Here is a 72,089-nt window from a genome sequence, read left to right on the forward strand (position 1 = left end):
AAATATTGATCCGTGTTGCAATTAATCGTGTGCTCGTTGCCGGACTACGTTGAACCATCTGCTGAATGTTTTCACCTTCATCAGCATGATTTGCTTGTCGTTCAGATGAAATATGAGCGCTGGGAAGTGTACCATTCTCACGAAGATTATTAAAAATTCTAATAAATACTTTACGATTTGGTACAACATGACCAGGATACCTATGTCGATATTCCGTAACCGCTGTCACAGCAGTTCCATTGCAAAATCCATAGATGAAAATCATATCGGCAAATTCGGCATTAGTGAAGATACGCGGCATTTTTCAAAACAAAACTAAATAGAATTTCACTTTTTTTAACAGACTTGATTTTTATGCACTGTAAAATGAATACAAAATTACACTTCTTAACAGTTTTCTGAAATTGTTACAATAAGAATTTGACACAATACTGCAAACACGATTGATCAGCGAAAGGTTATTTAACACAACCCACAATCAACTGAAAACAATGAGTAGTATTTAAACAAATTGTGATGAAAAACATCAGTGTTGCCAACTTGTTTTCCGTAGGTCTAAAATTATTGTACCTACTTGACACATCAGTTTTCTTTTTTTGTAACATTTTCTTCTAAGTTTTCGTCGGTTTTGTTGTTAATAAAAGTCGACATGTTTAAAATTATATTTCTTTTTTGTTGATATTATTTATGTCAATCTTCTAATAATTAAATTCTCTACAATGTGTGTTTAAATAATGTATGATTTATTGCCAATTTAACAACGTTATTGTACGTCAAACGTAAAAAAATGTGTTTTTGACCCTATTTTTGGCGTTTTACATGAGATATCTTAGAAACTAAGAGAGATACAGTTCTGGGACCTATTTCTTTCGATTTCCCAGATCTAAAACCATAAGAAACAATTGCAAGGTCTTAATTGACCTTCCCAGAATTTCAGAAAGCCTTAATTTACCCAGAGGAACTGCAACTCGGGCGAAATCTTTCATCCTGTATAACTCGCTAACGAAGCGTTTTCCGACCTATGTTTATTTTTATTTTTTTCTTACTTTTAGTCTCTAGAATGAGTTGTCAAAGTATTGCCCTATCCTCCTGAATCACTCTGTATATTGCTTCAGAGGATGGAATAAATGACAAGTGTAGCGTGTGAAAAATGCCATCTCTGGCCGGGATTCGAATGAAAAAAAGCCAAGACGCTACCACTCGAGCCACGGAGGCCAACAATCCTGAAAATTTGAAAGAGACGAACCTAACCACAAGAGTAGTCAAAGTGAACTTGACATTTGCTAACGCGTAAAGTGGCATTTACAAAGTCAATTGTTTTAACTACAAGTATTTTCATATTTTTGTTTAACTATTTTTACTTTGGACATTTTAGTTTATAATTTTCCTTTTTTCAAATGTAAAAATGTGTTTTTCTTTTATTCATAGTCATTATCGTTATTTATTTTCGTTAGTTTATTTTCATGTATTATTCATACTTTTTCGTGTTCATTCATTCATTTATTTATTTTCCTTCATTGCAATTCTTTTGCACTAATTTCTGTAAAAGTTACATATTTTTTTAACTTAAAAAAATACAGATTCTGACAATCCGATCGTTCATAATCCAACTTGATCGATTGGAATCTAAGTTAGCCTGCAAGAAAATAAAGAAAAGGTAATGATTTTTGGCTCAAAAGTTGAAAATAATCTCTTTTAACACTGGGCAAAGGTAAAAGTTTCCCAAAGAAATAATTTTGTTTTCAGATCTTATTTTAAAATTAACAAAAATAACCGATCAAAATCGCCTAGGTACTCATTACGATTTCGATTTTATCAACTGAATAAATACGGTGTTGCAATGATTGCAGCTACATTCTTTAAAAAAAGAAAAAAACAACAAAAGTAAAAAAAGTAAAAAAAAAACTAAACTAACTCCTCTTTGGAAAACACTTGAATGCAAAGAAATTGTTATGTAGATTGATTTTCGTCGTACAGAATAGTTATAATTATTAACTTATAATTAACTATCTATCGTTTATCTCAAAGTATTTCTTCAGAGATGGGTGGGTATTCATGCATTATTTATTTGTATTTATTGCATTAAAAATATTCCGTTAAGAAGTATAGCTATGTTAATTTTTTCCCTAATCCTATATAGAATTAGAATTAAAGAACGAGATTTAATTAAATAAATAAAATAAAATGAAACTGAAGGTTGATAAAATACAATAAACACCGCTAGTCGAGTACAATAGTGAATGAAAAGCACATTAAACATTATAAAATAATGTGATATCTTGTAGTCGATGCTGTCGAAGCCAAAATTCTAATTTTTTCACTCCTAATATTCCCTTCTTCATTTATCGTCTCAGTAGCTCAAGCAGAAAAGAAGTAATTCATCAAACTTACGAAATACTATAATGTCGGCTGCTGCCGTCGGGTACGTGCTGTGTGTGCGCTGGTAGGAAGACCGACAAACACTCTTAAATACATTATAAACGATCCTCTATATCGCACCATTTGCTACGATTATGCACGCATAAGCAAACATTACTACAACAGTCTGGCAACATTGTTGTTCATTACGAGAAGTGCTTTTTTCTAACCTTTGCAAATATTTCGGTAAAATCCTGATGAAAGCGAGAACTGAAGGTCTAAATAAAGTTTTCAAAAATGAATTATTCCTTGGATTTTTCTCATTAATAGAATATTTATTTTCATATGAAATTATTATATATTAGGGTTTAATTTATAATTTAATGCTTTCTGCAAATATTAATGTGTTCATAAAACAATAGTTTCAAATAAGGTAAATAAAATACCGGATAAGCATATTTTTTTTTGTGAAATTCATTTACTGCATGAAGATTATAACTACAAAAAATGTACCTCTGTAGCAGGTTCTCTGCTCTAAATAAGTTATGGAATATGAAAAGGCCATTGTACGTCATACTGTTGAAAAAAATAGCCTCAGAATCTTTGTGACGTTATATGAGAGGTAAACAAAAACACAGATCAGGGATATACGACTGGCTCAAAAAGAACTTCATTAAAAGGATTTAAAACTTTATTTTAATAACTTACAGATTCGGTTGACATCCCATTTCACAGAAAAACACATCAAGTTTCAACTCACGTTGATCATTAGTACGAGTTTGGCCACCAGCACTGTCACCGTATTGTTAAAATGAATACATTTACTGGTGCGGAACGTGCTCGTTGTGTTTTGGATTTAGTGATGAGTCAACATTTCACATCAGTGGCAAGGTGAACACCCATAATTACCGAATACGAGGTAAGAAAATCCTAATCAAACTTTCAGCACATTTGTGATAACCCTAAGATCAATGATTTTCGTGCCCTAAGCAAATATAGATTGTACGGCCCGTTCTTCTTCCTTGAGGTAACTGTAAATGGTCGTTAATCTGGACATGTTCAAATTTTTTTAATTACTCAGACGATAATGATCAATACTGATGCCATTAAAACATTTTTAATGGCACCACCTCACTACCGCCTAGAAGTCCAAGATTTTCTTGATATTCGATTCCAGGTCTTTGGACTGATAGTGAAGGTCCAAAAGTATGACCACCTAGCTCCCCAAATTTGATTCCCGCTAGATTTTTTCTTATGGGTTTTCACAATCTCCAAGTTTTAAGTATCGGATTTATGTACCACCAAGCTGATCTAATTGAACTAAGATTTCGAATTAACGCCGCAGCTGCAGACGTATCACCCGACTTGCTGGCTGCAATCTGGAATGAAGTTGACTTCAGGTGAGATGTATGTTGCATTGAAAATGGAAGCCATATCAAACTAAAGTGAATGTTGAATGGCAAACTTGAGTTTTTCTATGAAATGAGACCTCAATCGAATCTGTAAATTATTTCAATAAATTTTTATATGATTTTAAATATGTGAATTCCTTTTTGAATCACCCGATAGAATGATGACATTAAAAAATCCGTTAGAAATAATAGGGAAGTATAGAATCGACATCTGTCAAAAGGATAAGATGATGAAAAAATAATCTAAAAGACTTTTAATTAGATTTAAAGGATCAAGTAATAGCGTGAAGAAAATTTTAAGTTAAATATATCCCTCAATTAGCACAATACGTAAATAAAAAACAGATGAAAGGCAGATGAACTCTAGAACCATGTGGTTCAGAATAAAGGCAAATATAATAAAATACTCATCTTCAGACAAAAAAAAATTAGAACGGTATGAAAACTAAGAAAAATATTGATGGAAACGTGTGGTTGATAAAATTAACTTAATGAAAAATTATCCAAAACCATGTTATTAAAATAAATAACAATGATAATCACTATAACTTTTTAAATGTTATTTCAATTATTTATTACATTTTTGTGCTTGTTTTGTTAATATCCAATTATGTAATATTAAATTATATGAATTCTATTTAATGTATTTAATTTACACCTAGCTCAAAGATTAGACAACTTACGACTCACGTCTGATGGTCGTGGTACTGATTAGCTGTGTTCTAATTAGTGGTGATAGTGGTATTAACAGGAGGATTCCGTATTTCCATAATTGTGGTGAAAGGCCTTGTTTTGAGATTGATAATATGGCACAACAGGTATGTGCCTGTTAAGACACAGATAAGGATGGATAACTTTGTAAAAAATATTATTTTAAAACATAATTTGTAAGAGAATATATAATCTATATTCTCATCAAGATGTATTAACATCCTCCATAACTTCTCAAACTTTTAACCAATCGGGCCCAATGTTTACTAGTAAAATTTCCCCATATATAGAGAAAATAATCTTACCAATTATTAGGAAATTTGCTCGGAACTTTTAAGCTCCAAGATGGTAAATATTTAGATATAAAAAATATGGACATTCATAAATATAATAAAATCCATTTTTTAAAACATATATTTAATATTCGTTGTTAGGACTTCTTAAATCATAAAAATTAACAAAAAACAGAGGGGCCAGCAATTATCTTCCAGCTGTTGTAAAATCGGCAAAATATAATTCACCCTGATATTTTTTTTTATTATCAATATTAACAATAAAACGGCATTAATTAATTTAAAAAAGTATAAATTTTTGAGTTTATGAAACTTTTTATTTTCGTATCAAAAAAGTTTGATTTTACAAAAAATATTTATATTTATTATCTTTTCTACCTCTACTTCTCACTATTACACGTAAAATAAATTCTATCGTAAATATTTGATGAATTTTTTTCCTGTAACCAATAGAATTTTTACATTCCAATTTTTATTTGAGTCTTTTTTATGTCTATAGAATTCATAATATATTTTTTTCCTTTTTACTGAGGAACTTTTTTATTGAATCATTTCACATGTTCATTTTAATAAATAATTGATTTTAAACAATAAATATAATCTTTTTCCTTTATTTTTATTTTGTTGCCTTATCTTTTTTTGATAAAATAAGACATTCTATTTTTTAAATTTATCTCTGAAATGAGGCAGGAGGGATATAGCCGGAATACTCCAGCAAACTGCATGCTACCACTACAATACTGTTCTATATACGATTTTCAAAATATTTGTGTAAATATATTACTCCATAAGTTTGCACAAAGCAGAGATTTCTAATAACGCTCTTAAAGTGAAGAAATAATATTGAAAAAATAATATTTTTATTATTGTGAGATAATTATTTAAAGAAATAATTTATCAGAAATTTTACCGTCAGGTGACCTTTCTGATCGGTTTAGTAGAGCGGCTGAAAGCTCAGAAATTTTTAGCTTGTCAAAATGCTATGCCACTCCAGGAACTTTCTAGATGAAGAATCTCCAGAAAGTTTCATCACTCTGCCATGAATTCCGTCAATGATAAATACGAGTAATTCGTTTTAATTTAATAAATAAAAAAATCAAATTAAATTTGATTTAATACTTATTAATTATGCTATAGTTTTTTCATGAGTTTATTTCTTTTTCTGCTTAATTATAATTTGTTGCATGTTATTATTCTGCTGCAGTACTACATATTTTTATACGCTCTGTAAGAAAAATGTACTTATGTTAATTTTATGAACTAAAAGAGTGAATTTATGTAGTTATATTAAACGAACGTAAACATAATTATATAATAAAACATTAAGTAAGTTACATAGCATTTAAACATTTGTTTTTAATTTTCTAGTAAGTTTTTACGAGTATAATGAAGTCAAAGGTTGCAGGCATTTTAAAATTCATATAGCGTGTAACATTTTACTCTACAGCTAGCTGGGATTCTAGCTACAATTCCATCCTAATGTAAATTACTTAAAAAACAACTAAGTGGAAGAATTATTAGTACACAGTAAAAACATAAAAACATTCAGACACAGCGAACTACTTCTATCCTATCCTATCGTATCTTTCTTTGAAATTTCTCATTAACCCTGGTTGTACTTCGACCCCTTTAATTAGTCTGAACAAAGTAAGCGAGCAATTCATTCCTCTTCTATTACTTCTTTTTACCTTCGTCTTCTCTTTTTTGGTTCCTTCCCCCTCCCGCCTCTTTTATTTATCCTTCTATACCTCTTATTCTACCCGACCGATTAATCCTTTGACACGAGAAAACAAAACACCTTCCTTCACATCCCATTTTATTTAGACTAGAAAATAGCATCGTAAAAACAATTTTAAAACTTAGTAAGAACGAAATGAAAAGTACTCCTTGTAATTTAAAAGCTCTCATTAAAAACATATTAAGCAATTAAGAGTTACATAAACAACTCTGGTGAAAAACTCTGAACTACTTTGTTTTTGTTTTTTCTTACTTTTTTCTTTAATTTAAAGGTAAAAAAAAATGTATACATTCATTATAAAATCCCAAATATATATATATTTTTTTTTGTTTGTTAAATAACAATATTATTTTAATTTAATTTTTTTAAAACAATATTTTTAATAAATGTTGCTGTTACCGTAATGTAGATATTTTGAACCCCATTACATTACTGATGTATAAGTCCTGACAAGGTTAAAAGTCGTTTACGAAAATAACATAGCCATTCCCGAAAATATAAAATATCCTATGCCAGGTTTACAAAAAAAAAAAAAAAAAAAACGGCGAGGAATGGCACCTGGACGCGCAGACTCATATCCAGGTTGGAGCCCTTGCTGGGGAGGGGACACGGAAAGACTGGATATCATGTCACACAGTTCTTCTACGGTCACAGCGAATTTGGGGAATATCTCTACTGATTTGGAACGATGAAGGATGCTCCAGAATTGCATATATTGCGGGCTGCAGGACACCCCAAACCTACATTCTTTGAATGTTCTCAGTGGGATGGGGCCAAGTTAAATTGTAATCTTGAATAGGTGACACCTGATACCGCTGTCCCGTACATGTTGAAGGATTTAAGGGAATGGCTAAACATGGAGAAGCTGATTGCAGACATCCTAAACAGGAAGGAAAAGGATTACAAAGAATGGAGGGCAGACGGAAGCCAGGGTGGAAGACGTGGGGGGAAGGACAGCCACCTTCTGAGCTGCCATTCGTCCGTGCTTGCACGGATGGGGGCAGTGAAGAGGCACGAGGACTCCCAACCCAGGAGAGAAAAAAAATTGGAAAGAAGACCCGGCGGGGTCTTTTCCCGGGATTCCAATTAGAGTCCCGGCGAATGGGGCGGGGTCCCGGGAACGGCATAGCCGTGCCCCCGATTATCGCGCCTCTGAAGTTAGAGGCAGGCAAATTAAAATAAAAAGATCCAAAACCGGCAGGCCGACCTGCCATACCGGACCTACTGCCGGCAGACGGAAAGGCCCGTTAGAGTCGCAAGGACACGCCCTGGACTGAGTCATGCTAGACTGTAGATCTGGTCCAGGAGTGTAGAGGAAAAAATCAAATCTCCTTATTCAATTTTGTGAATTTACTGTAGCGTGTTATCACGTCAAGTACACAAAATTCAGGTAACATTAATGTAACCCACCGGGTTAGTCTAGTGGTGAAGGCGTCTTCCCAAATCATCTGATTTGGAAGTCGAGAGCTCCAGCGTTCAACTCTTAGTAAAGTCAGTTATTTTTACACGGATTTGAATACTATATCATGGATACCGGTGTTCTTTGATAGTTGGGTTTCAATTACCCACACATCTCAGGAATGGTGTGAAATGAATGAACTGAGACTGTACAAGACTACACTTCATTTACACTCATACATATCACCCTCATTCATGTGTTATCTGAAAGGTAATTACCGGAGACTAAACAGAAAAAAGAAAGAAAGATTCCGATTTTGAAATCTAAAGTTAAGGATCAGGCACCATTATTGTAATGTGTTGTTAGAATTTCATTATTTTATTGAATAATACATTAAAACCAAATAATTTTAATAGTGTTAAAGAGATGATGATTAACAGATTAATTGTTAAAAATTTAGGTACTAACAAAAGCTATGAAGGAGTATTTATTAGTGGAGAGTGACATAACAACCCATAATAAAAGAAATATTGTGAATAGACGACACTTAAAATAAGTTGTATGACAGAAGAAAAATTTATGCATATGACGGAAGAAAAATCTCTGGAGAAAACATGTAAATTGCCGTACATTAAAAAAATTGGTTTTCAAAGTCGGAATTCTTCTTTCCTTTTAGTCTAAAATATAAGTATTCTGGATATCATATTTACATAGCTGTGAAGCCAACATGTAAATATAAGGTTGTCAAACTGACAAAACAATTTAATTTATTGTAAAAAAATATAATTACAATAAAATTATTTAAAATTTGCATCACAACTTTTCATATCCGTAAAATATTGTCTTTATTATTTTATAGAATTAATTAATGATACAGTTTAGAATTTACTGCAAAATAATTGTAATGATTGAAAATTTAATCACTTAACGGTTTTGTTTTTGTAAATAAACTCAGTTGTTTACAGTTTTGTTACAAGCCTCTTGGGTGTACTAGCATCTTTCGGATAGTATGATAAATTTATGAAAATGTTTTTATCAACAAAATTGACTACGCTACACTATTACGTTTATTTTTATTCAAATATTTAAAAGCTTAAGACAATAACCAACGTTCTTTGTAATTCTTATGGCTACTTCTTTAAGGAATGGTTGTTTTTAATATACTGAATAAATACTCGTGTTTTAATTTGAATAAGCTTAATTTATTATTAAAACTTCATAGATTATCAGAAAACTGACACAATTAATTAATTCCAATCGGATTTTTAACTTTACATGACGCGTATTAGTAATTTTTAACTCACTGGCATTAGTTGATTTGTATAGACTAATGCCAGGCTATACTAAGGCTACGTTATCGGAATTTAAACAGAAAAAATGAAACCGAGTTCAAAATTGATTCTTGTAATAATTACTACGCGTTACATATCGTAGATTAAGTTTGGTGACCGATGTATCTCCAGCTAGAAATACCACCCATTGTAGACCGTTAGTTTCTTTACTCAGGTCATTTTTCAGTAGTTTATATGCTTTTGTGAGAGGAATTCTGTAAGACTGTTATACCCAAATGTCATCCTGATAATAGCGTATTTGAGCATTGGTGCAAAATAATTACACATTTCGTATTTTGAGGAAAAAAAAACAACTGCTTATCCAGATATTAATCTTACCAGATGTTAGTTAAGTTCAGCATTCATATAGGAAACGATGTATAATATAACTAAGACAGCCAACCAAATCTATCTATCACTAATAAAGTAGAAAAAAATAAATCCGAATAATTCTTCATAAGATAAAAAAAATATATACATTTAATTTATTCTTTACTAAGTAAATAAAAAATATACATACAATAAAATTATTACTGCTATGTTAAAAACTTATAATTTTTTTTTTTTTGTTCTACATATTTACAATCGGCTCCTTAAGTGGAACCATAAGTAAATCGTTTGATAAGAACCACATGATAAGGGTTTCTTTCTTAAGGAACTCTCATAATAAGTAATTCATGATAATAATTATCAGTAAGCAGTAATCTTAAAGTTCATTAGAAAAAAAATATTTCTGCCAACACTTCATAATCCATAAAAAAAAATCAATAAATAATCAAACCAAATAAAAATAAAGAAATAAAATAAAAAAGAATAATGTCACTAGATTTGCCGTTGTCATTTATCAAACCGTCGTTAAGTAGCCCCTAAGTCAATCACATGGAGACGAATATTGCCACGAATATTGGCTAGCACTTACTGGGCCTTTCATATGGTAAGCCAGAGACGTTACCATTTTGCTAAGCAGATCGGCGTAACATATTAACATTATTTATAAAAATAAGATTAATATTAACATTTAATATATATATTTTATATATATATATATATATATATATATATATATATATATATATATATATTTATTTAGTTTTTTTTTTTGCTATACTTTATTTACAATCGGTCTCATACTTATTTACAATGGAAACCAAAAGTTAGATGGACTGACAAAGTGATACCAATGAAGAGTACCCAGAGATACTGCTCGTGAAATACCGACACAGTAATGAAATGACGTAATGTAATTTCATAACGAATATTATTTACCAACACAAGCGTAATAACAAAACACAAAAATAATAACAATGATAAAAACACAAAAATAACAAATTCTAAAAGAAAAAAATTATGAAAGTTCAACAAACATAACGATTTATTTATTAAAAATATCGAGCACGATTGATCAAACCACAATAGTTTTCAATATTCATTAATCCAAAAAAATTATGAAAGTTCAACAAACATAACGATTTATTTATTAACAATATCGAGCACGATTGATCAAACCACAATAGTTTTCAATATTCATTAATCCTCAAATAAACTTAATCGGTAGCTGAATGCTCTATCGTAGCAGGTGCATAAAAATAATATAAAAATATGATAATGTTATTCCAATTTAACAGACTAAGTTGTCAATAGTGATTGATATTTTAGTCCGGAAGGTAAAATCCATCGCTACACAGCATAACCCAGGCCAAACATGTATCGCGTCTTTAGAGGTTATGTCCATACTGTTGTCCAACAGATTCACCGCTTGGTGGTACACGTGTTCATTTAGTTTAGATATATAAGTATATCGCACTTATACGTTCGATTTGCTCACGAAGTCAAACTTATTAAAACTCCTTTAGATATTCGTTGATCTATTCGTTTCTTACAAACCATGATGCTTCTGTTAAAATCATGAGCATTAACCACAATAGATAAGATTGAATTATTTAATTACAAAATAATTATCTATATTTTCTTGTCCCTAAACTTTTACTCACGGATCATGTTTGGAGATAGGTAATAAATATGGATATTGCAAACCACGGTTAGCCGGTTTTGTTAACCCATCCTTGCGGCGAAAGGGCTTGTCTACATCAGTTCCAAATAAAAATGAAATAGATTTATACTACGTTAAATCTTTACAGATGACTTTGAACGTTAATAAATAATTTCATGATTGAGATAAAAATGAAGACGCATTTTAGTTCGAAAAAACATTTTGTTAAATTATGGAATTTCATTTCTTAACGCTCTTTCTTTAAGGAGTTAAAAAAGCGGTTTCTTTTACTACTTCGATTTACTAATTCGATTTTATTCTCGAATAAATGCAAAAATACTTCTTAATAACTTCTGATAACTAATTTTTCTCACAAACTTCAATTTGTGGTGAATTTCAATCAGTGGTGTTCCATTATTATAAATTTTTCAAGTAATAAATATTTTAGTTTGAACAGTTAATTTTAAAAAATACAAAAGCTAGTTCTGATAACAAACCTGAAAAATTTGGGTTGTGGAATGTTTTTTTTTTAATTTTTATAATTGATTCCTGTGTATTTTTTAGCGGTGAATCCGAAAATAATATTAATTTTTTTTACCATCATGTCAGACTTTTTCGAAAATCGCAAAATTTGAAAAGTTGTAAAAAGTTCGTAATTTTATACTATAAAATAGAGATAAACTTTTTTTTTAATAAATTAATATAATATATTCATTTTTTGGCTTATACTATGCATTCTTATAGTGAAACAGTTGAGTGGTCTGAAGTGGATGCCGGTAGGAGGGTTTGAAGATGAGACGGTGAAAGATCATGCCGACAGGTTGTGACAAGACTAAACAAGATGTAACATGTTTATTGGCAGCTATCCGCGCCACTCACGCACCGTGCAACTATTATCAGTGCTGTTTCAATTATCAGCGTGCGTAAATCGATTTTTTTCAGTCCACCGTGACCAAACGCGTTTTTGTCGGTGGAAAGTATATTTTCAGGCCGTAAAGTAAACTTTCCTTTTTTCAAAATGGCTTCAAGAGGCTGCAAAAGATCTGCAGATTCTTTTTGTTACATTTGTGGTGAGTTAATAGTGGAAAGGCAAAAAATAAACATAACAAGTTTCGTTCGATAAGTGTACGTCACGTATTTCGGAGTGAAAATAGGCGATCAAGACAAAATTTGGGCAACAATTATGTTTGCTACACATGTGTTGAAGGATTAGACGGCGGTCAAAGGATGAACAAGAAGCGTTCAGATTTCGAATTACAATTGAGGCGAGAGCCACGAACACCAGTGATTGTTACTTTTGTTCGACTGGTGTTCACGGTTTCAATTTGAAGATTAAAAAAAGAATCCTCTATCCAAATATGTCATTCACTTTACGCCCGGTTCCTCATCGTCCAGACATACCAGCGCTAATTCCACCAGAAAATTTTCTTGAAATAGGCGGTTCCACAAATGATTTAAATGAAGATAACTTCGAGAAGGGACGAACCTGAAGACAGCTGCGAGAACTTTATTCTGAACTAAACGATTTGGATCGAGACTTACATCTGACCAAAGAAAATTCAGAATTGTTTGGTTCGAGGCTTAAAGAGAAGAACAGCGGCATCTCATTTTCTTGGTCAGGTACAGAGAAAAAAATTTTCTTCCATATTTTTCGGAAGAATTAGTCTTCTGCATTATGTATGTGAACTTATGACTCTATTTAACATGTCCTTCTTTACAATGGGAAGAAGGACGTGTATTCATCAATACTCGTCAGCTATTCTTTCCATTTGAAAGAGGGTTACGATAATTTGGAATTCGTTCTCGTTAAAATTAAATACGACAATTATAAATGGATTACATGCGGCCATCTCAAAATAATATCGATGCTCTTAAGACAGCAAGGAGGATACACAAAAACACAAACTTTCCTTGTTTTTTGTGGGAATAGGATAGAAGAAACAGAGAAAATCATCGGATAAGAAAAAATTGACCAAAAAAAAAACTTCATTAGAACCTGGAACCAAAAATGTGCTCCGATATGCTGTCATAGATCCGAATAAAATTCTCCTTCCACCTCTACATATCGAGTTAGGCTTGATGAAGCAATTTGTCAAACCCTTACCAAAAAAAGGTAAATATTTTAAATACATCTATGACAAATTTTCAGTCTTAGAAAACTTCACAAAGATGGTAATTTTGAGAAGCAAATGAAAGTTGCAGAAAATGAAGCCTGGAGAGCCTTTAAAGACTTAGTAATCAGGTTTTTGTGGGCAATAAGAAGGATTAATCGTTGAGAACATGCTGCAGAAGTATAAAAGTTTAGGCTGTTTCATGAGCTAGAGAGTTCACTTCCTAAAATCACGTGGACTATTTTTCTGAAAATCTGGTTGCCGTTAGCGAAAAGACAGGTGAGAGATTTCCTCAGGACACGTAAGAAATGGAAAGGTGGTACCAGGGAAAATGGACTACTACAATGATGGCACACAATAGCTGAATGTTACACGGAGATGAACCCTACAGAAAACATAGAAGGAAAACCGCGAAGCAGAGTATAACCCGCCCAAATAAACTTCGACCTATGGAATAAAATTTTAAGTTTTTTACATACTTCGTCATTAAGGGTGGGTGAAGAGAGGGAGTGGTTTCCAAAGGTATGACGTACCTAATGAAAATTATTTAAATAAATAAAAATAAATCAATTTAATAATGTACTATAATTGAAATTAGGCTAATTTTGCGGCAATTTTCATTAGTAATTAAGGGGTCAATGAACCACCCCCCACTAAACCTTCCGACCACTCATCTGTTCAGCTATGAGAATGCATAGTATAAGACAAAATACTGAATATATTAATTTATTATAAAAAAAAGGTTTTATACCTATTTCATTGTATTATATTTTCGCAGTTGTTCAACTTTTTACAAATTTTGAAATTTGTGATTTGCAAAAATTCCTGACATGATAGAAAAAATGAAGATTATTTTTGGATTCAGCGCTAAAAAATATATAAGAACCAATTATAAAAAAACTAAAAAACACAACCATCGCAGGCTTGTGTAATCTGAATAAAAAAGATGAATAATGAAAAATCAGCATGATATTATTTCATGGCAAATGAATAGTAACGTTTGTAATAAAAATGTTATTAAATACTCAATCCGAAATATTTCAGAATATAAGTACTCTTTCAAGTATAGTAACTCTAACAAGAAAATTGTTGTCTTATTAATAGCAGTCGTAGTAGTAATTAGGTTTATTACTCTTTTATCATTACAATACTCATTTTTTCTTTCTTTCTTTTTTTTCAGCTTTTACAACACTTTTTTTTATTCAAAAAATATAAAATACTTTTATAAAAAAAAGAACAAACTGTCTGAGGAAAATACAAAAAGATTACTTATTTTATAGTAAATAAGGTATGCATTTTTTAGAAAGCATTTCAAACAATTCACACGTGTTTAAAACTGAATAAAGTAAAAACTCGGAAATGATATAACCGTAGTAATATATTCATAAATAAAAGAATTAGTGTTCGAATACAATTCTTCAGCGGGGATTTGACTTAACAATTAATAGTTAGAGCAATTTTTCCATGTTATACAATTCTAGACGTGAGTGAGGGTTTTCTTTTGGAAAGGATCCTTCGCTTCGAAGAATAATTGCGAATTAACATGGTAACCTAGATATTTACAGCTATATATTAAATATATAAAGAGCTGCATCATTGTTATTATTTATTCTGGAGTGTTCATAAAATGCATTTTTTTTATTTAAACCGTTCTGCTAAGTACAACTTATAAAAATATATAAATTACAATTCCGCTTACCAACCAGTGTAATTAATTATTATGTTCTGGCGCTTTCGGAAGTTATTTTTCCATTTACAGGAACATCTGATAAATTCGTACATAAGTATTCACTTAACATATTAATTTGATGTAGAATAAAATAAAAATAAAATAAATCCAAACTGCTTTTATATCATAGACATAACAATTGAGACGCTTTTATCGAATAGACTTACATGACAAACATAACGATCGATTGCTATATTTATTTATTATATTTAATATAAATTATATTTAATTTATTTTTATTTTAATCTGCGTCAAATTAATATGTGAAATGAATACTTATATACAAGTTTATCAGATGTTCCTGAAGATGGAAAAATAACTTCCGAAAATCTTAGAACGTAATAATTAATTACATTGGTTGGTTAGCGGAATTGTAATTTTATATATACCAACGGGCCATGCTAAATAAAATTATTCTAAGTCTAACTTATTTGAAAGTTTCTAATGAGCGTTTTTCAATGAGGTATTTGAAAAATAAACAACAAATCAATTCTTTTCTTCTGATTTTAAGGTCATTTCAAGGTTAGGGAGTTACGTGGTGAACTCGATGCGGATCCGTGGAGGCGGACCTATCGGATTGCAATGAAGCGGTTTGGTAGGCGATTACCTGTCCTCACGGAAGAGTCTGCTTCTAGATATCTAAACTCTTCAATAGGGAGGAGAGTGGCTTAAGCGAAATCGTAGAATATGATCGTAAGAGATTCACGTAGGAGGACGTAGTCAAAGCGATTAATCTGCCGCGTGATCGCAAGAGCCCCGGAACTGATGGAATACCGGCTGCGGTCTTAAAAGGTCTACCAAGTAAAGTACCTTGGGAGCTGACCGACATTGCTAATTTCGGTCTTGAGACCAAAAGCTTTCCCAAGTGTTGGAAGGATTCAAGGTTGGTCTTCCTTCCGAAATCTGCTGAAAGCGTACCTAATGTTGATTATAGATCACTATGTTTAATTAACAACATGGGTAAGGCAGTGAAAAGGTTGTTAGCGTCTCGTATGATTTAGGAGCTTAATGCGGGCGCTGGCATTCATAAAAGTCAGTACCGTTTCTGCAAAGAACGGTCCACGGTGCAAGCTATTCAGAAAGTGGTTAGCTGGGCTGTTACGGAAAGAAGGGGCGCCTGAAGGACCAGGTAAATACCCACGATCATTATGCTGGATGCACGTAATGCGTTCGGGTCTGTTACCTGGGATTCAATAATGTCAGCGCTTGCGAGGAAGGGAATTAGTCCCTATATAAGACGGCAAATATCAGAATACTTGACTGAGGTGGATTGAGGCTGACACATTGGGAGGTAAATTAAGATTCCGAGTCTTTAGCGGGGTGCCTCAGGGTCAGTCTTGGGCCTCCTATTATGGTTATTGATGTATGATGGGGTAATTTTCCCATACCGATAGATACCAATTAGTGGTGTATGCCGACGATCTCATAGACCTGGTTAGTGGCTGGATGGAAGCAGATATAGAGGAAGGTGGCAAATGGCGTTAACTGGGATTAGTAACTGGATAGTTAATCAAGGGCTGGAGCTTGCTCCAGAGAAATGTGTGTTCACCACCCTAACAGAGAGAAGACGTATTGGTGAAATAGACCTGAGACTGGTGACCACTCGTTGCAGTTCAGTGAAAACATTAAGTATTTGGGTGTCAGTATTGATAAATCCTGTAAGTTTCCGCAACACATACTTGACTCTTTTCACTTGACTCTAAAAGTTATCTGAGAAAACTTTTAAGTCGCTGAACATGCTGCTTTCCACTCAATCTGCTCCGAAAGCTTCCAAGAAAAGATCAATAGTTCTACAGTTATGTCGTCTGTTCTGTATGCTGCACCGGTTTGGGGCACCTCCGTAGATGTTAGAAGAAATTTAACTTGTTTTCAAAGTTTACATCGCCGTATGTTGTAAGCCGAGACATGTGGATATCGGACCGTTTTATATGACGCAGCCTGTTTGCTAGCTTCAGCCCCGCCAATTGAGCTGCAAGTGAAAGAACGAATGAAGCGATATGAAGGTATGGGGAAACGTGATGCGATGGAGGCTACAAGAAATTTCTGGAATATAATATAGATGACAGATGGAGGTTCTAATTCGATCAGGCGGCTAATTACAGACATAGATCTTTGGCTAAATAGGGATCATGGCGAAATGAATTTCTTCATGGGACAAATGTTAACAGGTCATGGGACTTTCGAGTATTATTTTCATAGGTTCAGCAGACGTAGTTCCCCCTGCTGGATGTATTTTAGTAGAGTGGATACTGCGGAACATACAATCTTCGAGTGTGAGGAATGGCGCATTTTACGTAGACAGGCTGGCCTGGATAGGCTCCAGCCAGAGACTTTAATACCTTTTATTCTGATATCAGATGAAAATTGGAGGGCTTTTAATTCGTTTGCCACTAAAGTGCTACGCAACAAAGTCGAGGAGGCGCGCCGCATGGATTTTAGAGTTAAGGAAAGGCGGATAACCCTGGTCGTGAGGATTGGCAAGCCAAGATGTGTCGGTTACGATGATCGACAGGGGATTTCGAGGTCCTTAGGCTGTGATGGGGCAAAATAAAAGATCCTGACCCGGCTGCGGATTGGTGGCCCGGGGGTGACTTGGACAAGCCCGGTTCTCCCTGCTCAGTAGTTAGAGGCGTGAGGCATTACAGAGTATAGACCGAGACCCGGTCTCCGGGGAGAGGCCCGGGAATGACATAGTTAGGTCCAGTACACCCAACTATGACATAGAGGGGGGGGGGGCTGAACTGCCATGCCGGACGTACTGCCGGTAGGTGGAGAGGCCCTCTTAAGAGTTGAAGGACGCTCTCTGAGCTTTACTTGATTGTATGTCCGGCCCTGGGGAGTAAAGGAGAATTGAAAAAAAAGAAAAAAATTTATTAGGAAAAACTGCCTAAGAAAATTAGCTCAGTAATATTATTTGATATGATTTCAAAACTTACAGCTATTTGTAATAACAGAAAGAAGCATTCCCAAGTTATAATCATCTGCTTACAATATGATAGTTCATACAGTCTATATTTGTATCTGTTTGAAAAATAACCATTCAATATTATTTATCGTTATTAAATAAAATGCGTAAAATAAATTGTTTGAATAAATTGCTGTTGAATAAATTGTTTTCAACAATTTATTCAACGTATTTATCCTTGACGCAGGTAGCAAAAGAAACCTTGAGTGCTATCCTCGAGTACATATCATTATAATAGGATGATTAATAGAAGAACTAATTAAAAATAAAATAATTAACTAAATAAAAATACACGATTTTTGTAGCAGAATACATAAAAAAAAAAAAAAAAAAATTATAATAAAAATTTTAATTGAACAATTAAGTTAAAAAAATACATCCAACCAGAATTTAAAATTATTTAAATTTACATTGAATTCAAATAAAATCAAATACAATAAATTCATAATCTGATAAATAAAAAAAATAACTTCATTATGCAAAAAAAAAAATACATTATAAGATAACGTATGATAAGACAACAAGAAATTATTTTAGAAGAAATTTTAAGATATTTTTTTAAGACAAGTGAATGCTATTATGAATTTATACTGCCTTAGCATTAACTTAAACATTCACAGCGTTATATATATGTAGAATTTTTTAATTTTAAGTAGTATATTAATTTATTTTGTTGGATATTGTATTTACAATAATATGTTAAATTTATTATTACTAGTGTGAATTATTTTTGTCTTTCCTTGATAATTTAAAATATATATTGTTTCACTTATTCATCTATTTCTTTGATTAGATTACTATTTATTATTTGGACGTTAAAATGATTGGGTACTTTGTTAGAAACTATACTGGCGTAATAATAAAATACGATTAGAGAATTCTAAAAAAAAAACAACAAAAAACTGAATTCTTGTATTTGTTATTGGAGGAAAAATATTATATTTTGTTCCGATTATAAATAATATTTAAATCGGTATTTATAAAAATTAATTTATTCGATGTGATTTGAACAATATGTTGGTAAAAACTGATATCATGAATATTGCAGCTGTGGCTTAATAAACTTGGTCTCATTTCCCCTTCTACGGACATAAAATATGAAGTAGACCGCAATTTTAAAACAAAACTACTCTGTAATGTACACACATTTTCCTTCAAAGCAACAAATTTAACGGGAAATTCAACGGCGCAAAAATCACTGCTATGTAAAAAAAAAGCTCATTAATATGATTTAATAGTATATTATTATTATTATCATCTTTATTAAAATTGAAAAAATTTACCCCAAAATAAAAAAGTAATTTTATCCGTTTAATTTATTACACTTTAAAATCGTATTCTGATATGCTGGGAAAACAGCTTACTACTAGAAGAGGGAATAGTAAATAAAATGAGATATAGTATTTTTGTTTTTAATTAACTACTATTAAATTATAAGTGGTTTTGAATATTCATTCAGTAAAATTGGCATTAAAACTCAGTGTACTTTGATAAATTCTAGGAAATCTTCATAGTTTTATTTTCATTTTTCATTCAAACAATGATATTGAAGAATTACTTTTTTGCTGTAAGAACACATTTTGAATGTTTTTGTTAATATTTTGTATATACTTTACAATAGTTTTATAACTATTTCTTATAGTAATATAAAAATATTTTTTTTGTTTTTTTTTTTTTTTTTTTTTTTATAAAACTGACAAGGCGATAAAAGTTAAAATCAGCAATTATCTTCTTCTTTTTTTTATAGATATTGACTTTTATACAGTCAATATTAAATAAATTCAGTTACTTTATAACGTTTATTTTAGTACTGATGTCGAAATGTAGAGATTGTTTTTGTTTGATGATATCGCCACACAAGATTGAAGCTTGTGCGTAGGATATGAAAAAGGAAATTGTTACGTATGAAAAATGACATGTCTGACCGGAATTCGAACGCGGGACCTCCGAATGAAAGGCCTAGACGCTACTATTCCACCACGGAAATTAAAAAAAGTGAAATTTTGTACAATTTATCGAATTTTTAAGTCGTTTATTACTTTTTTAAGTTTATTTAATGAATTTTATTTATATGAATAAACGTAAAAACACGCTACCCACATGGCAAACCACCAAAAAAAAGATAAAATTGAATCTTAATAAAAGAAAAACAAATAGATAAATAAAATAATTGATAAACATGGCTACTACTGAGATAATTCCTGGAAATTTTTACCCTCTGAAATTTTCTGAACCAAAAGAGTTTTTTCAAATCGTTTTAAATCTATGTTGTCCAATTAGAACAGGTTGATGGAAATTATTTTGCTTTGTATAAAATTGTTTCGTATAAAAATAATTTGAATAACAGAATAACTTACGGTTTTTTAATAACACCTAACGTTAACAACAATAAACGAATCATAGTTATAAGCAAATAATTTGCTTCAAATTGCTTCAAAGTAGACTGTACATTTTTTAAAATGTAAAAAATTCTATTGTACTTCAATTTCAATAAAACGTGACTAAACCTTACTACAAGCCTATAAGTTCAACATTAAAAAGAATCATAGATATAAAACAAGTACATAAAAAAGGAATACATAAATTATTGTCAGAATTACAACTTCTTTTTTGTTTTTATTCATATCGGTTGTAGTAGAAACGATACAGTATGTTAATTATCCTGATTTCTCATGATCAGAATGTTTTACAATAATAATAAAATACATAATATATCATTTATTTAGGTCATGGTATTTTTCACTTATTTATGCTAAATTTACAAAAATTACAATAGTTTTGCGAATACACCAGTTTGTAATGGTGAAATTTACTAATAAATGCAGATTCAAATTCTCTTGTTGTCAGAAGGGGGCTTTAAAGCTTTTAGTTTAAACCATTTTTATTCTTAACTAATTAAAAAATTCCTTAACATCTTTAAGACTTTCAATTTTAACGAATAACTAAGATGACATGCCATGTACTTAGATACTCTAGGATTGAAGTTATGAAAACAATTTTTTTTGTCAAACATGTTTTGAAACTCTAGTGGTTCATCTCAGCGTGCACAGTTACCATGTTACTAACCTAAAATAAGATTGCCTGGGAATGTAAAGAAACGTTACAGTAACAAATCTATACAAGTTTCTCGTTGAAGAACTCTGTAAAGTTCTTATTACATGTTTTCATAAACTGAGCAGACGAAATCATAAAATCCGGAAGAAGTTTTTTATTCAGATGTAGTATGTTGAAGAATTAATCAAAAAAGCTGACAACAAAGTTGTAATACTTTCCTGGAATTGGTTATTTGGTCTTACAAAGTGGAAAAATAATTTTACATGAAAAGAGCTTAATATTAATCTTTTTTTCAGGGGTAAGTTTATGATGAAGTAAATTTATCATTAAAAGTTTACATAAATAAAAAAGTTTTAAAAATAATAAGTCGGTATTTTTCTGCTCCCCACTACCAGAATCACCTTCCAAGAAATTCTTTTATTTTCTACGTTTACCATATTAAATTGAAGAAACTAAAACAAATTCCGCTAAAAAATGTACAACCAATCAAAAGTTACTTAATATTTATTTTATGGGGTTGGGGAGTGAACGATGATGAAATTATATTGTAATATTATTACTAATCGTTTATTAAACCATAAAACATTTTAAAAAATTCAAAAAATCGTTATTTTTAAATTTGATCGGCTTCCCCACCTCGAATATTGTCCCCAAAGTATGTAATTTTGGTTCGCTTACACTACTATTACTATGCCAAGGAAGACATTAAAAAATATGCAATCAATAAAAAGGTACCTTTTTTGATTTTGAGGAAGCTGGAATTTTGGGGAAAATTTTATAAAAAAAAATAATATGATAAGCAAGCACGCATGTTCTTATACTACGCTTAGTATAATGTGAGGTTATGTTTACAAAATCCTGAGAAAATTGAACCTCAAAAAAACCCCAGCTTAAGATATTGACCCCAAAATGTTACCAACAAATTACGTCAAACAGACGTCAACAAACGTCTTAAAAATCAGTACATCCAGTCATAGGGTATTAAGCTTATTAACCATTTGGATGGTTCTAATTAATGACACATCCCGACCATGTTTCCTACATCCAGGAATGTAGTAAGCTACAGATAAAAACGTAAAAAGGAACGCAGCTATCAGCCGGCCCTAAAAAACGCTACAAACGATATCAGTACACCTTTTTAATGTCATATGAATTAAACAATCCTACAATTTTTCTAATTTTTTTTTTAAGTAGCATAATATTTTCAGCTTACATAATATTTTGTCATATTTAATCATACTTGTAATATTTGCAACTAAACATTACACAATTTGCTGATACTTCCTTTAAGATTTCGTTGGAGAGTAGATGATAGTAATACAGAGATGTGTTTCTAGGAAACCTCTGGATTTTAGACATTTGAAGAGTTAAAAAAAAATTCTGATATCACAATAATAAAATTTAGTCGAAGGTCATAAAAGATTTGAGTCTAAGGTCAGAAAAAAACTAATATAACTCGGGGAACGGGTAATGTTAGTTAGCCCATTCGAAGCATAGTTTGTGCAGCTGATCAAGATCTTTGATTTTTAGAAGGAAAATAATCAATTTTTAATACCTTTTATCACTTGTTTTTTAAAGCATATGAAAATGATATGCTAATCAGTAGCAACATTTTTAACAAATGAATAAGTTGTAATATCATAAAATTAAAGTTCAGTTTAACTTAAACAAAGTAAAGCCCGGAAAATTTTAACGGAATTATTCTCTTTTCGAGCAGACTATCTTTTATGATGAGAATTCATTTTTTTTCCAAATGACACATAAGTTAATTAACTTGTAAATACCTAACGGTATCAACGAAACGAATTTTTATTCTAATAGGTTGTGGTTACCTAGCATTATTAACGAAGCAAATCTTTGGTGCCTGGCGGTGATAAAGAAGCCATATTTCTTTTTAAAATAAAATTTTGGCTCATTAATACCTGTCTTTGTTGAAGAAGCGAGCCTTTTTTAATTAATTCGAAATGATTATTCTTTTAAAAATGTAAAATATTAACAAAAGGAGTAAATGTTGCAATTATTATTTTGTTTTGTTTTCTTTCTTTTTTTTTAACTGATGGATTAACTCATTACAGAATCTTACAAAGAATCTTGTACGTGAGAATACGAAAATGGAAGTTTTTAGTGTATGAAAAACGCCATGCCGGACCGGAATTCGAACCCGGGACCTTCGGATGAAAGACCGAGACGCTATCACTCCGCCACGAAGATCGGTTTTTTAAACAACCGGTAATTTAAAAAACAAAATACACAACCATTTTCAAGAGCAATTGCATTTCAAGACAGATTTACTAGAAAATACTAGAAAATAAGGAGTGAATTAGTTTGTTACCTTCTTACTGAGCCAAATATCTGTTGTATATCTTTATGCAAAGCCTACTGAAATCCAGTTGATATTCAGCCATTAAGATAATTACTCTTTATTCGTCACATTGATTAGCTTGTAAACTCAATTACTTACAATAAAATTAACTCTACTAACGTCATTTATGCATACGTTGTTCCATTCTATCCTCTCAATATCCACTTGACATTACTAATATAAGCATTTTTAGCATCTTTATTGTTATTTATAATGTTAATGTGAAATAAACATTACACGTTTATTTATTTACATCTATTATAATTTTATTATTTAAAATCCTAAATAATGTAAATTTCCGACAAATCTGATAATAGAACATATATTTCGAAATCCGTTATTTTAATATGAATTTCAACAATCTAAGACATCGAAATTTTTAATTTTTTATCTTAGGATAGTATAAAGAAAAATATGAAAGCAATAAAATGAATTCTACATCCACCTTCACTTGTCCAGAAATTATTTTCTACAATTTTACTGCTTAATTATATTTTGAGCGTAATTAACTGTAACAAAATTTTATTTTATTTAAATTTCTAATGACTTTTATTTAAAACTATTTTTCAATATTTTGTAATGGTTTTCAATTTTGCAATTATCGTTAAGTAATATGAAATGAATTTACCGACAAATGTAGAGTTTCCATCAATATTTTCTAGACAAGTTTTATGTATTGAAATGAACAAAAATGTTTTTAAAAAATGTTATGATAACTTAGCTGAAATAAAATGTTATTAATTGAATAAAATGTAATATAATAAAATTTACTGTTATTGTTATAATTTAAAGTAAATATTTTTTTCTATAGTGAAAAACAATGCACTGAGATTAATATTACTAAATAAAAAGTATAGTTGTATAATAAAGCGAACGCAAACAACTTCTTATTCAAGAAAACAAGAGTTTTACTTTATTACGTACAGTAAATCCAGATCGAATTAAGCTCATTTTTTTGCCGTTAAAAACCGAGCTCTACCTAGTCACAACGTTTGCAGAAAGTGATCAATCTTCATTTGTGCGGATAACGGGCACTCCATTTATGGACAAAGGTAGTTCATGCTTAGGGAGGTGATTTTTACATCCAATGTGTGCACAAATTTAGGGTTCAAGCATAATCAAATTAGAAATTACAAAATTAATATATCATTTCCTTTTAAATAGTTTGTATTAATATCGTAATAATAAAATAATTTTAATTATGTTTCTCTTTACATCGTATAAATATAAATTAAATTTAACAATGGTCATTAGTAAAAATATAAATATATACGTAATTTTTTTCTAATTTAACATTTTCTTATAAAAACACAAATAAATATATTATTACAACTCTACATTTCATAAGTTTTTTTTTTTTAATATTTAATTTGGTTAGTGAACTAACTTCGTTCAGAATCCCTATTCAGCGTTAATTAGACTAAAACCATTAACTTGCATGTTTATAAATTCACTAGGTAACGTTGTTTTTATCCCTGTTAAAACTTCATACTTTTAGACTCTTAAACTTTCTTTCTGATAAGTTTCAAGCTCGAGTTTTGAAAAGTTTGTCAACATTATATACCTATAAGTCATTTAGTCCTGGTCTTGTCAGAATTGTTAAATTTTTTAATATTTTTAAGATCATCTTCTCCCTTTCTGTTTTGGATAATAAACCTTGCTTAAATAAATTACACTGAGGAAACGTAGGATCGTTTTTTATTCTAACTTCTACGTGACCAGATTTATTTCATACGTAATGAAGTTTCTTTTCAAAGAAAATAAACATGAAAAAGTATAAGATTACAACTTTTACATTGAGTAATTCTGTATTATTAATGATTTTGTAGCAACTATTGATATAAAAATTATCTTGACATTAAATTGTCACTTTTATTGTAATATGGCTATTTTCATAATGCTTACTGAGTAATGGGATTCACGATTAGGAAATTTTCAATGAAAATGTTCTATTAAAAAGAATATTAATAAAACAAAAACCCGCAAAGAAATCGCCGGCATTGCCGGGATAGTTATGCAAATAACTGGCTACTAAGCGCTTTGCCCTTGGCAGACTACTACCTACGAAGAAAATTATTAATAAGGCCTTATCTTTAATAAGTTTGTCACCCAGAATATATCGGTATAAATAATACCGTTTATTTCGAGAAAATATTCGTACGTACTGCAGTTTGGATACTGCTGATAAAACTGTATGAGTCTTCCAAGAGATACTGAATTATATAAAAACATTATTTTATTTTTTGAGTAAACGTAGATCGGGATCCATTGTGGCCGAATCTCCCATCTTCTTTAACAATAGTAACCAAAATTGAATGACGCCAATGACATACATATAGAATCCATTGTCTAAAATGTCATTAAAATCGGTCCATCCAATTTTATAATATTAATCAAAATGATAACTGACTGAAAAATCAAAAAAACATTAGGCTTATTATTCATCACCTCTAAGTAGAATTCTTTAGTAACAATGATCATATACTACTCTAATTTGGAGATATCAAACAAAATACGATATCAACGTACATACGAGTATATAAATCCTTCCAGAAACATGTAAACAGGAAATTGTGTTGGTTAGAGAAGGTCATGTGAAACAAGAAGATCTGCAAAAACCCCAAAATTAGCTAAATTTCATCTGATTTGCATACTTTCTCTTGTATAGTATACTGTAGAGCTATGGAACATAACTATGTAACCGAGAAATAAAAAAAATGATACATTATTCGAACGTCTATTTATATTTTTAAATTTCCAATTAAAATTAAGAAAAGAGTACTATTAACGGGGAAAGAAAATTAATTTAAGGAAAACGAGATACGTTGTTGTGGGTGAGAGAGGAGAAGATTTGAGTTGCGGTGGCAAAGGGGGTGCAAAATTGTGACACGATTAAGTACCTAGGAACATTTATTTCCTAGAAATCATTCTCTATACATTTAAAGTCAATATCAGAACTCGAATTTGTCAGGGAAGAGTGGAGATTCGGAAATTGAATAGCTTACTCTACTCATCAAAGAAAACTCAGAAAACAGATTTTGTATAATGTGGTACAACCACATAAGTCCCCTATTGCAACTTATGGCTCAGAGTGCTGGCAGATGAGCAAAAGAAATAGGGAGCGTTTGAAGGCTTTGGAAATTGATTTTTTTCTGTACAGTGTGCCGAGTTTGAAAACTGGACCGAATAAGAAATGAGGTAATTAGAGACAAGGAAAAAAGGACAATTTTCATAATTTAAAAAAATCTAAGAAAAACCATTATTTCGGTATGGATATTTTCGACGGATGAGTGAGGCGAGCTGATCACAAAAAGGACGTTAGATTATTATTAACCTATCACAAGGTGGAAGAAAGGTAAACCGACAAAAACCTGAGAGAAGGTAGGCAGAGGGTTCGGAACAGAGAGAGATGGTGGAGGGTGACTAGATGGACAGGAAAGTATGAAGATCGAGTTACAGGAAGCGGAGAAATCTGTAGTAACCCGCTTAAAGGAAATTTTCTATTTTTTTATCACTAACATTAGAATATATTACGTTGAAAAGAAAGATTTTTTTTCAGAAAATAAGTTTTATAAAAAAATCATTTGGCTAACCTAAAACTTAATACAGTTATTTTAAAAATATACAAGCATTTACATTTGTGAATTATTGCAATTTAGTCAATTCTCATAATAGTTCACCGGCTTAATAAAACTTATTCACGGAACGCATTAAAAGGAGCACAAAATAAATAAAAAATTTAGTTTTACAAAAAATGAAAGTTTACAAAACTAGAAAAATAAATTGTAATACTAATATTGTAATAAAATAAAAACAGCTATAATAATAAATAAATAAAATATGATAACAATTGTCAATAAACAATCTATTTAAGGGTTTAGCACTTACAGTACGGTTTTGTGTAACTAAGTCGATGTGATTTCATTAGAATATGATTGATTATAATCAATAATAGAAAATATAATTTTTTTATATTATTATTAAAAATATGCTACGTATAACATTTTTGTATTATTTTTAATGTTTTGATGAGATCTGAAAAATGATAGAAATCCGAATAATGTAAATTCAGATCCTATATATGGTTTCAATAACCAAAGAAATCTAACAACCTTCATAAGGTTTCGCTTATTACCCAAATTTTTTAAACGCTAATGTATCCAAACATACTCGTACTCTGTACTAATGTTCACTGGATAGCTAATAGAATACAATATTTAATTAAAATGGTCTTAATTAAAGTACTTATATGTTTTTATGTATAAATAGTATACAAAAAGCCCACTAAAGTATTTTGTTTCTAAAAATTTACCAAAATGTATTTAGGATACTCTGAAACTCTAAATATTTGTTTACTTTCCTACCATCACAGCTCTCTATAGCTATGCCATGAATAATCAGTTAAAAATGAGGTATGGGTTTTTTCATTTCTCGACGTTTCATGACCCAGGGACCCCAAATAAGAAAAAAAAATGGATTTTACTGATAATAGATACTATGTATGTATGTACGTGCCTTGACGTATTAGAAGTTTAATAACATTTGACTGGATAAACTGATTTTTATGAAATTAGGCACAGAGTCTCGTGTATATGAGGTAATTTATTGGGTAAAAGTTTAAGATCGATATCTCCAGGGAGTGGTGTAGATTTTTTTCTTTGTGGTCAATTTCTCAAAAGCAAAATAGCTACGTTTTTACAAACATAACCCGACTTTATATTTATCTCAATACATGTGTAGATGCTTATATTACCTTTTAAATTACCCCCAAATTCTCCCACTTCCTCAATTATCGAAAATCTTTTATTTATAACATATTATTTAACCGAATTTTTTTATGTCTTCCGAAGAACAATTAAAGTGCAATTGGTCTAAAAAAAATACTTCGGGGCTATATTACGGGTGTGGAAGTCGATCAGAGTTCAAAAATATCGATTTATTAAACTTTTAAAGCTCTTTTTATGTATCATTATTTCTCCACTGTAAAGAATGAATAACAAATGACAGGAAAATATTAAAACTTTGCTGTCTGTCAGCTATTTTTACAGCAAACTATAACAAATTTTCCTTTTTTCTTACAAGGGACCAGTAAGTGGGTTTATCTTGTAAATAATATTTAAAATACTATGTGATGAATTACATTATCTTTAACACATTGATAGATTTCTTCCACTTTTGTTAATACTGAGAAACAACGCTGTTTAGTGCACGGTGTATGACAAGAAAATATATTATTACACCAGAAACCAGCGCATTGCTGAAGGTATGTTGTCCAAATTTTGGGATAACTATTTTGTTTTAGAAAAAAAAACACAATTTTATACGAAATTTTATATTAAGCTTTTTCATGTAAAAAGGTTAATATAAAATTTAAAAGGTTAATTTACACAATTATTAGAAAACAAAAAACACCAATAGTGTGCCCTATAAATTTATTTTTATCATTTTTCCTCCCAAAATCAGGCCAAAAGTTAATAAAATAAGCTTGCAGTATCGAAGATGTGATTTTTTAATGAGATTAAATTAAGATAAGAAATTGATCTTTCATATACGTATACCGTATAATTAATTCTAAGAGAATCAAAATTTTATACACAAATATTTCAAATATCAAACAAAACTAAATAAACATCAGAAATACTAATATCGGCGGGGAAAAACGAATATTAAAAATTTTAATAATAGGTTTTGGATTATATTCAGTTAAAAAATAACAGATTAAATTTTTGAAGTGCTTGTATATTAATCAATATTTGTGGTTGTTACGTGATGACATTGGGGAGAAGCATTTTATTTTGGAAAATATTTTTAAAATAATAATATATACGAGCATATTAAATAGAAACTTTTATTTCACCCGGGTACGTAAGTCAAAAGCTAATTAAAAATAGTCCTTTCCAAATTCGTAACATCCCGTTTAACTCCGGAAATTTTTATTTAAGTCATTACAAAAGTATGCATAGAGTTATTAACTATTTACTAATTACATTAATAAAAAAAAATACTTAAAATATTTTTTTAACAAATTTTCATCAATAAATTAACAAATTTTTTTCTATATTCTGTCATTGAGGAAGGGTACATGCTAAATTTTTTTTAAATTATATAGTATTTTTTAAATTTTTTACGTAGTAATTTTTGGTTCAGAGATTCCGGCCATCATAAATCCATAATTTTTTTCAAATTATTATTTTTTTTATTAGCTCTTTTGGTAGATGAATGGAGTAAATTTAATAAACACTACTTGCAATATAGTTTTTTTTCTTAGTTGGGTTTTTTAATGATTTTCTTAATTGAGCTTTATAATTATTATGTTAACACTTTTTTGTTACAATAAAAAAACGAAAAAGTTCATTTATTTTTCTGTATTAAGTGTCCACCATTATATTTTCCAGTTTGTATAATAAAATTTTAATCTCAGAATATTAACTCCGAACAAAGTTCTTTCTATGCTACTCACCCGAAAATGTCTCTTCCTCAATTCGTTTTAACACACAGACAAAATATTTCACTTTCAACGTTATCTATAACATCATATTTCAAAATCCTCAAATATTTCCTCAATTTTTTTTTTTTTTTTTGTTATTGTTGCTATATTGCTATTATAAAATTATTATGGTTATAAATATTTTTATAAATTTTTCTGTAATCTCTAAATCAATTAGTGTTTTTTGTTCTTTTTGTATGAAAGCTAACATCTTTTACTGGTTATAATTTCATAATTTGATGAATATTTTTTATAATTTTACAATCTAAAAGGTTTATCTCTTTGGTTTACCTTTCTTTGTTGTAGAGTTTTGCTGTTAATTGCTGTTATTCAATTGAGGTTTGGGCTCCGTGAGGTGCAAAAGTGTTTACCTAAGCATGTTTTGGATGGAGGACACGTATTTTTTCTTTTATTATTTCATACTTAATTTATTTTATTATTTATATTTAAATACTCCTGGAACTCATTTTACAATTCATAATAAATTGAATCTCACTGGGTTTAACTTTTTAGAAAATTCTAGTTTTGTGACTTATAAACTACTATATCAATTTAAGTTAGAAAATTCAGTTAAGTCTACCTCCCAACCAACTAAAATTACAAGGACATCGATCATCTGTACAGACAATATTTTTACTAATTTTCAATGATTTTCTGCAGATTACGGTGTTTCAGATCATAATTGTCAACTTGAAATAGTATCATTTATTAATGAAAACTTGGGGCGACAAAATAATAACTTTTATTCATTCAAAAGCACGATCAATGAAGATTCAGTTAGAAACTTGAAAATGGTTTTGTTTGAAAAAATTGGTATAGTAATAAAAAAATTTAATTTAATGAATATTTAACGAGTTTCTTAATAAGTTTCAAATTTTTTTTCTAAGTTACTCTAGAAAAAAAATGTTAAACGTAAAATGAAACATGCCTGATGTACCAAAAGAATAATAAAATATAGCTTTACGTTAACAGATCTCTCTGAAATTTCTGAATACAATTTGTCTGATTACTTCCAGAATTAGTTGAAAATTATCAAACAAATGTACGTTAAAGTTATTCGTACTGCTAAAATATGATGTTTTGTTAACTTAATATCTAATTCAAACTATAAATTTAAAACCCTGTAGGCATTTATCAAAAATGAAAGCAGATTTGAAAATAAAACAGTCAGATAATTTCATCATAAATACAACAGAACTCAACTTCCGTTATCTCATCCCCTATTTATTTAATAGAGGAGTTTAATAATTTCTTTTTCATTATTTCAAACAACAATAAAGTTGATACATTTCAAACAAATCCATTCCACCTTCAACAGTTTTATTGATAAATCAATATTTCCATTTCCTGCTGTACCCGGAAAGTTAAAACTTGTATTATAAGTACATAGAGATAATATTCAAAGGGTATTGTTACTATTTCCGCTAGTGTTTTAAAAGAAATCGCAGAAAGAAGATAAATCAAGAATTAAAGAAGAAAGAACACTTACACGGGAAGTACAAAAAAGAAAAAGAAACCGGTTAGAACTTACAGTTATAGGAAGTAGAATCTTGATAACTGCATTGGAAGGGTTAGTATAAGGAGGAAGGAAGCGAGGAAAAAGAAGGGTGAAGTTAATAAGTAAGGGAAATATTGAAAACTGCAAGGTAACGAAGGAGACTAGTTGGGATAGTAATTGATAGAGAAAGCGGTGGCGTTAGAGAAGTGCCGAAAGGCAGCATACAAGTTGATGATGAATGTTACCAAACAATATAAGCTCAAATATCGGTTGTAGGATATTATATTAATCAATCATTTACTTGATTAAAAGTTTATTTGGTTTCACGTTAATTTAATTAATTTATTTTACAACCTTTTATAAATCTAATTTTTTATAACAATTAACTACTGTGTGCCACTGTTGGACAACAGTCTTTTTTGGGAGATCTCTACGCATATTCTTTCTATGGGTTTGTGTTGGCCATTAAATTAGCCATTGTACTATGAAATCAAAAATTTGTCCCTTTTTCCTATCAAAATCTTACAATTTAGATAACTAAATGAGAATTGCTATAGATTATGTTGATATGTATGATAAAAATGACTTTAAGAAATAACTGTTTAACTGTTCCGAAAAATCCAGCATCGATCAACGAGGAACAATGTCGAGTTCAATAAGAAAAATTTAATAAAATATTAATATAAATATTTAAAAAAAAAAAAATTGTTTTCTTTTATTTAAATAAATGTTGCAAAAAATATGTGAGAATTCGTTTAAATTCATGTTTGTGTTGACTTGATTTCGTAAACATAAGGTGACAGAAACAGTAAATTTTAAATGAAAATAATAATATTAGGCGTGACTTTATTAGCAGTTAATAGAAACTTGAAATACGTAGTGGAATAACAATGTAGGAGAATAACACCGGTAAAATATTTCAAACGATAGAGTGAGACGTATATAGTGATGCTACAAATAAAAATACCGAAAGCACTATTGTAACGACTACAGTCTACAGATGTTGGTGGCTATTTGGGATAAAAATCTGTAACGGAACAGAGATAGAAAATAAAAGAGGTTTTATTGTTAAAATAAAAAGAAAATCTATATTAAAGAGTAAGAGGAAGCGGTAAGTCAGTAAAAGACATGATATAATCGCTAACTGAGAGTAAAATATCTATATTCTACGGTTTAGGTTTGCGTGTACGCACGTGATATATATGTATATAAGGGTATATACAAGAATTAAAGCAAGCGTGTCAAATATGAAGTGCTAGGAATAATAACAAAATGCAATATACAGTCATCGTTTGTTGAATCCGACGAATTTTATACATTGTACTCTGTGCGAAACGTACTGCGTTGCTCTACATAAAACGAGATATCTAACGTCGCATCCAATTTAATTTATATCGTAAAACAACAGAAAGCGTTATACCATTACAGCATAAAACAAGACTCTTTCGCAAAATATCTTTTGTTTAACAAAGTAAGGACTTGGAAGACGAATGCTTAAGTCATTACTGTAGTATTATTACGGAGCCTAATAAGATAAATTCTGTTATCATTAGGTGTGTTTGTTTGTTTGTGTGTGTGTGTGTGTGTGTGTGTGTGTGTGTGTACACTGAAATTTAGTACTATTGAATATATATATATATATATATATATGAATTGGGGTACATGTATATGTACTTATGTACACGTTCTCATTTACATGCGTCTATTTTTTTTTTTTTTTTTGTGTACACCAAGTTATATACTCAAGTGATATATTATTCACCACAATATATTTTAATATGAATAACATGTTGTGGAAATCCCTGATCTCTCACTTTATTGAAAAATAAAATATCTGTATACCATAACATATTTGAAATTTTCAGCATGATTGTTACGTTTCTTTTCTGTTATAATACAGTATTTTTCCTCCTTGCCTTAAATATAAATGCTTGTATTCATTAGCTTATGATTTCTCCTTAGGTGAGATTAATAGAATCGTAAAAATAAACCACTAATGGCCCATACAACTACTATATACATTTATAACTAATATAAGGATCTATGACAGAAAATGATGAGCAGAGAGAATGAGAATATATGTTTAATCGGAATACACATTATGATAGGAAAAGGGTTGATTAAAACAGTATTAAGGATCGATTGATGCGAATCAGAAAGGCCGTAAAAGAGTAAATATTAAGATTATAGACGATTTAAAAGTAAAAATAATCTAACATTTGAAACTATTAAATGTAAATAGAAGAAAATGGAAGCGGCATATTACAAAGAATTTTCTTTTCTTTTTATCATTTTTTCCTACCCTTACTACTGAGACCGATTCTGCGCGGGAGCATTGCACAGCCTCAGCGGATACCATAGCCTCTAACCCCCGGGGTGATCCCGTGAGATCCGGCTATGCCTTCCCCCACTGAGGATCACCCTGTTGGCCGGGACTCGGTCCTTTAAGTTGCCATAGCTCTAACCGGTGCCCCCTCGCCCATGATGGAGGGCTCCAGCCGGGAATATAGTCTTTTATTTCACCAGAGCAAGACTCCTCGGTCACTCATCAAAGGCGAACCACCTCAGCAAGCCGCCTTCTCCTGAGCAAGGCTGCCCTCAAAGTCCTTAACTATCATACGCCGTCTCACTTCCTAGCAATAGCATAAAGAACTTACCTCATATGATCATCACTTAATCATATGATTTGTAATGATGATGATGATAACTATACGATTTGACGTAAAATATATAAAAACGTAACAAAATTTACAAAAATGGCTGTTAATTCTCTAGTCATAGCATCGAGTAGCATGCAATTTGAGTTGGATTTAATCAACAGGTGATTGAGTACATACAGAATACGTGTTAAACAAGCAAAATCGAGCCGAATGACATTCACGATTAGGTGAAGTGACCACTCACGGGTCCACCTTCAAGGCGTTAAAATTCCAGAAACTGTAACTGTCAGGTGTCTATGTCTACACCTTGACACCGACTAACGTGAAAATTTCATACTCGCATAATAAGACTTCGTGGCGATTTCAAACAACTGTTGCCATCACTTTGTTTTGAAAGTGTTCGAATTTTTTTGGTTTTGGAGGCGCTCTAGAATGATGACATTGAAGTAACTGACGAGTACTCCGATTGCAGTGAGAAATTCACGTTTCATCACCAGTCACTAAGTGATCCAGCATTCCATCGCATCTCTACGGTATCGCTCGAGGAATATCAAAGCAACACGGATGCGTTTTTTTGTGATTGTCTGTTTACATTTTTGGGACACATCGGACTCAAATTATACGGTAATTTAGGTGAACAGTAACAATTTCTTTGTAAGAGAGTCCACAAACATACAGGAAATGTATAAGTTCGTCTAACGTGAAACACCGGATCTCTTTAGCATGTCTTCTATGTACTATTTTAGCTATTCAGTAATGAAATTAGGGCGTCCTAAGGTTCCTTTCATGAACAGATGTTCTTCCTGCCGTAATTAAATACATCACTTCCTTCTTTCATTACGGCAGAAATTGGACAATAAGTTTCCACAAGACGAACATGCTCATTCAAAAAACGTAATTTGATTCCTTTTCGAATTAGAAATTTTATAAAAAATTAAAAAGTAAAAGTAAAATTTGTAATCATATTGCCTTTTTTTGTAATGTATACGTTACAAAAGGTTTATAATTTTCTTCAGTTTCCTTTGTTTACAAATAGCCTTTTTTTTTAATCTCCGGGACCACCGTTAAGTACAAATTCTCAGGATGAGATGAAAGACAAATTTTATAGCTTTTGAAAATGCCATGCCTAACCGGGATTCGAACCCAGGCCTTCCGGATGAAAGGTCGAGACGCTTTTCATCCGAAGGTCCGGATATTATTATTTCATAATTTATTTTCATTACTTTATAATTTATTATTTATATTAATAAATTAATTTTTAAAGATTTATTATTTCATATTACCTTCTGTAAGTACACTCCTCAGTCAGTATGAAAATGAATCATAGAAAAGTTACTATCATTTACTTTTTTATTTCTTTCTCGTGTTTTCACGAGTAAAAGAATTGGTTCCATTTGTAACATCAAAGATCGGATTACTAGAAGTACAAAGGGAACATAAAAAAAATAGCAAAACATTCCATTTGTTAATAAAGTAAAGCAAGGATCTTTACACTATAGCAACGTATTTTATCTTCCTAACAATAATCTAATGGATTTTACAGATATCATCTGAATACTTTATTTCATTAATTATTCACTTGATTTACAGATTTCATAAAATTTAATTTTATATGCTTTGTATAGAATATAAGATTATACTGTTATTGTTATTAATTTATAAATTACTAATTTTATAATTAAACTATCTTTTCTAAAATGATTAATCATCCTTTGGAAAAAAATTATTTAAAGATTCCTCGTATTACTAAGGCACATAGGAACAAATCCTTTTTTTAAAGAGTTAAAATTTTACTTTTGCGTAAATTTTGATGAAATGAATTTCATCAAAAATGTGAACAATTCACACTTTTCAAAACGGAATATCGCAATAATTCTTGGTAGAGACAAAATATTTCTATAATTAGAAGATTTTGTTAACTAATTTTCAAAAAAGGAAAAGATTTCAATAAATTTAATTGCGATGTTTTGCCATGTACATGTTAAATATCTTATAATAACATAACTAATTATACAAAGTGAATTTCTACAGTGGAAGTACATTCCATTTCCTAAATTAATTGTTTTAATTAATTAATTAAATTTTCGTCGCTTTGTTATAATTACTATCGTTGGTTTTATTCTTTTAATTAATACCATTAATTAACTTATTTGCAGTAGATCTCACGTAATTTTACATGCTATTTCCGGTTGCATACGCAGTTTTGTGTTGATAACTTGTATGTTTTTAGAAGTAGGATTTAATATCTGTATATATTTTACCTGTCTTATGTTTTATAATAAAATACAAAAACGACCATGAGAACGCGTAATTCAACAAAAAGAAAAGAAATCAATAATTGCAAAAGTATAGTCATTACTGAAAATTCTTTTTCAAAAATAAAACTTAGGAAATAAACTACTACGCCTTTACTACTATTATAATAAAACTTGTCGTTAAAGCCATTCTGGGGTGTGATATGAAAATAATATTACTTAAAATATTTTATGAGAAATATTAAATTTCCAAATTGATTTGTTACACTAGAAAAATTTTATAAAAATTTGATCATTATTTTGATAGGATATATATTTAATTTATTAAAAAAAAATCCTTCAAGTGGTAAAGTTTTGATTCATTTCAGTGGAAATTACATTTTAAAATAAGCTTCTATAAAATGATATATTCGTCCAATGTTAAAGGATAAAAATTTATTCCAAAACTGACAATCACTCGTTTACAAGAAAAAACACAATATTTGCAGTTTATTAGGTAAAATGTTTAAAAAGCTAGAAGAAATTGTGTAATTTTTCAGTTTTTTGGAAAATCTGTAACATCTCTTTTATGTATTATTTTTAAAAGATAAAAAACCGTACGAATAAAATATTAATTTATTCTACTCTTCTGGCATAATTCAATAACAATTCTATAATTCAATACCTCTTTAATTATATCTCTAAAATATATTTATATTAACGTGTAAAATTCTTTAATAAAAAAAATTAAGATTATGGTGAAATTCAGAAATACAATAATTATATGAAAGGTTTTTTGAAAGATATCAATAATCTTTCTCTATTGAATTTATGGTAAACAGGAAACAATAAAATGTAGAATGTAGAAAACAAAATTTTCTTAGCAAATATTTTATGGAAAATTGAAGCAATTTAGAAACTGGAAAATATGAAACATTTAGTTGAATACGTTGTTTATATTTTTTTATTTATTTATTTTTTTTTGTAAAATTTCCGTAATAAATGAATTTAAGTGAAAATGAAAAAGATAATTTTTTCATTTGATATATAACTGATCAATATTTCATAAGTTTGTTTTGGTATGAAAAGAGTCTGGTTAGTTCAATCAAACAAAAATTTATTAGATATTCCGAAACAACGAAGTAAAATTGAAAAATGTATTAACCTTATTTTATTTAGGTTGTATGGATTTAATAGACGGCACTTTATACAGATGATTCATTTCATTTCTTTTATTGACTTGCAGAAGACAAAATAAACTTAAATACTGCAGTAGGGCAAGAAACCAATTACTGATAACTTTCTTGTGAGAAACCTATACCTAATGAGTATAGGTTATTTGCATAATATGTAAATCATTTCAGAAACAGTATAACTATCACTAACCCACCGGGTTCGTCTAGTGGTGAACGCGTCTTCCCAAATCAGCCGATTTAGAAGTCGAGAGTTCCGGCGTTCAAGTCCTAGTAAAGGCAGTTACTTTTATACGAATTTGAATAGTAGGTCGTGGATACCGGCGTTCTTTGGTGGTTAGGTTTCAATTAACCACACATCTCAGGAACGGTCGAACTGAGACTGTACAAGACTACACTTCATTTTCACTCATACATATCATCCTCATTCATCCTTTGAAATAATACCTAAACAGTAATTTCCCGAAAGCTAAACAGAAAAACAAAGTATAACTATCACTAAGAATAATAATTATCCGATGACAGCCTTACTAAAGAAAAGTAAAAACGATTTCTTCTTCACACAACCATATAACCTTTCTTTATCATTACATAAATCACAATAAAATGATACTGATTTTGGCAACCAAAGCTGACGATTGGCAAGTACGTAAATCTTCACTCTGTTCGTCAAACGGATATTTAGTAAACATCATTTATCTCACAGAAAGTTACCCCAACCGGTACTACTTTTATTTAAGGAATTTTAAATGCATAAACCATCGAAAGGGTTAAATAAGTAAATATTAAATTCAGATATTAAAATAAAAGTTTATACACAGATAAATTCAGGAAAGATAGGTATGCTACTCCACAGTAAACGTTATGTGTAATCGATCAGGATAACATTATGAAAAACTAAACTATTATTAGAAAAGAGAAATGGTTACAGTCTATACAAAACCAAAAAAAAAAATATTTTTATGAAATAGTATCGATTCATCGCTGTCGTATAGCTGGCATACAATGAAATAACAATTTATAGGTAACTTAACTGCTACTTTTGAGTAGATGTTAAACGAAGTAGCCTAGGAATAAAACTTAGATTTACATAATCGACATGCTTACATAATTAGTAACTGCTGGCTAAAACTCAACAACAGAGATATATGTTACTTGTAAAAGGGAAAATCTTTTAATTTAATTTCAGTTGGTAATTTATCACAAATAGAAACTAAAGGTAGGATTAATAAAATAAATTAAAAAAGTAAAAAGTAATCATTTCTATAGCAAAATAATGAATTATAGGCATTCTCTCTAAACTTTAAATGAATTAGAAACAATATTACCAGAAAATAAACACAATTGATACCGATTTCATAATCTCTCAACACCGAATTCATCGGTGTTTAATGAGAGATATTTAAACAATACTATTAAGATTTATTTTTAAACTTACAATTTTATTCTAAAAAAAAATAATTACGAAGGCAAAACGTTTAATGAGAAGGGAAATTTAATTGAATTGCAGCACATTTTATAAATTAAAATCCAACCTGCTACCATCCAAATGATATTATTTGCAAATATATGGGGAGAAAGGGTGAAGAAGATGGGAATGACGACATAGGATATCAGCCTAATGAGATATTAACTTTCATTTATCCCTGCTTCTATGTAATAAAATTTGTATTCTGAGAGAAAAATTGAGGAGGAAAAAAAGTTATGGCTAACGAGTATGCATTCAAGTTTTTTTCAAAAATGATAATTAGATTAATCTATTATTTAAAACGTAATTTTCAAATTTCTCTTATTTCTTCTCAAAAAAAATGATCAAGTTTTATTTTTTCTAGTATCATTAAAATTTCAGCATTACTGATTATTTGTTTAGTTAAAATTTTGACAACTAAGATGAATACCGCCGTAAAGTTTGACATTATTCATTACAATTTTTTTTAAATTTCTTTACCCCAACTTCTATCATTGTCCCCTAATAAAATATTTCCTTTTTTTGTTAACATAATAAATTTACTGGATAAATAACGGAGAATAATGCTGAAATGGTTCTCAGCAATAATATATAGTTCAGTTATTAGTTTATAATAAAATCTGATACCTTCATAAGCTAAAATTGCGAGTTTGGTCTAATTTACGTAAAGGAAGCTAAATCCTGTTCTTTGGTGGTCTTCTGATTTCTAAAGAAATAATTTATATTTCACAATTTATTTAAATTGCAGGCTTAATTTTGACATGGATGGTTGATAACTGTTCCCGTTCTACATAAAAGTTGCTCAAATTCCTGTTGGAACAGGCAGACTGGCTTCTTCTCCCTTAAAGAAAACTAGAAATTTTCGAGACGGGGTTATTTTGATTAGAGTAAATCATTTTCTCATACAGTCTACCCCTTTTCTTATTCGTGATCACTATTTACAAAATAATAATAATCACTACTTTCATTAATATTTAAGACCCATGCCCCTTTACAAATCACATATTCTTCCAGTTCCTATTAGTATTTATCAACTCTATACATATTTGAAATAAATTATTTTAGCAATATACTCACAATTACAGACTTTCATAATTAAAACCTACTGTTTAGTTATGTATGTAATTAATTAATTTCCTGGTTTATAAATTAATAATTAATTCAGATGAATTAAAAGCTGTCCGCAATACAGTTCACGATATATTTTAAATAAAAATGTCAATATCATTCCAGCAGTTTGTTTATTAAATTCTGTTACGAGGTTAAATAAAGTTACAGAACATTGATATTCTATTTTATGGAAGTGGTTAGTTATTATTTAACAAATTATTATTATTATACGATATTACTCTCGGTGTTTTATTATATCAATAATAAAAAATAATAATATTATATACCTAAAATAGAACAATCTGAGTTCCTCCGTTATATACTCGTATATTTTTTCATATACATGTATGAACTGCTATTAAAACAAAGCTTATTTTTTACTAAAAACGTTTTAAAGTTAATGAAAGAAAGATATTATAAAATGATGAAGAATGAATCCAATAGGGAAGGTAAACATTACAGCTGTAACTAAAAATAATAAATTACAGACGAATATCATCAAAAAAAAAAAGAATTAGCTTTTAGAGCATTAACCCTGTCAGTCTTCACCTTAGGCAAGTGATGTTAGTGCACCCACTCTCTCAACTTACCCCAAAGTTAATAATAAATAAAATTATTTTTTATAATGTATTATTTTTTCATTAAAATATTAATTCTGATCCATAGGGAGTCACGAATTGTATCTGCTAATGTCTGCTTTTTATTCTAGTTTAGCATTGTACATTACTTATTTAATTTTAAATATTTGGATAACCTGGCATAAACAAAGACTCTTCAAATTCACGTATGAAAATTCTTGTAATTTACACAGAAGAGACAACAATTAAGAAAAATTTATCAAAGGTTTTTATAAATATCAGAAAAAAGTATTAACTATTAATTAATAATTCATCCAAACATCCTGTAGAAACCTGTTTTGATTATAACTGACATCAAAAATTATAAACGTTCAATTCGTACCTTAAATTTTATAAAAATATAAAAGTTTAATTTAAATATGTCTGCATAATTCTAAAAAAAAATCTGATGTGGACACCACATAACTTCCTTGTACGCTTATTAAATTACATATACACATTTTTTTAAAATAAAAAGTACATCAAATTTTCTTTCATTAAAAACTTCTGATATTTTCCCATTTTTTTTTTTTATTATTAAATTATTATTTTTTGTAAAACCATTTTTACAATCTGAGATTATTAATTATTAGTAAATCAATATATTAAAAAAAAGTTGAAAAAAAGGAGATAAAGTCGAATTTTAACCGATGTGTCTTCCCCTTGTAATATCCAAATATTTAATTAATAAAAGTTTTATTTGGCTACAACTCTGGAACTAATGAAAATAAGTACCACTTATGATATGTCGATGAAAAGTTCTCAAATATTACTGCAGTTAATCGAAAGTCCAAAATCCAATTTTTTTTTTTTTTATTTTGGGCTATTTCGGAGATCTTTGGTCCAGTCTTGCAATCAAAATGGGAGGTGCACAACTAGAAGTCACAACAGTCCTAAATCCAAAATTTTAACATCCTACGGCTAATAGTTTTGGAATTATAGGAGATACATACGCACATACCGACGTATGTACTACATGTACTTACTAGACGTTACACTGAAACTAGCCAAAATGGATTCATGAATGGTCAACATGGAAATTAACATTGATATCTGAAAACCGAGATTTTTCCCGATCACAATATTTCCTTTACTTCGTAGAAAGAAGTAAAAATGGTACAAAATTTAACTTAGAACATTTTCGATACTTTATAAGAAGCTTATAATAAGTTAATTTATTTTTTAGCTTCATGATATCGCTACATAAGCTTGAAGCTTATGGGAAGCGTATGGGATGTGCAAATGAAATTTTTTAGTACATCAAAAATGCTATGTCTAACCGGGATTTGAATCCGAGGTCTCCGGATGAAAGACTAAGACGCTACAACTCCACCACGGAGAACAGTTTAATTATAATTAATTAACATATTAATTTCATAATTAATCAATTTTAAATTATTAATTTAACAATTAAACAACGTAATTAATTATAAATACGAGTAATATAATATATTTAATATTTAATATAAACATTAATAATTATTAATTTTTTCCATGAATTAAAAAATCCTATTGAATTTGATTAGTTTTTGAATGATGTGACGACCTAATTCAAAAGACGAAATTAAATTAATGTTTTAAAAGGTTGCTTACCTGATAGACAGGCAATATTAGGAATATGAAATTTATCCCAATAATGATCACAATGTTACTTTTTACGTAAAAATAATTAAATCAACCTTATCTGTATTATTTTTACTTTAGATTACTATTTTTACTTCCCGGGCTATAACTATACTGCTGCTGCTGCAGCAGAAGATCTATAAATAAAAAATACAGCTATCGGCCAAAATTTTAGATTTCAGAATTATTACAAATGTTGTCGTTTTAAGAATCTCTTATTACAAAAATAATAAAATTTTCAGAAATTTATGGGTGTATTACGTACGGATGGCATGTACTTTAACTAACATCACCCGACATGTTCAACAAAACGTTTTCAAAAAGGACTCAAAAAAATTCTATATGTGGGACACTGATGGCATTAAATTTTGGGATAAATTAAAAAGAGGAGCCGGGTTCAATTTTAGATTTTTTTATAGTTGTCGCAGAAATTAAGCCTTAGTACGATAAAAATATTTATTAAATTATTTAAAATTCCTACATTTTATGTAGATTAGTTTATAGAAGGAGGAATATTCAACAGTAATTGTAAACGGTTTTTGCTCATATCTTAAAAACCTTTGATCAAATAAGTTAAAATTTGACAAAATAATTTGGCTTTACATATACGAACAATGAAGTGTCACAGTAACTTTTTTCTTCTTTTTTTCTATAGCTTTGTTGAAATAACCCTGCACTGAATTTGGCCAACTTACTGAAATAAATAATTATTCCAAATTTTAAACCCTCAAAAAACAAGAGGGGAGAATAGAAATCGTACTTTCATTTTTAAGACTGAAAATTAAACTGCATCTAGTATTAATAAGGGCGTAAGGGAAAACGTTTAAAAAGAGGGTCTACAGGACCCGACATAAGAATTTTAAAAATGTTTCATAATTTCTAATAATTTAGAAACAAAAAATATTTCAGATTATGGCTATAAATAAAAATGTTATGCGAGATAACTGTCGTGCAATGGGTGAATAGACACCATTTTTTTTTTTTTTTTTAAGCAGTTATATTCTAAATATAAAATAGTTCTGATAATAAAATCGTAATTTGGTAAAGGGATCAATAGGGACCCAAAATGTTTTACCTAAGCATTTTTCACTTTTTTCTCAATTATACACTTTTTTTTCCAATTGCACCTTTAATACTGCTTAATTTTCATTTGATCAAAAGGATCAAATTGGATCCAAGCTTCTTTATTGAATATTTTCTTTTTTTTTCAATTGTATTTGAAAAAAAATTAACTAATTGATATTTAAATCCCTACGGAATATTTGAAATAGAAATCTGTCAAGGTCAAAGCTGGTAAAGTTATAAAACCCATTTTTTATATAAATTCAAAACAAAATGAAAGTGGTAGAATACGGAGACTTAATTTTAATATGCATTCAAGAACAAAATAAAGAAATCTGGGGTCGTATTTATGTTCGTTATATGTCATTTTAGCAATATAAACATAATTCATGAAATTAAATTAGGTCGAAAATTATCTTTTCTGTTGGATTTTCTAAATGAAACATTTCTCTTCATCATGGCATCCCTCCAAGTCGGAAGTTCTAAGCGACTGACTCGTTCGCTACGTTTTAAAACTGTCTTTGTTACAGCTGTCAAAAAAAAAAAAATGACTTCTGAGAAGTATTATAAAATGGTAGTAAATATATTGATTCATGATATTTTTGAGAAAATCATTTCAAAACGTGTGTAGATACGGTAAAAAAAATTTGATATGAGTAGAAATATTTAAAATTTTTATAATTAAAAAAAACAAAACAAAATACGATTTGTCCTAGGGCATAATAAAATTTCCACATTAAAGTATAATAAAATATTTTACTATAAAAATCAAAATTTGTATTAAAGTTTACTTATAGAATGTTATGATAAATCTATCTTCTAAGTTAATTAACTTACAAGAAATTCACGCTTAAAATTATTAACTTTAGAACGCGTGCATGTTTTACATCAATATTTACATAATAGAGCAACAAAGTTTTGCTGTTGAATGTTGCTGTGATTTGATGAATCTCATCAATTATTATAAATTAAATTATTTAGATGTGTGTTTTTTTTAAAAATAAAAATCGGTATAAATAAATTACGAGATATATCAGAAATTACAAATTCAATCAATTTATTAAAAAGAAAAAAGAAATATACCGTTACTAACGGAAATATTGTATTCCTTTTTTTAATGTATTCGAACTCCAACTTCACATAAATCAAAATGTGAACAGGAGTTAGGGAGAGAGTTTTAGGGATAAAATTAGGGCGTTACCTCTATTCCCAATGTGACCTTTTTTAAGAATTGATTTAGTGTGTTACAATTTGTGATCGCGTAGAAAAAATATTGTTTTAGACTAATATCTACATACTGTTTAAACGTATAAATGACACTTTTTGCTTTTGAGAATACTAGCTTTTTAAATGTTTTTATGGAAAAAAAAGATTAATGACAACTAGAATTTTTGTTCTAATAGAACTATTACCAAAGATTTTAATTAGATTTTTCGGATTTAAATTTAAGTAATTATTTAGTTTTTAACATTTTTTACTACTTTAAAGGCTCATTTTCACCCAAATTTAGTATTTTATTTTCACGAAAAGAAAATTTCAACTTTAAGGTTGACAGGTTAACATAATTATAAATGTTTGGAGTGTAAAAACTACATTTTCATCTACGGTGTTAACCCAGTACCCAGAAGAATCATTACTTATTTTTATTTTAGTAGATGTCTGACAGTTAAATACTTAACATCATTCTAATTTAGTAGACTATTATAAATAAATAATATTTACGTAGAAATTAGTTTCCTGATAACATTACCCAGCGACAAAACAGTCTTACTCTAAAGAGTAAAATAAGTACAGAGTAGTTTTGTTTTCCTTTCCATATGAAACCATGATTTTAATAGTGCCAACGAATAGCTAACACAAAATAAATCTAATTGCAATGAAAATTAACTAAAAACTATATTTTATAATTGTATTATACTTTACATCTCTTACTTCATTCCTTTAAAAATGTTTGTGGTATCAAAATAATCCAATATTTTTCCTGACACATTGAAAGTTAAATATGCTGGTGCAGTATGTAAACTATATATGTTATATTAATTATCAAAATTAATAATTTTTTATACCGTCTCTTTCATACGGAATTTCCGGATTCGAATCCCGATCAGGCTTGGTATTTCTTCATTCCCTAGAACATTCATTCTTTATCGTAAAAAAAGTAGGATTACTGTAATCGGGCATCAGCTTATAGATGCCAGAGAAGGAAGTTTTTTTTTTTAATTCATCAATTTTATCTAACAGAAGTTCAAAGTGGGATTAATAATTGTGTTTGCTGCTTAGAGTAACACACACACAAAAATTATTAATATTTTATTGTAAAAGTTTCTACGATATTAAATTAACCTTTACGCAATCTAAGAGGAAGAAACAGCTCTGAACACGTGCCCGTGACAACGTCATTTCTTATACTTCTCTTTTACTACTCTGTTAATGGACAGAAAAAGAAAATATTTTCTTTCTATTCCTACTGACTAATCCTCCTTCTTTAGCTTTTTCTTGTAATCATATAAAATAAAAATCCATTAAAATATGATAAAAAAGAAATGGCTTAGATTATAAATCTAAGTAATTATTCAGCATAATTTATTACGTATATTCTATCTCTTAGTATGAACTATAAATCGAATTTTAGTATTTTGTTTCATTTGAAATTACTTTGTATTGAACTATGGGAAAAAATGAGAATAATCTAGAGAAAATTTTTTAACCGAAAAATTTATAAAAATATAAATTGTATTTCGTTATTACAGCAATCAAATATATTCAGCAATATACATTTAATTGAAACATAAATTTTAATCTTTTCTATTTTATTATTTTTTCCCATTATTATTAAAACCGTGAAAAATCCTGTAAAAAATTATTTTAAATTTAAATTCATGAACATTCATCAACAAATAATGAATGGTTTACTGAGCCGATGGTAAGGGAAATTTAATTTAATCGATAGTGACAAAACGGGCAAATCAAGTAATATCTGACTGGCGCCTCAAACAATTCCCTCTTATGCATCGTTGAATACTGAGTTTCCTGAATTAATGCAAAATTACATCCTGTTAGTAAGTAGTTTTATATAAAATCACCAGCATGATTAGTGATCAACTATTTGAATAGATTAACTCACAGTAAAACAATTACTTTAAATTATTAAATCTTTCTGAAAACACAAAGAAAATAATAATCATAATATCTCTAAATATTCAATTTTTTTGTTTTTAAAAATTTATCTCTATTTAACTTGCTGTATTCAGTGATTTCTATTGAAATCTTTATGAAATAACTACTGAGTTATAACCAGGTATTATACTGTAGACTACATTATTTTGTATATCATTATCACTACTATTTCAAGAAGAAATACTTCTAATCAGTGTCGTTCTTGAATAAGAGATATAACCTTCCTTGACGCGTTGCTATAAATCAGCTATAAGCTGTTCCTTCTAGCAACGGCGAATCATCATATGTAAACAATAACTTACTGTCGTCACATGTAAACACTAACCTACAAGGCAATAAAGAACGTAGACTTCTAAAGTATTCTGACAGAGACTTCCGGAAATCGGCGCGGTTAAGTCGTATGAGTGACTTCATAAAAGCAGAGAATGAAAGCGATACTACGGATTTTAGTGCGATAAATCCTACATGGTAGGCAACACCAGTATTGCGCACGCCAAAGATTTCTCAATCTAAACCTAATGAAGACTTTCCGCTCTCCAATCGGTGTAAGTAATTACCCATGGAAAAGTTCAGCGAAGATGTCAAGCAAACGGTGGAAAATAAACTCCCACCGATAGTTTTGTACGAAATCTCTAATGTAAAAAAACTGTTTGAGTTACCAGAATTTGTGGTGTATAAAGGCGAGTAAAGTGTGCACATAATCAGTAATAAAGGACTTTTTATGCTACCGAAGGACATTGAAAGCTACAAAAGTATTATTCAGATGATACGAGAGCACAACCTTAACGGGAACACGTTTACGAGAAGTGACGAAAGAGCTTTTCGGATGCTGTTGAAAAATCTACATCACTCAATATCGTTAAGTGTTATACAGAAAGGCATTGAAAGCCACGGATATAAGGTTAGGAGCTTGTGAACATCCCCTATCGGGTATCGAAAAATATCCGACCTCTTTTCCTTTATCAATGTTTTTTGTGAATTTGAACCTCGAAACAACAATAAGGAGGTGTTAAAATTACAATATACAGCAAAATTTTGAGTCAGGTTTGATAAATCGAAAAGATCTCTTTTAGTCTAAACCGTTTATTTTAGATAAAAAGAGTTGACAATGTATGCGCTGTCAGCAATGCGATCATACTAAGAACAACTACGTGCGGTCTACCGATGTGTGCAATGCTGAGTCTACAGAACTGCTGACTGCTTTTTTTTTCTTTTTTTTTGTTTAGCCTCCGGTAACTACTGTTTAGATAATACTTCAGAGGATGATTGAGGATGATATGTATGAGTAGTAAATGAAGTGTAGTTTTGTACACTCTCAGTTCGACCATTCCTAAGATGTGTGGTTAATTAAAAAACTCAACCACCAAAGAACACCGGTATCCACAATCTAGTATTCAAATCCATGTAAAAATAGCTGGCTTTACTAGAACTTGAACGCTGGAACTCTCGTCTTCCAAATCAGCTGATTTTAAAAACAGAGAAACACGCGGGCTACATCTACATTTACCCTACGATTATTTATGTGTTAGTTATTATTATGATGATTATTATTTTATTTTATATATTCAGATTATGCATTGGTTATTCCTAGACTGAAATTATTTAATACTATTATCTGATTATGTGTTATTTCCTTTCTTGGTTCTACGATTATTTATGTATTGATAATTATTCCGATTGTTATTTTGTTATTTGATTTCTCCAATTGTGTACTTGTTACTTCTGGACTTTACAATTATTTTTTTCAAATTAAATTTTACTACATGTTTATTTGTTTCGTTTTGGACAAGTATAAATTGATGCTTCTCTTTCACGTAATATTTAACATACGATTCACTTATGGTAAAATATATAAGGTTTAGTTATAAGGCAAACCGATTGTTAATAATTCCAGCAAAAAATAAAAAATAAATTGTAGCAATTAAGATAATATATATATATATATATATATATATAGTTACATAGTAGACTCTTTCCGATAAATTCTCTTCGATCCAGTTATAAAACTACATAAATGTCCAGCGTTTAACGATTTTACAATCGTAAGGAGTACTAATGTAGATTACTAGTTAAAAACTTCGTGAACTTTTTTATATTTCTAAAAATTTACATATAAAATTTTAATTATTTTAGAATTATTTAATATAATGAAAATAAACCTTATTAAGGTAATTTTTCTAAAACGTTTTATATTAAAAGTCGAATTTAGTTTGTTTGTAATATTTTGCATAAAAGATGGGTTTTAATATTTCTTTTTTGATAAAATTTATGTAAAAATTTCAGAAGTTTAAAGCTTCTTTTGTTGTGGTTTTCTTCAAAATGTAGCTTTTTCAATAATTTTATATTTTAAATACAACATTTACATTTTCCTCTTTTACCGTACAAATTTTAAGCTTCTATCAGCACGCTGAACCTTTAGAAAAAAATAAATTACAAACAGACCAAAAAACGAGTTTTATTATACAAATATAAATATACTTTATTTATTTATTTATAATATAACTTTTCATATAATATATGAGTATGCATGGAAAATTCTTCTCTTAGTTCCTTCACAAACAACTCAGAGAAAATTATTTGTTTTGATTTTAAAACCCTTTTTATAATGATTTATTTATTCATCAAATAAATAACAGTCATACACGTTTTATTATTAATTTTAACAAACACCACTTCTGATAATTATAAAACGAAGAAATTAATTCGTTTACTTTCATTTATTAAATATAATACAAATCGTTTGATGTTACAAGAAGCAGGTTTTATGATACAAGTTGACGTAAGTATTGATCAAGATTTAAGAGAGAAAAAACTTCCAAATAAGAAAGTAGTAAAGTCATTGTAGCCTAGTGGCCATAAGATGGATTTAAAGATAGGGATTGTATATGATACTGAAATGTTAAGATCAACATCTGAGTATTTTAAAGAGAAATTCAGTGAGAGTTTAGATGAGTGTTGTTACAAATAAAATAAGATGTCTTTCTTCTATATCTTACGTAATTATTAAATTTAGTACACGTTTTCCGAGAATTTTCTACTCTTTCTCCAGTGCAATTAGCGCGCCCTCGACTAGAGCCGAGCATATCGACTGAATGAGCGCGACCAGTACAGTCGACACTTCAACTGCCTTTGTTATCACAAATAGCTGTGTTTATATTATAATGAAAATCCTTTTATGTTTAATGGTTTATTCGTTAATTATATGAATTAAGTAAATTTCGTGGGTTTCATTTATTTCTACCTTATCATTAATATGTACTAAAATGAATCACGTATGGAAGTAACATATGCAGATGTTCGAGTACAATATATACTACTACAGAGTGGCGCACGAATGATCCAATATTTGGTTTTATAAAAATATTTTTTTGAATCGGAATGTAGAAAAGTAAAATACCAACTGTTTAATGTATACTTGGAAATTATGTTCTGCCTACTTAACACGTGTGCAATATGACCACCATCACGTCTAGCAATTTATTCAACACGAACTCCTTTGCTGTTGTTAATAACTCGACGACACACATCCTTGGTTACTTCATTGCACGCCTCAGTGATCAGCTTTCGCAGTTCCACCACTGTACGAGGATGTTTAGGGAATACCTTTTCCTTTAGAAACGCCCAAAGAAATAATCACACGGATTCAAATCAGGATTGTTCGGGGTCGGTTCTGTCCACGCGCAAAACTATTAGGAAATAGGTTTTAAATGACATAACCGTTAAAAGTTCCATGCAGAAGGTCTAAAACAGCATTTACTGTGTGCGGTTTGGCTACATCCTGCATGAAAAACTTGTTTTCTAATCGAAACCCTTTTGCAAGAAGCTGAGGAACAAAATTATTACGCAGCATGTTTGGATAACGTTCACTGTTCAAAAAATAATGGTCCTATTACCGCATGAGTAGAGATAGCAACCCGTACCGTAATTCCTGGAGCGTATGCACCTTTTCATGAAGCACATGTGGATTTTTGGAAGCCCAAAAGTGCATTTTATTTATTAACAATCTCGTGTAGGTAAAAATGTACCTCATCTGAAAACTAAACATTTTTCAACAATACGTCTTGGTACACAGCCCGTTCAGCAAATGCCATTTTTTATGTTTGTTGTCAACCGTTAATTTAGGTAAAACTGTTATATTTCACGGATACAAATGCAAACCAGTTTTTAAAATTCGCTTTACATATCGCTTAGAAACACCAAGTCGTGCTGCTGCTTTTCTTGATGATTTGCCTGGGCTCCTCAGCAACGCTGGTCTGACAGCGTTGACATTCTGTGAAGAACGAACATCGGCAGGCAGTTCGCGTTTACTCTGAAATACCGAACCATTACTATTAAATTTTTCGTAAAGTCTACGTATTGTTTTAAATGAGGGCAACCACCGATTTGGAAAAAAAAGGACCCGTCTTTGTGTAAGCACCACACTTTTCGTTTCATTTAAAAACAACACAGTCTTTAAGCGCTGTTCAACAGTCAATCTTCCTTTGTCGGCCATCTTGGAATGATACACAAGCAGCGCACTCGGAAAGAGAAGAAACTAATATTCATAAACTGTTGTCACTGCTGCCAACACAAAACACGTTAATAAATTATTAACCTTAACAATTATTGCCAAAACAAATGCTGGATTATTTCGTGAGCCACTCTGTAGTTATTTTAATTAAACAATATTAAGTGATATTCTCATGGAAAAAGTCCAACTCTCTAATTTACATCTGAATAATAAATATTCCATTCTAGGCTGAATAAAGGAAGTAAGGCTGAAAATGCTTCACATTTAAGTGACTTTTTTAATTATTCGTAGCTGAATGCTTTTACATATTGATATTTCAAGCAAAGTCACAGCAGATCGAACGCGCTGTGAACAAAATTTTTACTCTTCCACATGAACTGGATTTGTATCTTTAAAGAAAACAATTCAGTTTGTTGTCATTAACTCAGGTGTTTAACGTGAGATGAGTCACAGTAATAAGAAATATTGTGATATTCGGTATTAAAACAGTAATTAACATATATTTTTTCTTCTGAAAGAATGCTATATTTGATTCCATCAATAAAGAAAGTATATTAAATAATAAAAGAAGATTAATGCCAGGTCTCTGTTAAACTTCATTAATTATTTAATTTTCTTACTTTTTAAATTACAAAAGCTCATATTACATAAATTGCATTATAAAAATGACATAAATTTATTAAAGTATGAGGCAAAAAAGTCTTTGTTACTAAGTCCTGGAAGTTATATTTTTTCGCATATTCTTGGGTATATTTTCCCCCAAAAATCAAGTGTTGTGTCATTTTAACTGTTAATCCTTAGTTGTGGAAATATACAGAAATATATCAGATTTATTGAGCCTAATGTGGTAGAAACTTTATTTAAATAAATCATAAAACAGATAGAGGGTGAATTCTTTTAGGATGTGGATTTATTTTTTATACACTACTCAATTTTATTGTTTCTTTTTTTTAAATCACTTGGGATGGCAAACATTATTTTATTTGATGTTTTTTTTTTCATTTTTATGAATCGGCAGATATTTTATAATTCTTTTTTTTTATCTTGATGATTTCGTTTATCCGTGGGGTATGGAACTGGTATGAAAAATGTCATCCATGATCGGAATTCGAACCGCGTCAAGGAGATTTCTCTTAGTTAAGAAAAAATAGTCAATTTAGAGGTAGATACAAAACATTTTTCCCGAAAGTTATTGAAAAGTGTTGGAAAACCTTACAAAATAGAACAGATTTTCTTTAGCTCCTGAATTTATATATATATTTATGTGTATGCGTGCGTGCACTCGCAACACACACACACACACACACACACACACATACACACATAAAAATTAAAATCAAATGAAGTAAAAACACACTGTTTAACTCATTGTTATTATTTTTTAATTAATCTACTTAAGTTTTTAGGAGGTTGAAACGCAAAACAACTGATAGATTTATAATCCTCAGAATATACGGCAAGTTGTATATATATCTATAACATTTTCAATATTGCTGATTAAACCTGGCTGAAGTTTAAAACAAAGTTCAGTAGCCTGCTTCGACTTCATCAGATATACAAGAGAATGTAAGAATAATGACTGACAGCTAATTGGGCTGACAGAAAAATATTTATCTTATATCTAAAACATACTGTTTATTTCAAAGAAAAAATTTAAATAATAACTGATGAAATAATCTTCCCAGTTTCTTGAGAAAGAAGTATTTCATTAAAACATTCTATAAGTTATAAAAAAAAAGGTTTTATATTTTAGTGAAACTAACAAAGTGTTTTTGAATCATTCTCATTAGTTATTTAAAAAATAATAATGAATTGTCTAAAATCCATAATTTTAAAGAGTTCCATAAAACCACTGGCATACTAAGCGGATTTAAAGTTAACATAAAAAAGTTTTAAAAAAAATAAATCCTTTCTTGCTTTGTAATAAAAATTTACACGACACAATTATTATTATTATTATTGTACACGAAGGAAGAAAGTTTTAATAATCTATTTTAACTTTTTACAAGTTTTATTTTCAATACAACCTTTTCTAATGAACTACTTAAATTATTCAGTCAATAAACTTTAACGATTATTATTAGTAGTAATTGTTATTACTTCTTGAATATTATGAATTAAAATTAATCAAAGGTTAAAAATTATCTCTTTGTATAAATAAAATTTCCACTTACCAACAATTTAAAAAGTGTAAATCCTAGTACATTCGGAGCTGTTATTCCATCTTCATGGATTTTCAGAGATGTTAATTTAAATTCAGATCAATAATTGTTTTTAAATTTAAACTATGTTTATAATAGTCGATCGTAAAGAGTAAAATTTATTCGTACGTCAATCAGACAGTAACGTCATGTTTGTAAGATATTTGCGACTATTTCTTGGTGAATTATGCTGGTACATATACTTAGTAAATTAAATTATCTCGTTTTAAAATAAGTTACGTTTTTAAAAAAAACTTTACAATGTATATGTTTTTTTAAAAATATACCGTAAAGTATAATCGGTTTAATTTATAAATATATGCCCTGGATCTCGCTTGTGTTAACGGATATGCAGGCACGTTCGAACGGGATTCATTGCGTTCTATCTTGATCTTGTGTTCATAACATTTGAGCGTATCAACATGGTACACGGGTGGGCTGTACTTGAGAACGATAGCCTTACAGACCATCGTAAAGTCCGTTTTGAGACTCAATTAGGCGGTCATCGCGAAGTTGGACCTAGAATTGTCACCTCGAAGGTTGCTTGTGTACATTTTGCCGATGTAATTAGCCACAGATCTCTGGACGAAGTATCACCGGATGAGTTTATTGCAATAATCAAAGAAGAGTGTGCTCGCTTTCAAGTCCTGGTCAATCGTCAATCGAATAAACACGCATATTGGTGGACAGCCGAACTTGAGGATCTCCCAAGACGGACTCTGCTCGACGGAAATATCAGCGTACCGGTGGTCAGAATGATCCTGAAGCCAGAGAGAGATGTTACCGGGATTTTTTCGAGGACGGGAACTTGTTCCTATATAAAATCAAACAGAAATCAAACAAAATTCAGTCAAATGGAAAGAGGTTATAGATGACATCGATCGTGACCCTTGGAGTAAGGGATTTCAAATCGTCAGCGGCAGGTTCGGGCGGCGACTCCCGATGCTTCTAGAGAACAAAATTAGGGACTGTGTGGAGGCTCTCTTTCTGGCAGCTTCTGAACCAGCAAGGGATGAAATGGTTGTGGATGAAATAATCTCTTTTAACCTGCAGGATTTGATTACAGCAGGGAAAAAGATGAACATACACAAGAATCCTGGGCCCGGACGGAATCTCGGTGGAGGTGATTAGTATTATGGTTGAGGTAGTGCCAGTTCCAATTCTTAAAATTATGAACCGCATACTCTACGAGGGATGTATTTCACTCACGTGGAAAGAGTCCAGACTCGTTTTTTTACGGAAACCGGGTTCAGAAGATGTACTAGAGAGTTACCGACTCACTAGCAATCTGTCCCACTAACAATTTTACCAAACTCTTGGAAAGAATGTTGGTGTCACGTTTGGTGGATGATATTAACATCAACGGAGATTTGCCGTTCGTCCGGGCTTGCCAGGATGGTCGGCGACCGATGAAGTGGGGGGACTCCTGACCTCCTAAGCAATAATATATCAAAACCCGGTGGAGGCGTGCCTTCATTAGAGGCAAGACACAAAGGATCGAGTCCCAACCACGGGGTGGGAAGGCTGGGGACGGCATTGCCGGACCTTGCTGACTGGCTTAGTTGATAGAGGCGAAGCACCTCCTAGGGCCGCGTAGATGCTTATCTGCAGATCCGGGCCTAGGAGGAAAGGAGAAAAAACTTATATATATATATATATATATATTTATAAGTATTTTAAATACACTTTCTGAGAAATATATGAAAAACAAAAAGTGATCATTTGACCGACCATAATTTATTTAAAAGTCACAATTGTGGCTCCTTAAACACCAATTGGTTTTGGATTTTAGAAACTTAAAAAAAAATTTTACAATAATTTTATTCATTTTATTTCGTTCGTACAGATAGTTTATCGCAGCAAATAAAAACTTATGATTTTAATAATAGTTTAATATATAAATGCGAACGTTTGTCGCGGGTTCTGTTTGTCCGTTTTCTACCGTATTACGTAAAAACCAACTGACCAATTGTTTTCAGATTTTCAGGATAACTTTGTGTTATCCCAGGGAAGTCTGTAAGCTACAGATCAAGGTCTAAAACTACTTTGGAGGAGAAGTTGTGAATCTTTCCTCGTCAAACCTTTGCGTACTATAGTTACTATTATTCTGTCTTTTGTAATTTAGTTTTTTTTTCAGGTATTTGTACAGTCGTATAATTTATTTGTTATTTATTAGCATTATTCCCACAATAAAGTATAACGGATACAGTGGGATCCAGCAAGGTCTAGTTAGATGAGAAGGGAAAGCGAAGTGAGCTCTGACCGGCTAGTTGTAAATAAATAAATAAATACAAAAAAACTTATTTATAATTTCTGCCATCAAGTTTTTACGTACAACTCATGCATACTTATAAAATAATACCTTAATTCGATGAATCTTGCGTGCTCTCCATGTTCTTTTCCTTTTAATATTAAATAAATAAACCTTTTGTTTTTATATATATTTTTTAAACTGTATATTTAATCTTGCATCTCACTAGAGATTACAAAAGCAAAATGTATATAAATATTAAAAGAAATGATAATAACACATGAAAAAAAAACAAAAGATTAATAATATTACTAATTTTAAAAAGAAATAAAAGCAAAAACCTATCTTGAAAAAAGTTATTTATTTGAACATAAATCATTTTATTACATTTTTAATGGAACAGATCTCCGTTTCATTATATTATGGAACAAAATTTGGTGGATTAGTCAAATATCTGACCAATTCCAAAAAAATATCAAGCCCAAAACCCAAAAAATTCGAATTTTGGACTTCTTCTTAACTGCAGTAATAACCCCTCATTGAGAGCTTTTCAAAAATATATCATAAGTGGTAATTATTTTCATTGGTTCCAGAGTTATAGCCAAATAAAATTTTTAATTAATGAAGTATTTGGGTCTTTCAAGGGGAAGGTATATCTCTTCGAATCAGATTTCATCTCCTTTTTTTGAGCTTTTTTTTAATTTACATAATACATTGATTTATTAATAATTATTAATCTCTGATTGTAGAAAAAATTTACGATAAATAATAATTCAATAATAACAATAAAAAAGAAATATATGAAAATATGTCAGAAGTTATTAATGAAATAAAACTTTATGTACTTTTCATTTTAAAAAAATGTGTATATGTAATTTAATAGGCGTACTAGGAACTCATGTGGTGTCCATATCAGTTTTTTATAAATTATGATTTATTAAAATAAATAACAAATAAATTAATCATAATTATTTTTTAAATAGTCTTAAAAAATTTAATTATGATAGTAATATCATTATTTTTGTTTATATACTTTTAACAGAAATTACAAATTGTAAACTTATTAACCACCTAAGGAATATTGATACGAATCCTATAATTAAAAAAACAGCTAATCTTTAAAAATATTTTTTATTTTTGATTTGATTACATTCGACGAGTTTCAAACATGCTTTCTACCGCCTACTAGTTTTTTTATCAAGCCACCTTATATCCGATCCAATATCCCTCATGTGATTCGAACATATAGTTTAATACTTATTTTATGAAGTTTGGTGTCGACTTTTCAGAAAACAGAGGTATAAAAAACATAAAAACCAGCGAGCAAATAAATATTCAACCAATACTCCTAATCTTCCTCCTGATGAAATGGAGTGGATAAGTAAATTTAATTAACAAATAATCTTGTTTGGATTTTTTTTTATAAAGAATGAGATAATTAATTATGATTGCATGTTTAGGAAACATTATTTACTTAAGTGAAAGAGCATTTGATTAAGGAAATTTCATGTTAAATACTGAAAAGAATAATATAGTAATTATGATTATATTACACAATATTAAAATGTTACAAAAATATAAAATAATAAGTAAAAAAAATTAAATATACAGTAATATCATACATTCTGTTTAAATAATATACTCTACAAAAGGAATTACTTTTATTTTAATTGTCTAACGTATCTTTTTAATGTTTATTTATTATATTGACTTGGAATGTTATTAAAGAAAATGAATCAAAATTATTTCTTTAAAGAATAATTCAAAATGACGTAAAAGAAATTAATTTGCTGACGATACTGCAATTCTTGCTGTCTACGAGGATCCGGCTCTGTGTCTAGTTTTATTAAAGATTACATCACTCTCCTCGAATCGTGGCTTACATGTTGAAAAAAAATATATACGAAACCAAATCAAAGCACGTCACGTTCACCCTTCATAAAGAACACTGTTATGCTGTTTCTATCTTTAATGTTCCGATTCTGAGTTCTCAGAACTGTAAATATTTGGGTTTTTAACTTGACTGATGTCTTACATGGACGAAACATATCACATCTAAAGGGAAACAGTTGGATCTGAAGTTTAAAAGCACGAACTGACTGATAGGTCATAGATCTCGACTTTCAGTAGAAAGTAAATTATTGATTTATAAATCAGTTTTGAAGCGTGTTTTGTTTGGACTTACGGGCTTGAATTGTGGTGTACAGCGTACAACTCCTGTATTAACATATTTTAACGCTACCAGACAAAATCATTGCGAAAAATGCTAAACATACCCTGATACATAAACACAGTCTTATATATAATTTTAAGTTGCGAACCGTTCGGCAGGAAAACTCTCTGGTCAGCCTACGGTATCAAAATCGTTTTGATTAACACCCGAATTATATTGCGGTCAATTTATTGGATAAAACGATCACTGATTTTTCAAGATTGCTAAGGAACAATATTCTTGTTTTGCCTTATCGTTTCAATTAGGTGACTTTATAGTCTGTCTGTACGGAGTTCCCTTCTATTTCGTTTCTTTCATTTCGTTGTTATCGTTAAATCACTGGCCGCTGGGTCTGTAACTACTTAATGTTAATTCAGATATAGATCTTATTTACTTATTGTTCAATTATTTTGCTTAACAGATTTTAAAGTTGCTGTGACGTTATAAAAAAAAACAAAAAACAACTATTTATAAACATAATTTAGCATTTTTATTCTTTTGTTTAATATAATTTTATACAATATCACAAAAAAATTAACTATTATAAAACACAAAAGTTGATAAAGATAATTCATTTTTTAAGCCCAAATATATACAAAGACAAACTTCTTTCTAACGAACTCGAGAATCCTAGAAAAAAATTCATTAAATAGAGGTTTTCGTTAAATAGAAGTTTTTCGGATTTATTGTTAAACCGTATGTATGCACTGAACAATAGAGGGAGTATGTGTTAAATCTTTTCTATGAATTCTATTTGTTATATCTGCGTACTGTAGATAATGTCCCGTTTAGACCAATTAATAAAAGTATGCACAGTAAGTTTAGTACTGTGCGTTAGTTAATGGATTTCAGGAAATTCCGCTACATTAATACATAGGCAGAGCAGAACACGTGTTTAATTAAATGTTTTATTAGAATTTTATTGTTAATGGATTAAAAGAGAATATTGGGAATTTTCGCTTTAACAGTTCAATAAAAATAACCTGTCATTCTTGACTGTTGTCAAGAATACTTTGTGTTTGTATACTGGTACAATTTAGACACGGAAATCAAAAGAATAACTAACTTAAACTCACAGAGATGTCCAAAATACCAAATTTAATGTCATTATTTTTAAAAGACATTTCGTAAAAATTACTTACTGTGCGTCACTACACACTGTATTATGTTAAAATGCAGTGTCACCATGTCGTTATATAGAGTATAAATACTTCAAAAATAAATAAATTTATAGACAGTTTTATTAGAATGTCACGGTGCAGTAAATGGTTTTGTAAAACCGAGGTTCGTTATATAGAGGTTCGGCTGTATATATTTTCTGTTTTAAAAGTAGAGAAATATATAGAGAAAGATGCAGTGTTCAGTACTCATATACTTCTGTGTGTTTGAATTACTTATTACAGTGATAACCAACAACTTCTCTATGGACATTACTAGAGCATACACGTTACCACAATACCTGGAAGTTTATGTGGGGCTTGAATAGATTCATACAAGTATACCGTTATTTGAATTGGGTTTTTATATTACAGTTTTGGTAAATACTAAAAATATCACCTCAGGCTTTTACATACTTATGTTTTTTTTTGTTTTTTTTTTACCGCAAGTGACAGTATTTTATGGAAATAAAAATAAATTTTGCAGAAAGTATGTATAATAAATCGAATTCAAGATAATTTTTTTAAAACTTATTCTATTTTTGTGTTCGGTATTTTTTTAAATGAATATTTTGAATTTTAGAGGTTAAAAAAATAATTTTAAATGATTTTTAAAAAGGCCAATTAAAATGGTCATTTTCTCTTTCATTTAGTTAATTTCTTTTTAACTGTACCTTAAAAAAAAGCATTCACCAATAATGTGTATTTAAATTTGGTATTAATTTCTCAAACATGGTACCGCTATGTTAAATAAATTAACAATTAATATAATTCACCTTACCAGCACGTTGATACGTTCTCTAAATCTTTTGACTTACTTGGAAACCATCATCAGGAATTAAAATTAATGCATGCAAATTATAGTTAAAACAGTCATGACTCTCCCGGTTCTACTAGTATACTCAAACGATCCTACTTAGTATACTAGTGGACCGGGACAGTATGACTGTTTTTAAAATTTAAGTATGATTTTTAAACTTTGATTTTAATGCATTAATTTTAACTCCTGATGATGACTTCCAAGTAAGCCGAAAGATCTAGAGAACGTATCAACGTGCTGGTTAGGTGGATTATATTGATTGTTAATTTATTTAAATTTGTTATTATTCATATAAACTATCAGAATTTCATATTAATTTAATAAAATTAAAAAAAGGTCTGACAAAGATAACTCGTTGAGATTGTTCTGACGAAATACTCTATTCCATATTCATCTGAAGATTATATTTTATTCTTACCTAGAACGAGTAATTCTAGTTAAACCAAAACTTTAAAGAACTTTGTATTGTATAATAACCAAACATGTAAATTTTCACTAAATAACAAATTACTACAGCATAAAATAATAACTAAACTCAACTGAATGTATAGTATTCAAATATGGAGTAAATATAGTTTCAGTTTTCATTAATGGATAAATAATAAATACTCTTTCATATGGTACAATTTTGTATCATCAAAAAAAATTATGAAATCCACAAGTTGTCATACCGACTCTATTGTCAACAATGAAAAAGCTACAAAATTGTTGGGGTACCGTCTGGACGTATATAATTATACAGCCACAACTCAGCGATAGTTAAACAATATAAAAAAAGCCGATTAATATCGTTTTCAAATTTGAAACATTTAACATATCTAGTAATTGTTCAAAGAACACATTATAAGTACACTGCAGCGATATGGTAAAAAAAGCTTTTAATTAAATTTATATCCTATTACATTGGTTTCCAAAGTGTGCGACTCAGTGCCCTGGCAACTTACTCACGGAAAAGACTAAAAATTTCTATTTTCAATTTAAGTCGTAGGTAGAGACACTTAGCAAAAGTGTTGTAAATCAAGTGTTTATAACATTTTTATAATATTTACTATTACTATTTACTACTATTAATCACATTTACTATTTGCGGAAGCCTACCTAAATGGTTTATAGACATCGCGAGACTAGTCTCTGGATGTTTTTAGTAGTTTCTCAATTTTCTAGTACTTCGTGTTTGTAATAAGTATATATCAGTTTCGTACGGTTTTAGTATTGAATTAATTTTGAAGATTATACGTTGAATATTGTTGTGATCAAGTCAAGTAAAGTTTTTGAAGTATTTTTTATCGAATGCATTTTTAAAACTGGATCTTTTTGACAAAAACTGGAGCAATAAGTGTTGTGAGTTTGAAAATGAAGAGGGCACATCGTTATCCAATGGCAATATTGTAACGGAGAAAAAAAATCGAAAATATGATGACAGTTATTCGGACTTTGGTTTTACGTTATTGGGGAGAAATGCCGTTACGTCCTCTCTATATGAAATTTTTGGTACTAAACTGCATGCTAACAACTAACTTGAAACTCCACTTATAAACCACTCATCGCATAGTAGTTAATAAATCTCGTGACTAATTTAATAGGGAACAGAAAATAAGAGTAATTTCAACAAAAGGGTAGTTTTCATTTATCAGGCATCGATAAGCAATGTTTTGCTAGTATCTTACAAGGTACCAGTTAAAATCGCAAAATATAAGAAACCCACACAATCGCAGGAGAATTCATTGTACTAGTTGCTGGAGATGTAGTGAAAATTATGGTCAGCGGGTCTGCTGGGAAGCTACTTTCAAATGTATCTTTGTCCAATAACACCATTAGCCGCAGAATAGAGCTCATAGTGGAAGACCTAAATGATCAACTAATTGGAAAATTAAAAGGTGAGGAATTCGTTTTATTGCTGGATGAGGCCTTAGATAATAATAACAATGCTCAGTTGATTTACTACGTACGATTTTTAGAGCGTATTGAAATTGTGGAAGACCTCTTCTACAAAAATATAACTGCTAGTGGAAAGTCTCAAGACTTGTTCGAGATCCTTGATACATTTTTATCCGAAGACAGTTTGGAGTGAACTAAGTGCGTAGGTGTCTGTACTGGCGGTGCTAGTTTTATGTCCGGTTGCTATGGAGGTTTGCAAAGTTTTCTCACTTAAAAGTACTCGCGTTGAAATATCTGAATTATATATTTAACCAGGTCTTAGAATACGTAGTGAATACAAAAAACTTTACAAGAACATATCAGTTGAACTGAAAATTTTTCAAATTAATTTGTGAAGATATAGGACCGAAACTCCTGTTGTATGTTGATTTCTTGTCGATTTTCTGCTGCTGATCTGTTGTATCACAGCAAATCTCGATGGCTTTCTCAGGATAATGTATGGTTTGATACGTTTGAACTTGCGACAAGAAATTTATATTCTTCTCTCCTTTAGGGAGCTACCCTACACACCTCTTTTTAAAGTTAATTTACAAAATTTTAACTTTTATGAAATCATTAAAGTTATGTAAAAGAAAAATAAACGAAGACGGAAGCAAGGGATGTTTCTCCTTAATGCAACAATTTCTGACTTCCAGTAGAGTTGGTTTTTTCAAATATTTTCAAAACGATAATATCGATAAATTTGAACGGATTCAAGATCCATTTAATGCCGCTGCTCCATCTGAGAAAAGAACCTGATTGATCTAGTAATAAAAAGTTGATACAAAATTTAGCAGCATGGAATTAACTGAATTTTGGATGAACAGTGAAATATGAATATCCACTACTAAGTGGTTTAGCTTAGAGAAGGTAAAGCTCGGCATTTTCTGTGATGAAATCTAAATATCTCTCTAAAATCCATCTGGGAAAGAAAATAAGAGTGGCTGTAAATTTTATCTCCACGACTGATAAAATGTGCTGCGATCAACAGACTCATTCATCTCACTAATATTATTGTAATTAGTTGAATTCGTTCAATTATATTTTCTTGTGATCTAATCTGAGTTTTATTTATTCATACCTAACCCTTCTACAAAAATATTAGCTACGCAAAGTGTACTTCTTCGAATTTGACATATGTCGCCTTGGGAAATCTAGATTCAGCAAGGAGGCTGAGAATTGAAAGAGATTGGAAAACACTGTCATATTTGATTTATTTTCTATTGTTCTTTTATAGTACCAATTTTTAAATACATTTCTAATGAAATTCCAATTTTCAGCTTAAATATATTTCAAATTATCATTAAATGTTCTTCAAGACTATTACCCCGCCAGTAATAATAATAATAATAAATGTTTAATTGAATAATTAATAATATTAAGCATTCACAGACTAAGACGTACTGCATTCCCAGGTCGCGGCAACCGTTAATTAATATTGACATTATCATGTGAAATAATAAATTCTCTCTATACATTGTAAACACATTATAATACATTTCTATCAATTATTCTACTGTAATATCCACCATTAGTATAATTATAACAAACAACTTATTAAAAATAATAAATAGGCTAAAACTTTATTGTTTTTCAATAACTATATAAAATATAAAACCTTTACCAACCCTTTACCCATTTACCAACAATCATTTAATGAGTTCTAGCGCTTTCGGAAACGAATTCCATCTTCAGGAACTTAATTTTTTTTTTTTATTAATTAAAACTTTGTCGTCATAATTAGAATTGTTATGTAAAGTGTGTAAAATATATAAAGGTGGTCTTCATGTGTTAAAATTGTGTCGTCTTAAAGTCCTTTTATTTTCCTGTTTAGCCTCCGGGAATCACCGTCAGATATTACTTCAGAGGATGAATGAGGATACGTATGAGTATAAGTCAAGTGTAGCCTTGTACAGTCTCAGGTCGACCATTTCTGAGATATGTGGTTACTGAAACCCAACCACGAAAGAACCCCTGCATCTACGATCTAGTATTCAAATCCGTATAAAAGTAAAACCTTTATTAAAAACCTTTACAAGCATTTGAACACTGGAACTCTCTAATTCGAAATCAGCTGATTTACGAAGACACGTTTACCGTTAGACCAACCCGATGGGTTCGATTTAACGTCCTGTCATAATGAATGTCTCTACCGTTGTAGATAACAGTAGAGACATTCATTATGCAATTTTAACACATAATGACCACTTTATATATTTTACATACTTTACATAACAATTCTACTCATGAAGACAAAATTTTTGTTAATAAAAAAAGTTTAAGTTCCTGAAGAAGGAATTCGTTTCCGAAAGCGCTAGGACGCATTAAAAGATTGTTGCTAAGTGGATTTTATATTTTAATTATTTATTGTATAATCATACCAACGGGCCATGTTTGATAAAATTATATGTTGTTTCTATTTTTTTAAAGTTTTTATTACATATAAAGTTACTTAATCATTTATTTATTTAAATTCATTTATATAAATATTAGAGATTTAATATTACCGAGTATCATATTCGCATCATCGCACAATCTCATGGAATACATATTGGTAAAAATTCTTTACAAGTAAGATTTAATTAATCTAAATTGGTTAAAAAATCGTCCAATTAATTAGTTTTAGTTAATTTTTCATGATTTTTTTTTTTTGTCTTATATGTTGATTTCCCTCCACTTTATTTTTGGGATTTGAAGGAAAGGATATGAAACGGATTACATCCAATAATTTTGACACTAATTAACTAGAAAGTATAAAAATTGAGGGCTAATTAAAAATTCTATGCCTGATTGAGTTTCGATTTTGGATTCTTTCCGAGTGAAATAAAAAGAAATAATAAGATTAATATAATAATAAGAAATAATAAAGATTCGGTCAATTATCAAATAAAAACGATATAAAGTTTATTAAAATTAACAAAATCGATTTAAAAGAATTGTAAGTAGCATGAATCAATGCCAGTATTTCCCATACGTAGTAAAAACTTAAGTTCATTCGTATTACCTTAAAACCCACCATTACTAATTTAGAATCTTTTTCTATACGAAAAGTTCATCATTTAATACGTCAATAAATCTGCCCTTCAATCTCATTATCAAAAGTACTTTAATGGTTCAAAATATTTACAAAACCTCCATAAATTGCAAGTCAAATTAGCTTAACGTATACCTCATAAAATTGATATTTAATGAAGTAGATTTAATTTTAATTATTTATTTCATGTAATAACCAATATAAAAGGAAGGTTTTTGGTACCATTTAGGGATTAATACTCATACATTACTTTTAGTATTGTAATTTAGTGGCCTCTATAAAATGTTTCTTACATTGAAATGTTTCAAATGTTTCTTGAAAAAAATATTAGTGTTACATTTTTAAAGTGCTTTAGTTTTTTTATTTTAAAAAAATATTTTCTTTAGACGAGTTGTTTATGAGAAGTTAAGATAATTTGTATTAATCTATAAACTGATTTGCATTTTCTTCTGTACATCTAAAAAAATTAGTTAGTAAAATTGAGAAGTCTAAACAATAAATAATAATAATAATAAATTAGCCCTATGTAGAGTCAACTTTGAAAATTGGTCATTAGAATCTCGGATGGTATTTTAAGAAAAAGCTTTTCGTATTGTGTTTCAAAACGCATGCAGTGAAAAATAAAATGAAGAATGTAAGATGACATAAGTTAACACACTCGATATACCGGATTATTTTTATAAAAGGGATATTAATATAATAGGAATCAATTACACGCAGCCATCTTTCATCGGTTCAATTTCAAATCGAATACTTAGCAATAGGTTAAACTATAATCTATCACTGCCTTGTATTTCATATTTTTTATGTATTTTTAAGATAAACAATGGTTAAAATAATTAAGCATATTTAGAACATTAGATTAGTTAATTTTATTTTCAGTGAATTATATAAGAAAAGAAAATAAATATTTACTTTTAAAAACATGTATTTACTCAATAACTATCTTCTGGAGAAAAATATAAATAATATTCTGAATACGTTTTCAACAGATACAAATTTAATTAACAAAAATAATATTTGTTCATTAAAAATACAACAAAGTGCATCCACTGTCTGCTCTCAAAGCTTTAAATGGTCTCTTATAAACGTAAACTGCAAACTTTCTTTTAATTTGTTCTTTCTTTCGTTCAGTGATTGCAGTTAATTATATATAAAACTAATTTAACTTGCTGTTGACATTTAATATCCGTAATCAAAAATATAGCTTTTTAAATAGCTTTAAGGATGCTATTTTATTAACTAAATGTATCCGTTTCACTCTATGATAATATTGGATGTTCAAAGAAAATAATAAAACTCAGTAATAAAAAAAATGAAACCTAAAGTGCAGGTAATAAAGGATGGAATTCTTGAATGCCTTGAAGAGAAACTCAAACTCAAACTGTAATAGCAATGTACGAGTATATTTATGTATATAATATATGTATAATAATTATATATATATATATATATATATATATATATATATATATTAGTATTAACAGAAGTTACAGTTAGTGAACATTGTTTTACAATTACGTGTAGTTTTAAATTTTATTAAAGATGGGACAGAATTCAATAATTCTACTTAAAAAATTATTACCATGTAGAAAAAAATTGATAAAAAATTTAGCAAACACTACCCCAACAAAACTACCGCACTTCAGAAGAACACAGAAGAATTCGCAAAGGTGCTGTTAAAAATTACATATTACAACAATATCATAAAGAATAATTTTAAAAATCGCAACTTTAGGTTGTGAATAGCTATGTTGCAGTAGATATATTAAGAAATTCCTCAGTACATTGAAACATTGATGATAAACTAAATCCGTCGAAAAGCGGGCATTTGTAAAAGTAATGACTGCAATTAGGCTACATGCTAAAATAAAAGGAAGACAAACTATAATATGTGATCGAATTTTTAACAGCAGAAAATGTAATGAATATTTTTCATCGGTTAAAAGTCGTTTTCGGTAGTGAAACTGTTGACAGGAGTACTGTGAATAGGTGGGCGTTTCAATTTCGCGAATGTGAGCTGGTAAAGCGACAATTGAGGACGCGCCTCGCAGCGGACGACCAGTTTATGTGACTGACGCGAAACATCGAAAGGGGGTGGACGATTTGCTTTAAAGTGACCAGCGAATTACCCAGCAACGCACCGCTATTCAATTATGCATATCTAAAGCGTTCTTTAGATATGCATAACTTATACCACTTAGGCCATACTATCGAGTGAGAGGGTTACCGTAAAATCTGTGCACGATGGGTACCACGCAAACTCTCTGATGGCTCTCCGCAAGCTAACTTTAAACCTATTCCGCATCTGCCATACTCGCCGGATTTGGCTCCGTGCGACTTCCACTTCTTCCCTCATCGCAAGAGGGATGTGAAAGATAATCATTACACCAAGGACGATAAGGAGAAGGAAGCTGTAGCACCTTGGATCCGAGAAAGATAGCCAGAATTTTTCAGTGACGGAATGCAAAAATTTGTCACACGTTGGGAAAAGCGTATCACTGTAAACGGGGATTATATTAAAGAATAAACTGCATTTTGTAGCTAAGGTATTGCTCTTTTCATTTCCATGCTACACATATATGTGCAAAATTTATCAGCCGAGTCTCGTGTATCATCTCTAGAGTAGCAACTTAACGTATACATTTGTTTATGTTCTTAGTGACAATTTGCATAAATAAAGTGGATTATTTTTTTATATTATGCATAGCATATATTATTCATTAGGGAGTATGCATGTTATTTCTACTTATTATTTTTCTAGAAATTGTTATTTTACGTGATAATAATATTACCACGTCGCAAAAATAAATATGGTTCTAAATTTTTTTTTTTGTTTTTAAAATTTGAAAACACCATTGAGTTTGTAGTATTAAAGACGATTAATTTTTTCTCTCGAACTGTCAAACTCTTAACAAAAGTAAGTATTTAAAAATGTGTATCTCATACTATTTATTTTTATTATATGTACAGTTTAATTAGATTGTTTAAAGTAATCTATCGATGGCTGTTATTTTAAAACTTATGAAGGTGATGTGATTACATAAAAATTATATTGTAAATGTAAAGATTTAGAAATCATCAAAGGTAAAACTTACGTTTAGTAAATAAGACACCATTATCTCTTTTGTAAGATTATTGGAAATATCGACTCTCACAAATTTACGTATCTCGTAATGCGTAGCTTCCTCCTTCTGTTCAAAACTCATCTTGCTTCTCTTTCTGTCTAAAACTTCCATAAATTTCTTACGCTTCCTTTTGGTATAAAAGGAAGCAGAACTGAAAGCTCTTTTCATTTCTGCTTTAACACTTACAAGTACATCATATTTTATCTTGTTTTAAAATCTAACGGGTGTATCTTAGCTCACAATACTGGTTAATTTATTATTTAGCTCCATTATTCATTATATATTTTCTTTAATAAATGATTTTCCTTAGATGATTTTGTATTAGCTGATCCACTTTTTAAAAGCAACTTCTATGAATGATTTCCTTATAAAGCTAGTAATTTTATTCATCGACATAACAAGTTTTACCTTAGTGTTAGCTGATAATACTTATTAAACTTATAATTCAAGATAATTTCGATTCGACAGTTTATATAACAGAATAATGTAGATATTTATATATGAGGTAATTTGTATGGAAAAACTTACGTTAGCTAAATATCTGTTCATATTTTATAGACGTTTATTACGTAATATTCCAAGTAATCTTTTTTTATAGCAATCAGATATCATGTAATGAATAATTACACAGTTCATTATGTTTAAGTAAGTGTACAATTTAATTTAAAAATCTTTTAAGGTTCAAAGTTATTTTATTGTTTCAATATAGTAAACCATATAAAAGATATTTCTCATATTTATTATTAAAAATTTATTCTCATAATTTCTGAATTTTTTTATTTATCTCATAACCTTTTTCACTCTATCTTGTGTAAAGGTGTATTTATTGGAAGAAAATCACGTATTCAAGAGTTAACTGAATTTTATATAAAATCTTAACCGTATACTGTTTGTTACATGTTCATGTGTTTCTGTCTTTAATAATGATTAAGTATAATAAACCCTATTTTATTTATTTGATAAGAACAGAATGTCTTGGTTGAGCATTAATGCTTATGTATTTGTAATATGTTTTATTGTTTAATCAAAATTCGATTCTACAGTGTATATAATACGAATATAGTGCTTATTTGAGTGCATTGTAATCTGTATTTAAATTGAATACCGTTTACGGAATGTAAAACACAACAAAGTTTAAAGCAGTTTAATTTACTGGGCACTGTAATCCCAGAGTATTTTCTGTGATACAAGAGTTTTGTTCTAAAAGGTTCATTGTAGCAAATACAGCTTTTTGAGGACTTATGAGTTATTTTATCTTAGTATGTTTTTTTTTTTTTAATGTAACATAATCAAGAAATCAAAGTGTTAAAATATGAGAATTTTTTTGAGTTCACGCAAAAACCTTAAGTATATTTAACCTTAAAAAAAAAGAAAAGAATAATTAAGAACTATTCTCAAACATATAAATGTACAAGAGTAAATTTCAAAATAATCAAAACCCTGAAGGATATGTGGAAGGTAAAATATATGAGAAAAGTACGAGTAGGTGCAATTTCATCCTTCTCTTGTAGAAGTCAAATATTTTTTTCAAGTAAAAGATGTGAGATCTGACCGAAATTTTATTTTTATTAGGGATTATTAAAAAAGCAAAACACTTGTATAAAAAATCTCAAAACATTCTTAAAAGATTTTCTTTCGAAAAAATTTTAAATATTAATTAAATTTTCTTAGTATAGTAATTAGTAATGCGATTGGTTTCTTTTTTCATATAATTTGGATAATTGTTATAAAATCTGCATTTTTTATGTTGAATTTTTATTTTGTATTTTTTACATTTAATATAATGAAGTAAAGTTTTTTAAAGTAAAAGTTACATTTTTTAATGTTTAACAAGTTGTAAAAAATTAAATGTTAACTTCCTTTTCATTTCTTTATTAAAGTACAAAAAAAAAAACAACGAATGTAAAGGCTGTATTATTTTTTCAACTAACACACAATCACAGAAACAAACAATGAAGTGCTTAAAATAATGAGTTTTTTTGTTATTTAAACAAACTGTAATGAAGCCGTAAAATCTGTAAATTTTTCCTTACTTTTACAACAAATTTTTTTATTAATTATAAGCTTACCACTTATTAATTATAGCTTTTTTAGATAAAAAAAATTAATTAATTAGAAAAAACTATAAAAAGTATGTATGTTATAAAAATAATTAAAACAAACTTCGTCTTTTTTATTTAAAAATATTGTGTTAAAATAAAAGAAAAAGTATTATGAGTTAATAAATCTTTCATTTAGACCATAAAAAGGAACCGTTTTATTTAGCTTATAATTAGTGCTGTGGATCATTTTTTCATCGTTAAAATAATACTATTTAAAACTTAAAAAATAAAATATCTGTTTTGGATATTATTTCTATAAAGGTAAGCTACAATAAATTATGTATTAACACATATTACAAAACTAAAAATACATATAAATATTAAAATATTTATTTATAATTTAAAAATATCATTGTAATAGATAACGACAATGATAAACCAGTTCTCTGGTTTAGCACAAGGAATGCTACTGTCATCTATTCACTTTACGTAAACGATCTCCTAAAACTTGATCTACAAAATGGTAAAATTATTTCGTTTGTCAATGATAAAGTACTGATTTTTTTAAGACTATTCATGGGAGAAAGTTTCAGCTAATAATGGTCTATTAATGATAATGAACCAGTTGAACGGTAATAGTTTGAGTCTGAATGTGCGTAAAATTATGAATTATATTTATTCTTACTAATATACGGCAGCCAAATTTAAATAAACTGCTGATATTGCATACTGACTGCAGTAATTTATTAGCTAATAACGGGTTGGTCTAGTGGGGAACTCGTCATTGCAAATTAACTGATTTTGAAGTCGAGAGTTCTAAGGTTCAAATCCTAGTAACGAAAGTTACTTTTATATGGATTAGATTACTAGATCGTGGATACCGGTGTTCTTTGTTGGCTGGGTTTCAATTAACCACACATCTCAAGAATGGTCAACCTGATACTGTACAAGACTTCAATTCATTTACATATATACATACATATGATCCTCATTCATCCTCTGAAGTAATAACTTACGGTGGTTCCGTAGGCTAAACAGAAAATGAGAGAAGATAACTTTCCTCAACAATTATGATCGGAATAAAAAACGCCGTGATACAGTTAAATATAATTTAATTGTTAGGTAATATAATTATTATTAGGTAATTTAGTTTTATTTTCAGAAAATATTATTCGGAAACTGTACAAAAGAGTAGTTAAAAAAATGGAGTAAATGAAAATAAATTTTTTGTCTGCGCAGAAGAAGAAAGAAAGAAACGTGGTACTTAAGCACTATTGACTAACTGAAAACTGCAAAAGTTAAAATGAAATAGAAATTAGAATAACGAAGGTTAAGCATTTAATAGAAAATAATAGTTATACGCAGTAAAATGAAGTTAAACTTGAGGAAAACTTTAAAAATGTCCAAATTTTAGATGGTTTAGTAGTAAATGGAGAATGTCATGATTAACAGTTTTTGATGGAAATGTAAAGAAAGTGGAAACGCAGATAGTGCAATGGACGTGACTGAAGGCAGAAATATGATATCTAACGTTTTGTGAAATGCATACTCGACGCAGATGAAGACGCAGATAGTGCAATGGACGTGACTGAAGGCAGAAATATGATATCTAACGTTTTGTGAAATGCATACTCGAATAATTTAAAATCTTCTTTTTTTGGCAGCTATGTAATTAATATTACTTTGGAAATACGATAGAAAAGAAAGAAAAATGGAAGTTCAGCCCTCGTATAATTGCACTCTTTGTATATAATTAAGTTACCATTTTTCTATGTTGTTTATTTCAGAATTGCTACTCATAAAACTGTGTTAGTATTGTTAGTATTAACACAGAAAGATGAAAATTAGATCACATTTTTTAACTAATTCTATTTATTTCACACTTAAAACAGGAATTGTTTTTGTGTAGTATTTTTTTGTTTTTATTCGCTGGTTTTTTTTTTTTTTTTTTTTTTTTTTTTTTGTATAAAAAATAAAGATTAATTAATTACCACTACGCAATAAGTCTGGAAAAAAGTTCCATATGCATGTTTGTGACAACCTCATATATAACAAGTCTATTTTATTTCACTGTTAATGGATAGAGCAGAATTATTGCTTTATATTTTTACTCGAAATCGTTTCAGGACACATCTACTGTTAAAATTCCATACTGAAAATAAGAAATCGATTATTTTTTTCTATGCTTGCTTTATATAAATATACATCATGTTTTTTACATAGATAAAATCGTTA

The sequence above is a fragment of the Lycorma delicatula genome, chromosome 5 (assembly GCF_047948215.1).
Source record: "Lycorma delicatula isolate Av1 chromosome 5, ASM4794821v1, whole genome shotgun sequence".
Classification (NCBI taxonomy): Eukaryota; Metazoa; Arthropoda; class Insecta; order Hemiptera; family Fulgoridae; genus Lycorma; species Lycorma delicatula.